The sequence below is a fragment of the Chelonia mydas genome, chromosome 3, assembly GCF_015237465.2.
Source record: "Chelonia mydas isolate rCheMyd1 chromosome 3, rCheMyd1.pri.v2, whole genome shotgun sequence".
Taxonomy (NCBI): Eukaryota; Metazoa; Chordata; order Testudines; family Cheloniidae; genus Chelonia; species Chelonia mydas.
The window spans coordinates 116,560,133-116,632,221 of NC_057851.1; the positions used below are offsets into that span (position 1 = coordinate 116,560,133).

Consider the following 72,089-nt stretch of genomic DNA (forward strand, 5'->3'; position numbering starts at 1 on the left):
TGGGATGGGGATGAGGGTTTTGGGGTACAGGAGGGGGCTCAAGGCTGGTGCAGAGGATTAGGGTGCAGGCTCTGGGGTAGGGCCAGGGATAAGGGGTTTGGGGTGCAGGCTTCCCTGGGCTCCAGTGGGGAGAGAGGATTCTCCCAAGCCCTCTCTCGTTGCAGCAGCTTGGGGCTGAGGGAGAAGTGCCTCCCCGCAGCTGCGGCGGCTCTGTTGGGGCTGGGTTGGGCTGAGGGAGGGGCTTCTCTCTCTGGCAGCTCTGGTGGGCCCGGGCTGGGGGAGGAGCTCCTCTTCCCCAGCTGCGGTAAGTCCAGGGCAGGTCCGCGCTGGGTCCCATCGGGAGGGGTGCCTCTCCTTGCTGTGGCAGGTCCGGGCATCTCTCCCCGCTGCAGCCCTGAGCCCCTGCATAGGGCTTAATAGGCAGCCTCAAGGCCGCATGGCCATGCAGCTTAGAGGGAACTTAACTGACAATGCCTTGCCTCAGAAAAGAGAAAAACACTTGATAATTATCTGTTGTGTTCATTCCCGCTGGGGCACCTGGCATTAGCCACTGTTGGTAGACAGGATACTGGGCTGGATGGACCTTTGGTCTGACCCAGTATGGCCGTTCTTATGTTCTTATGTAGATAGTGTGTGAATGTTTGAAAAAGAGAGAGGCCATGAATAAAATACCATAACAATTAGACATGCAGAAAAAAGTGCTTTATTGTAGTGAAATTACACTGGAGGAAAAACCAAAAAGTCTCCTCAGTCCTGGTTCAAGGCATTGAACCATAAACTGGAGATAAGTGCTATTAAAATGTGAGTTACTACATGTGAAAACACATTACACGTCCAGTCATTTTTATTCTTATAAGGTTAAAAGACACTGTCAAGTATTTTTTATAACTAAAATGTTCCTCATTGTAGGTTTTAAAGAGCTGTTGGAAGCTTGAGTGTGAAATGTTTACTTGCAGGATTTTTCTTGTTCATGTACTCTGTAACATGGGGATAACAATACTTCCTTTCTCCCACCTCTGTGTGCCCTGTCTATTTAGACTATAAACTCTTCAGGGCAGGGACTGTCTCTTACAATGTATATGTACATGCCTAATAACAGAGGTCCCTGATTTTGATTGGAGGTCATGACTGACTACATAATACTGCCGATTAGTTGTTGTAAGGTTGCTCTCCTAACCACCAAGGAGGGAGAGGGATTGTTTAGGAGGGCAACAATGAGTATAACTAGGAGTGATGAGATAAAAATCAAGAGAAAGGAAATTTAGCTTGAATAGTAGGAGCAACTTAATAAGAGTGAGGTTTATTAGAGTGTGAAGTAGTATCCCAAGGTAAGTGGTGGAAACATTGCTTGAGTCATTTAAAACCAGGCAGAGCTCTAGAAAAGTATTTGTGAGGAGCAATCCTGCATTATGAGCGGGTGGGACTGGACTAGATGATGGAACAGTTCTTTTCCATCTTTAATGTCTCAGATTCTGGGACTGAGGGATTGCTGACCCATTTTTTTAAATTAAAAAATAATCAGCAATGCATTGTGTTAGAGGGGAAAAACCATATAGCAAATTACACAAAGCCTTCATACATATATAGAAGAAAAGGCAGGTGGGATAAGTTTTGGCCCTCCCAGCCTTGAAAGTGACCTCTGAAGGATAGAAACACAACACTCTATCACACAGCTCTCACATTTCTACTCTTTTCTTTCAATGTAATATATTATGTGCAGTATATACACTTTTTTACATTATAATGCACCACACATACCCAATGCTGGAAAAACAAGATACATTAGGCTGACACCCAGTTTCAGAAAAGCTTTATGCAAAAGAAGTGTTCACGTCAAGCTAGCTTAATCTTGGTCCTTTTAAAGTAAAATGTTGTGGATGATCTTTTGCAAGACATCTATTTGTACCATGTTTACTTTGTACATTGTATTGAGAATGGACAGTCTATTTAAACATAGGATTCCTTAGCATATTTGATTTGGTCAACCTCAAAGACTGGCTGACTGCACCGTCGAATCAGATACTCTTGTTTGTTCTTTTGATAGGACTCAGACATAGTCCTGAGACGATAAACTCGAGGGGTTACAGGTAAACTTGCACGGGAATTCATTCCAACGTCAATGGTTTCAGTTTGTATCTGAAAATCATTTACCACAAAAAGTCTGTCAGAGGGTAGATCCTTCTGATATGTATCTATTGTAACCCCTCTATTGCTGAGACATGCATGAGGAGGCAAAGAGTCTTGATTTGACACAGTTGCTCTCATATTCTGAACTGTTAAGGTACTGTATGAAGGGACCTTAGCAGCCAGGCAGTTTTTAGTAGCCTCTTCATACGATGGTGGTTTGCCAGGATTTTTCTGGTCCACTTCTCTAAACACCTCATCAGCTGACCTGAAACGAGACCTTGGTTGATATACCACAGATAATGGTTTGCCATTGTTGTTACAGTGTTCCTGGACTATTCTGCATGAAAACTGATTTTCTTTCTTTGAATCCTTCTTGAAGCTGTTTCTTTGAAAGCCTATGGCTTTTCCAGGCTCCCAACTTTGGGTTTTTGTTAGCACTTTCTTGCGGGTTGCCAAACAAAATGACATGGAGTGCTTTTTGATCTCTCTGATGGGTGTATCACTTTCATCTGCAGTCTTGGTGGAAAAGGACTGGGGTCTGTTTAAGAAGTTTCTCTTGGGACTGGAAGGAGAAACTAATGGTGAGCTGGTAAAGACAGAGCAGTCAGAACTAGATAAGGAGCTATCCAAAGAACAGTTGGAGGATGTTTTGGGTAATGAGCCACTTGATAATTCTGATGGCAAGTTGGTTTTCACACTTAGGTTTAGTGGCTTTTTAGTCCTATAGTGACCTCCAGGAAAAAATTCCCCTGGCAGGTGCTTTTCCAGTTCTTGACCTTGCAACCTCAGCTGTTCCTGCTGGATGGTGAAATTATCCTCACTTTTGGTTAGCTTCTGGCTCCTTATCTTGCCTTCAAGGTTGTCCTTCAAGGACATGTCTGGCTCAGAGAATCTCCTATCCAGTGTGCTTATGGAGTTTTTAAAAACGGTTAGTGAAGAGGCAGACGGGAGGAGGTCCTGTGGTTTTTGGCATTGTGGCTCTCTGGTGCTCACGCTACTGGTTTTCCCTTTGGCCTTCTGGAGCTGCTTGAGTTGAGAAATGCTGGAGTTGTATTCAGCCTCGGGATCAGTGCTATCGTAAGCAGAGTCATTTTGCTGAGTGGGAGATAACAGTTCTGTGGGAGAGGAAGAAATTGTCAGTACATTACATGCCAAGCAAAAACTACTTGAAAACAACAATTATTGATGTGCTGATCTCCATTTATTCATCGTTCTGGTGCCAGATCCTCAGCTGATGTAAACTGACATCAGTGGAACGACAGCAACTTATACCAGTTGAGAATCTGAGCTATGTAGTTTAGTGTAACACCTCAAGAGTTCTTATCTGACAAATTCACTGCATTCAGGTATATACCCAACTAACTGTAGCATAATATTTTTAGGAGGGCTAAAGGGGGAGAAAGGAAGGTAAACAATTTTACGAACGGGGATAGAAGAAAACAAGTAGAAAAGAAAAAACAGCTATGAGCAACCACTATATTCTATAGCTTCCCAATCTGGCACATTTGTTTCAATTTTCATAATTCTTTTTAGGAACAATCTTCTTAATCCATTTATATCAAAAAGGATAGTGGGTCACCTTAAAATCAGTGAGGTTGAACTGCAGTTTTAACTTAGCTTAGGGTAGGGGCTGGCGCAAGTCAGGTGCTCTGACTGCCTTTGTAAAGGGACAGCATATACTGTCCCAACACGGGGCCAGCAAGAGGCTGGGACAAGGTTATGGAACCATCCCCTCCTTGAAGGTTTCTAGAGCTGCCAATAATGAGACCTAAGGTCCTTACACTCAGGGAGCACACAGATCTGGGGTTGTGCTTGGCACCTGTCAAAGGATTCATAGTGGGAAAGGGTCCTTATTCCCTCTTACATACCTGCCCAGGGGCAGGAACAATCTGGCCCATAATGTACAACATTCAGCCCTTGGATGTGACTTCATTGGCAGCTACACATATACAGACGGTGACATTTGGACCTCAGGAAGTTCCACTAAGAGGACATTTAATGATCATTGTGGATCAACACAGTGAGGTGCTGAGTGCCCTCAATTCCTACTGACTTCAATGGGAGCTGAGGGCACTCAGCAGCTTGCAGCATAGAGTCCTATGAGAGGCTATGAATACGATGATTTTATAAACTGTATGAACAGCTGATGTTTGGCATTGGGAATGAATCTAGCCTTGTGGGATATTGTCATTTTAAGTGACTTCTTTAGCATGTAGAACACGCTCCAATAAAATAACATTGGCAGTTTGTGTCTGGCACTCAGAAAACCTCTGTACTTTCAGTAAAATTTTAATACATTTTAACATAAACGTGCTTCAATAACTTGATAGACCAGATACCATGCATAAATATATACACGGATGTTATTTATCCAGATCTGGAGTGGATCCAATACACCCAATATGTAAAGTACATCCACACATCATAGTACCTGTGGAGCTGTCTGTGTGTTCCAGTGAATCATCAGCTGAGGGACTGAAGAGCAAAGATATATCCTCCCCAAATATTTCAAAGTAGTTATCAATGAGGAATTCCACTAATGTCTTAACCTGTGAAAATAAAATAATTATTTTTGTGTGAGTTAAACTAAGCATTTGAACTGGCAGTTTCATAACTGGCACTGTTTTTTTTTTTTTTTTGCAGTTTAAGATCTATGTTAACTAATTTATTTTAACTGAAGGGATATGAATAACATGTATAGTATATAATAATCTTTCATAATACTGTACAGTACTTTTGCATATAATACTACAGCAGCTGGGTAGCTGCTACAACATTAGATTAAGCCACTCCTTTATAAAGAGCTCCACATATCAGACAGCAAGTTATCTTTGAACAGAACCATGCTGAACGATGAAGGGCTTGCAGGAATGGATGGATCCTGTGAAAATGTTAGCCTCATGTTACATAATGGGCCACTTTGGAACAGGGGTCCTGTGGATCTGCTCAGATTTATCCAAGAAGACTTAACTCTCACTTGAAGATTACAACTCAAATAGTGTATGTGTGTGTATATATTTATATATATATACACACACACTGTATATTTTATTGATATATACGTGTTCAGTACATTTGTATTCAGGAGCTGGAAATATGAGTAGTGTGTACTCTAGGCTAACTTATTGTTTGTACAATGTAGATGATGAGGCAAGGAGACTTGATGACCTGTTTCTGAATGGACCAGTGAGGGATTGACCCAGAGATGGTTGGTAGTGGTGCCTCACTTAGCTTCTGAAGATAAATAGTAATGGTAAGAGTCTGTTTAGGGGAGCAGCAGAGGGAGGAAGCCAAACTAACCTTGTCATTCAGCTGTTTCTGGACTTCAAGTGGTAAGGTTTCATCATGCTTTGGAGTCAGCAGGTTTGGCCCAATGCAGATAGCAAGATTGCTGGAATCCATCCTGTTGACCTCAGAGGTTTTGCTGAGATGGTGAAGCACAAAGACCAAATGCTTGAGCAAGAGGAGATTTGGTCTTGGTAATTTGTCTGCAACCCTAAGAAACATGAAAAAATGCAAAATTAAGTAGGTGACAATGACCTCATCTTTATGGGAACAAGTTTCAGTTTAGCTCACGTATACAACACTTCCTCCAAAAAGAGGAAAACGATTATTTTAACTGTTTTACTAAACTACCATTCAAAAATCCCCAGCAGCAGCTGATTGTGTGGCTAACCATAACATCTTGACTGGCAAGCAAGCGTTAGAATACTGCATGTTTTTAAATAAATTAACAAACAATGTTAATAAATGATATGTAATCTAGAAATATCATTGGAGAGGTTCAATAATATGATCCTTAACTCTTCTAAAGTCATGTTATGTAGCTTTACAGTTATTTCATATAAGTCAGCTGTTAGTTATAATTTATATTTTTCTGTTTTTTTCCCCCCACAAGAATGAAAAATTATCTTTTGTTTTCCCAGGACCAGGGTTCAAACCAATGGAAGCTTTTCCATTGACTTTAATGGGGTTTGGATGAGGCCCCAGATGACTGTCCACTGTTGATGTATGACATTAATCACCAAAACATTGCAAGCCTGTTTGTTCATTATTCTGGAGACCTTATATTTTTTAAATCAATCTCATATACATTTAGGATAGTATTGTTACTAGAGAAATGCTGTTCTGCACCGTTTTCACTCCAAAATTAACCACTGGAGGAGTTGCACCAACTTTCTACAAATGACATGAGTGGAAATGTTTCCAGGAAGGTCACTGGATCTGGATTGCTCCATTTCAATGGGTCTGATTGCAAAACTTACTCTTTCAATCCTCCAATTCTGTCAGGATTGCTCTGCTTCTCCATTGCTGTCATCCACTCGTCATAAAGTTCAGATGACAGTAGCTTATGTGGGATATTTCGGAGGAAATCCTGCAGTGAAGAGACCTTTTGTTTAGCATTTGGATAATACCATTTATGATGGAATGAACATAAAGACATTTCTTGCCTTTTGATCATTACCAAGACTTTGACTCAGCACAGTGCTCATCAATTTTAGCAATATGGTATATGAGGTACATATATATATACACACACACAACCATTCATGTATGTTGTATGAATATATACAAAACAGCATGAAGTGCTTTACAAAGAAAGATAAAATATAGTTATCCCCACTTTACAGAAGGGAAAACTGAGGCCATGAAGTGACTTTTCCAAGGTCACATAGGAACTGGAAGTCAGTGGCAGAAAAATAAAATAAGAAATTAAAAGGGTTATCAATTTTTTCCTGAAGCTTAAAAAGTTTAGTCTAGTTTCACTTTGGTTTTAATTTTGGTTCCAGGTTAGGATCTGTTCTAGTTACTAGTTTGCCCATTCCTGTTAGAAATCTACTCTCACAGCTAGGGATCAGGTGCATTTACCTTAAAGACCACTGCTAACAGATGCACGGGTTTGCCTTCCAAGTCAACTTTTCCTCCTGAGTTCAGTTCTTCCTTCAACTCCTTGCGTGCTTTTTCATTGGCAGCTTTTCTGAATATTCCTTCAGTGAAAGGTCCTTTAAAATACAGTGTAGTAAGGATATCCTATAGGAAACACACATACAGAAATGGAAGAATGGTAAGGAAGGCCATATAGAGCATAACTGTGTTATTAAAGATATGAGCATATTTAACTGGGAGCTGCACTGTTCTTAAAGTGGGATACCATCTAGTGTTGGTTTGCAATAAGTTACACTTTAAGGGCTTGACTTTTCTCTCACTTTAACTTTACATCAACTTCAGTGGAATTACTCCTGATTGCCAGAAGGAGATGAATTGGGCACTCATGTTTTTATCCCCGCCCCCATACTGAATGCCTAGTGAAGCTCATTTTGGAAAAAAAATATCCATTGCTTGAATGTGGGCAAAGTCCAGTTCTAAGCTTACTGTACACTTATTGTCAAGTGGCCTCAATACGTGTTTCCTTTGCTTTAGTGAGGCGGCATTTGTGTCAGTCAGAAGGTGTTTGCTCAAAAGCTGAGTGCTTTTTTCAGGGAAAGGTGTAATTCATAATGTCCTTATGCTTCTGAAATATTTGAAAGGTGAAGTGACTTTCTCAAGATCACACATGCCAATGACATGATCAAGAAGGTAACTCACCTTTCCTGACTCGCAGATCAGTGCCCTCATCAGTGGACCACACTTCTAACACAAGCTACAGGGGCTGAACCCAACCCCACACATCTGAATACCCTCAAACTTTGGATTTGCATCTGAACTCTGCGACTAACCCTTTCTCTATAGTTAGCCAACCCAAGCCTCTTCATCACCCTGAACTTCACAGCTGTTCAGCTGCTGCTTTTCTACTGACTTCTGATGGTCTAATCCATGCATTTTTTTTATAGTCCCTTAGTCTGCAATCCTCACGTGTGTAATTCTCATTGAAGAAAACGGGAGTTGAGGGATTGGGTTTTTCTAGAACAGAGGAAATCCCCACCTTGCTTAGTAGCACTATTATTTGCACATGAATATTAATACCAAGCTCTTATACAGAGATTTTTATTGGTAGGTCTCAAAACACTTTACAAATGAGGTATCATTAGTCTCATTTAAAAGATGGGGAAACTGAGGCAGAGAGCTGATGTGACATGCCTAAGGTCATCAGCAGACCCAGAAGCAGAACTGAGGTCTCTTGAATACTAGTCTAGTGCCCTACCCACTAGGACATACTGCCACTCATTAGACATAAGAAATACCAAATGACTACTACTAGCTGTTTGCTTACCTGAATGGGTTTGGGGAGTGTGTCATCTTCACCACAGACAATTGACAGAGGCTGATCAAACAGAGAAGTCTTCAGATCAGCTTCTAAATGTCCTGAGGACTCTGATACGTTAGAGTTCCATCGCAGCGCGAAGGGCCATGATATCACCTTCTTTCTTTTCTTATTACCATCTATTACAAGCAAGAGCAAAACAAAAATGAAAGGAAAGTCAGTGTGAGAAAGCTACTGTGGATCTGATCTGGTATGCTCTGTGACAGAGGAAATAATATCCACCATTAACATTCAAACAAGGATGTCAAGCTAAACAGAGCAAAGCTAAACTGAAAGACAGCTAAGATGTTACTAAGGAAACAAGTCCTTAAACTGTAACACTCTGACCAGCCCTATAAAGATAGCAACTTTCTTGTTTCTATGTTGTACTCGCTGTTTCCTCTTAGCATTAGACCTACAGCAGGAATGTATGCAGCCCAAGAACTGCCTTTGTGGTTGATTCAACAGTAGCGGATCTGCAGTTTGCAGTGTTATGAATATTCTTTCACTACATTATTTGACCCTGCTCAATGTCCCTGTTAGTGGGTTCATGGAAGTGGGGGTTCTTTCTTTCTTTCTTTCTTTCTTTCTTTCTTTCTTTCTTTCTTTCTTTCTTTCTTTCTTTCTTTCTAGCACCTTGCAAAGGATTGATTACAAGCACATCCTTTCATATCTTGCACGTTGTGGATAAATCTCCCCACTGTATTTTCCACTGAATGCATCCGATGAAATGAACTGTAGCTCACGAAAGCTTATGCTCAAATAAATTTGTTAGTCTCTAAGGTGCCACAAAGTACTCCTTCTCTTTTTGCGGATACAGACTAACATGGCTGCTACTCTGAAACTTGTGGATACCAGTGCTCCATACCTCTCATAGATCACTCACTGGCTCTTTTTACTTTAGTAGATATGGACTTTTTTCAGTTTAGGGGTGGGTGGCTCTGGCCATCTGCATATGTGTGTTGTTGCTGGCCCACTGGATGCAACCTCTAAGACTTTAAAGTTTTGTTCCAGCCAGCCACAAGGGGGTGCCCTAGAACACAGCACACATGCCTGGAGGATATGAATAACTCTCCTAGCCCTCTGCTGTTTGAGGTTCCTAAATCTCCCATGGTTGGATTTGAACCTGGATCTTAAACATGGTGGCATGTTGGGAACTTGAAGATTACAGTGTGCTGAAGCTTATGTTTTCCCCATAAAGCATAACTGGGAGTGTTTTCTAAACAAGTTGCCTTCTTTGCAGAAATTGAATATCCCAACACCAAAATGAAATGGAAAATTTGCTATGTGTGCTAGAGGTTAGCAGGACCTGCACTTGTGGCTCATTAAAGTCCTGCTAATTAAGGGTTAAAAATAATAACAATGTCACGTAATGTGATATTAACACACATAATATCAATTAACAACAAACTCTGTTTTCCTGCTTCCAGTACTATGTGTGTGTGTGTGTGTGTGTGTGTGTGTGTGTATATATAATAGCTTTAGTTTTGCAGAAATACCAGCTTTCAACACTCATGTAAGAAGAAAAGTTTTTTTTCAAAACTTACCAATCAGATGGCAAAGCCCATCTTCACTGTCACACGACACCAACAAGTGGCATTTCTTGATATCACCCTAAAATAAATGTTAGTCAGTCATGAAGCAGACAAAGATAAAAAAAACCAACAGCCAACCACATCTGTATCTCAAAAGCCTGTGATATGTTTCATATACAAAATGGAAAAATATAGCATCACAGGATTAATTATTAAGTCTAGCAATTAAACGTAGGCTCTGTATTATATAGAACTATCCAGTCCTAATGTTTAAGTTGCTATTAGGAACATAGGAATTGCCAGACTGGGTCATACCCAAGGTCCATTATCCTATCCCTGACAGTGGCTAGCACCAGATGTTTCAGAGGAAGGTGTAAGATCCCTGCAGTAGGCAGATGTGGTATAATCTGCCTTCCACATAGGTCTTATTCTGATCTCTAATAGTTAGAAATCTGCTTAAATCCTGAAACATTCCAAAATATTTTCATTAACTATTATGACTGGATATTCTTGATATCCTTAAAAATATTCAATCTCTTTTTGAATCTTGCTTAAACTAACTTTAAACATCGTCACTGCTGCATATTTGCTCTTTAGATGTAATATCTAAACAAGGCACAAATTAAATACACAACAAGGTCTGGATCCTCAGCTTGTGTAAATCAGCAAACTCCACTGACTTCAGCAGAATGATGCCGATTTACACGAGGTGAGGATCTGGCCCCAAGTTTGCCAGGGTATCACACATGAACATACAATAAGAACTGGATGGAGTTAGAGATTGTTTACCTCTGACTGGCACTCAATCAAAGTCTCCATATTGCTGGCATTTAGAGATTTTGGCTAAGAAAGAAAACAAATACAAAATGTGAGAAACTATTCCAACGTTATTTGTAAAAATTAATTTTTTTTAAAGTAGATCCATTGACTCATTAAAAACACTTACAGCATTGCAGCTGCTTAACACCTTCATTAGGAATTTAGTTGATGGAACTTTAGTGATTCTGGTTCCCTTGGTTTCTTTTGTTTGCCTGTGCAGAATGAATGGACAAAGAAATAACGGTTACCCACCATAACATTTAACCATTCTTTTGTGGCTCTACTGCAAGCCAAAATATCATTTAAAATATATCTTGAAATAAGAAGTCAATCTCTCTATCCTTAGCAAACTATAAAACATTATTATGGGAGCTGAAATTATAGCTGTAATGCATTTAGTACAACTACCATAGATATGCCTTCCTTTAAAAAAGAGCTTTTCACTTTCACTACATGTAAGGAGTAGATAATAAATGCTGAAAGCTAGATCATATAACAAAACTCAAATCTTACATCAGTGCTAATTTTCAAATACGACACTAAACTCGCTCAATCTGCTGTGCACAAAAGCCACAATGGCAATGGGTGACCTCCTTCCCCAGGACATAATTTCTGCAGTCTAAATTTGTAGTATTACACTAACTTTACTATTTACTGGGTACATGCATTTCATAGGCAGAACAGGGCTTACCAGAGGATGGTATCCAGCCAGAGTTCTTTTACCTCGAGCGAACTATAGAGAAAAGGAGAAACAGCATGACTCTCTTTGCTGCCACTAATCCGCTGCAGAGACAGAAGGAGACTAAACAGTTCTACCCCCACGTGTGCTGCATTATAAACGGAGAATAGGGGAAGGTGGAAATTCACAAACTGAGACAGGAAGAAGCATCATGGGGCAGGACAAGATTCTCTGACCGACGCTTCAAAGTTCTAGCTTCCTCTTTCCTTTTAGGGCAGCGGCAGTGTTTTTATTTTTTTAAAACCTTGTAGCTGTTATGCATGGAAAAGACGAGTCATCTGGCAGGTAAAGGTTCCGTGTAATGCCACTGTCACCAGGTAGGATGTGTGAAAAGGATGATGCAGTGTAGGCAGGTTAAAATTAATTTTTAAATGGCAATTTGCACTGTTTAACACCCCCATGCTAGTCAAATACCATCGCTTTTGCAATGAAAAATACGTCATCTGGTTAAATGTGACCCTACATTTAGGTTTGTCAAGCTTTTCATGACACCTTACACCAATAGACATATTTCTATGCATTATTTTTTAAAAACTACAATGGACACTGCTTTTAAACAAGTGCAACAACAACCTTTGCAGCATTGGGCTAGTTCCCGAAAAATCTAAAAAAAATGAAATTGACTAAAGAGTGACAATGAGTTTTCCATTGTCCCAGTTGAGTGCAGTTCAAAAGATAAATATACTGCATATAAAGTGAAAGGTGAATCTGAATTTTACAGGCTTTTCCATTTCAATAATCTAAGGTGTTGTTAGTAGCAGTGGTAAGTAAATCTATTTATTAAAAGTAAAACCAGTTTGTCTAGATAATGAAAAGGGATTTGAATAAAACTGATGAAAAGTCAAGAAACTTGCAGTAAGAGCTCCCTGTGCCCTTCCTTAACAACAGCTTCTTGTAAGAAATAAATCTGAGTCTGACACTGACTTCTTCTGTGGCCTGGGAGAAGCTACTTCTCTGCCTCTGATTATCTGCAAAATGGGGATAGAGTAATAGAATCATAGGACTGGAAGGGACCTCGAGAGGTCATCTAGTCCAGTTCTCTGCACTCATGGCAGGACTAAGTATTCTCTAGAGCATCCCTGACAGGTGGTAACAATGCTCAGCTATATTGCGAGGGACGTTGTGAAGATTCAGTAGGGTTTGTAAAATAAAGATGAAAGCTGCTACATAAGTGTGAAATATTATTAAGAAAGTAAAGGTTTAAATTTATTCCAGACAGGCAGATTCCATTACTCGTCAATGGCTCATATATCCATTTCAGTGGTTTGTTTTTTACAGGTATTAGTATAGTGTCCTGAACACATGATCGGCACTTTCCTTTTCTTTAACTAGTAACTGGGCCAGGATACCTGTAGATCAGGGGTTCTCAAACTGGGGGTTATTACGTGGGGGTCGCGAGCTGTAAGCCTCCACCTCCAGACCCTGCTTCAACACCAGCATTTATAATAGTGTTAAATATATAAAAACATGTTTTTAATTTATGGAGGGTCGCACTCAGAGGCTTGCTGTGTGAAATGGGTCACCAATGCAAAAGTTTGAGAACCACTGCTGTAGATTGTAATCCAATTAATAGGTATTTTAGACTTTGCTTTACTTCGAATGCAAATTCCATACTACTTCTTGGGTGCAGCGCCTCTTAATTTCACCGGTTTATCACAACAGTCCTGCATGAGTGGACCCTTTTCATGCATGGAATCGTGCTGAAGTCAATGGGGCTCCATGTCAGGGTAGGAATCTGCTCACAGAGAATAGGTTGCAAGATCAGGGCCCATCTTTTTCCAGGAGCTGACCCCAAGGGGTCCTGATATTGACTGGGGCCTTTGGGTGCTACCTTAATAGAAACAATAATAGCAGTGAAGCCTTGCAAAACCATTGCAAGGGAGGTAACTGCTATTCATGTTATAAGCAACAAAAGTGAATCACAGAGAGATTAAGATACTAGCTCAAGGTCACTTAGGGTATGTCTACATTGCAAAAAGAAAAGACCTGTGGCAGTGAGTCTCACAGCCCAGGCCAACTGACTGAGGCTCACGCTATAGGGCTAAAAATAGTAGTTTAGGCATCTGAGTTCAGGCTGAGACTCATAGACTTTAAGGCCAGAAGGGATCATCATGATCATCTCGTCTGAACTTCTGCATCTTGCAGGCCACAGAACCTCACCCACCCACTCCTGTACTAGATCCCTAACCTCTGGCTGAGTTACTGAAGTCCTCAGACCATGGTTTAAAGACTTCAAGTTACAGAGAATTCACCATTTACAGTAGATTACACCTGCAGGTGACCCATGCCCCATGCTACAGAGAAAGGCGAAAAACCCACAGGGTCTCTGCTAATGTGACCTGGGGGAAAAATGCCTTCCCGACTCCAAATATGGCGATCAGTTAAACCCTGAACATGGGGCAAGACCCACCAGCCAGACACCTGGGAAAGAATTCTCTGTAGTAACTCAGAGTTACTTTGTAGTAACTCTAGTGTCCCATCACCAGCTATTGAAGATATTTGCTGCTAGCAGTCACAGATCAGCTACATGCCATTGTAGGCAGCCCCATCATACCATCCCCTCCATAAACTTATCAAGCTCAGTCTTGAAGCCAGTTAGGTTGTTTTCCCCCACTGCTCCTCTGCTGTTCCAGATCTTCATTCCTTTGATGGTTAAAAACCTTCATCTAATTTCAAGCCTAAACTTGTTGATGGCCAGCTTATATCTATTTGTTCCTGTGTTCACACTGAACTTATCTCATCTCCTTCCCTGGTATTTATCCCTCTGACGTATTTATAGAGCGCAATCGTATCTTGCCTCAGCCTTCTTTTGGAGAACCTCCCGCTCGCTGGGTTTCAGAGCCCAGGATCCAGCACAAACCTGAATGTCTGTACTGCTATTTTTAGTCATGTAGCGTGAGCTCCAGGAGCCTGAGGTGGTTGACCTGGGCTCTGAGACTTACTGCTGGGGTCTTTTTTTGCAGTGTAGACATACCCTTAGTGACTCATTGGCAGAGCTGAATTAGAACCCAGGACTTCTGGCTTCCAGTTCCTTGTTCTAAATCACTAAGGGTATGTCTACACAGCAAAAGCTGTACACAGGTTAGCCTACCCAAGCTAGCTTGAATCCAGCTAGTGCAGGTAACGTAACAGTGGAGACAGAGCAGTGCAGGCTTCAATACAATACAACCCTGGCACCGACTCTGGGTGTATGCTCAGCTCCCTAGCCTGCTTTGAAGCCCATGCTGTGCCATCTTCACTGCTATTATTACCCATGCTAGCTGGATTCAAGCTAGTTCAGACAGGCTTACCTGTGCACAGCTTTTGCTGTGTAGACATCTTGCAAGCTGAAAAAGGGGACTAAAATGGCTCACAGATTGGGAATAGGCCCCAGGAATCTTTCATCTTTACTTAGGTAAAGTCACATCTGGAAGTGCCCAAAAGTTATTTGAAATGAATTGGTGGTCTCAGTTCAGTTCCTAGTGGGCAGATGTCTACAATACTAATCCCACCATTTTAGCCCATATTGAAAAATCCTATAGAATCTATAAGCGATTAAACTAATAGGGAACAAAAGCAATTATTCTAAAAACCCTAAATATTGATTAGTGATTTTTTTCTGTTTATTTTTAATCCTATGGGATTTTATAGCAGATAAATGATTCCCTATTAAATTCTAGGTATGCCATACAATTTCTATGGAAACATTATTGTTCTGTATTCGGTGCTTTTCCATAAGAATGACAGGCAGTGGCAGGACCCTTGCTGGCAGTCTAATCCAGAAAATCCAAGGACTGATGCTTTGGGACAGGGAGCATGCTCTTTTTAATCCATCTGTTAAGCACATTGGCACACTATTGGGTGCGGTATAAATATATTAATATAAATTAACAATGATTGAACAGGCATGATCACTCAAAGTGGTCCCTCCAGGACAAGTTTGAGACACATAGGCCAGTGTGGGGACGTTTGACCTGCTCCATGGATAAATAAGGATGCTGGAACTGATCCTTGAATCCAGTGGTGGTTCAGTGTGCAGTGCTTTGCAGGATCAGGCAATTAATTTACACACTAGTGTAGGCAGACAGATGCCATGGTGTAAGCCTTCTAATTTCCTAGAGGCAGTATTTCTCATGGGGACTGGTAGGTTGTTAGTACTTTCTCCGATCTTTAGTTAAGATACACTGCTATATCTCTCTATCTAACCACACTCCCTGTGTTAGCGGGCATCCTGTGTGTATGGCAGATCTGCTTTCGAAAATTATGGGCATGGTTTGAGCAGTGGGTGTGTATAAAAATTAACCAATGTGGGTTCAGATTTAAAATCCCTAACTATATCCCTCAATTGCCATCTGGTGTGTTTCACAAGCATTGAATTCATGCAGAAATAATATAAAAGCAACGTGTTTCACTGTAAGCAAACTCATTCCTTCTGAAGAGCACGCATCCCGAATAGGCATGCCTCTGTGTAGCTGTTATATTGTCACACACAATTCACAGGATCACATTTACGGAAAGACAGCATTAAATTGTGAAATCTCAGCTTCTGTTCAGCCCCACAGATTTCCCTCCTTCTCTGGAGACCAGAATAGTTGCTAGTAGGGATGATATCTCAGGCAGCACCAGGTGGATGAAGGAAAGAGAGCCAGAAGGGTACGATCGTCCCTTGCAAGCAGTGGCTGTGGTACTTTCACAGCTGGCTCAGTGCGCGTGTGAAGAGTAACACAGAGCCAACAAACAAAGCTGCTCTCACATATTAGAGGTAACAGATGCAGGCTAAAAAAATGCACTGTTCATGTAGAACGTTCCCAGGCTATCATAGAAAAAGCACTTAAAGAACTAGCCCACTATTTTTTGGTAAGTGAACAACTCCCTTCCCACCACAGATATAGATCTAAATCTTGAAGGTCTTCGGCACGGTGTATGCACAGTATTTGTGCCAGGATAACTGTGTCGGTTAGGGGTGTGTGTTTTTGTTGTTTGTTTTTTACTGATATAGTTATACTATTACAACCCCTAGTGTCAGATGTCCCAACGGTCCTGGGTTTCATGGGACTGTCCTGCTTTGACCAATAAAACCTGGTCCTGTTGAAATGGCTCCTGTCCTACAGGGCTGGCTGGGCTTGGATCCCTGCTCCCAGCACTGTGACTGGCCTGTGGTGCACAGGGTCACAGCACCACTCAGGTTTGGCCCAGCCCCCCTGATGGGGGGGTGGCTGTGCCAAATTTGAGTAAGCAGTGCTGCAACCCTGTGTGCCAGGGTCAGGTTGCAATGCCTGGAGCAGGGAGCCACGCCCAGCCAGTCCCATGGGACAGGAGCTGCTGTTGCAGGGTAAGTGCAGGGTGGGCTTGCTTTGCAACCCCCCGGGCCTCCCATCACTCGGGGGAAGGACCCACTTTAGCATATGCCTAGGATGGCAGGTATAAAGGTGCCTTATATCGGCATAGTTTAGTCTCCTTTTCACATGGGAATACCAGTACTAAGCACATTTATATCAGTATAACCATGTCCAGGGAGGGGGAGGAATGGAAGGTTTATAAGGTGTATACTTTGTGTAGAGAAGGCCTGAGAGCTGGGACACAAGCCTTTAAAGTGTGCAACAAAGACTCTAAGGCTGTGGCTACACAATAGAGTGTATCTTGGTTTTGCTCTGCTGGCTCAGTTGTGTCTACACTGGGGGTTTTGCTTGCATAGCTATGTTCCCCAGGGGTGTGAATTTTTCACAGTTCTAGCTGACATAGGTTTGCCAGCAGAACTCTGTAGTGTAGCTCTGGCTTAAGTTTGGTGTGCAATGTGAAATAACAAAGAGGGAAGCTTGTGATGAGGCGAGATGAATGATTTTTAGTTTGGTGCTCACCCTAATTTTTTTCTGACTGCTTTCAGTGCTGCTTCCCCATTGTGTGTTGTGGTGATCTCATGTTCCGAAGTGTGCTTCTCAGAGAAGTAAGAATGAAAAGACTGCAAGTTCATCCCCCGGCCAGTACCTTTGTCAAGCCAGTTTTAAAGGACTTGAGTGATGGGCCTTCCAAATCATTTTAACCAAGTCAGCTGTATGCCGACTTTTTATTTAGTTGTTTATGTAAACGTTTTAAACCTTGACTTTTATCAGTGATGTCACCTTCCTGCAGTTCAAATGATTGCTAGTTGCAGCTCATTGACATGCCCCAGACTATGACAATGAAGAGGGAGCATCGACTGGGGCAGGGGAGAGAGAGAACTCAGAAACTAATAGTCAACAAAAGGTAGAATCTTCTTCTTTAGAAAGGAAGCTAATCTGCTAAGGTTCCTTTCACGGAAGTGTCTGTTTTTCTTCCCTTATCGAACCACAAATGGAAAAATCCCAACTGTGGTTTGCTTCTGTTTGTTTCAATAGGACTTTCACAAATACGTGATGGCTTTTATCAAATCGTACACGTAAACAAATCATGAAACGTGCCTTTGTTCTGATATCTTACTAATTGGAAGCCTGCAGAGGTTTAGCTGTGACAAGCATACAACAGGATGTTACTAAAGGCGGTGGCTCTTTCAACTCTGTATATAATCTAGCAGAAAGAGCCAGGTTCTGCAACAATGCCTCTGAATGTTGAAAACTGGTGGTATTCCAGCTTTCTCTCAACTGGCCCACGTACGGTCTCCCTGGGGACAATGGAAACATTTACCAGAATAAGGGGCACCATTACGCAAAAGCTAAGGACTGCTTGCTTTCTTTCCTTCGGGGGGTGAGGTGGGCGGGAAGGAAGAGACTAGACTGCTTGACCTGGCAGTAGATTCACACAACACAATGCTAGTTTAGCTAATCGGGACAGGGCACACTCACACACACTTTCTTTAGCTCTAATCTTGTTCTGCTCTCTAGCACATATCAGAGATGAGTTTGGGGGTGTTCACATATGACACCTTGAGGCACAGAGTTTAAAGGCACACAGGACCACCAGATCTGACAATCTGTATATCACAGGCCACCAACCCCACCCAGCACCTGCACACTAAATCTAACAACCAGAATTAAACCAAAGTCTTACAGCCCACAGGAGACTAAACTGTTAGCACCACAGGGAGAGAATAGAAGGGACTGAGAGGCACCAATGCCTAAAGCACCCCACAATGTCAGGGAACTGATTGAGTGAGATATACTCAGATAACCCTGGCAAGTAACCCCCACTCCATGATGTAGAGGAAGGTGATAACTACCCAAGGGCCCTGCCAATCTGACCTGGCTTTTTATTCCTGCCCCCTTTGGTTCAGGCTCTTCTCTACCTGAAATGATTCAGAACCAGCACTATTAACCCAGCCAACCCTTGCCACTGCTGATCTTCAACAGTTTGGATAAGTGGGGCTTGGATTGATACCAGCCTTGCTTTTGCACAAAATGCACCCTCAGTTTTTCAAATCTCTACTTTACAGGTTTTAACCCTAATCAGCTATCAAGATCAAACAGAACTATGGGCTTTCCCCAATTCTCCACTGTTTCTCAATTGCACAGGAAAGTGTATAAATAAAAAATAAGCTTGTAAACATGCCCTGGGTTTTCTGTCCCCTTCCAATGACCCCTTTCCTATTTGCATTAATTTTGTATCTCCCTCTGCTCCACGATGTACAAGGTCTATGCCAGCTGCCTGGCTTCGAGGATCACAGAGTGGTCGGTGAGCGGGGGAGCCATCAGCTCCACCCAGAAAGGCTTCATGTCCTGCGAGGACTGCTATGAACACAACTTCGTCCTCCAAACCACCATCGAAATGGGCAGAAGGGCGCAGAGGCAGTGCACGGTAGCGTGGCTAGACCTGGCTAACGGCTTTGGGTCCATGCCCCACCACCACATATTTGCCACGTTCCAGGAGTTTGGGATGCCAGAGAACTTCTTTCGTGTGATCTGAGAGGTGTACGAGGGATGCAGCACCACCATTCGCTCGGTTGAAGGGGAGACCGCGGAGATCCCGATCCGGAGCGGAGTTAAGCAGGGCTGTCCCCTCAGCCCCGTCATCTTTAACCTCGCCATGGAGCCGTTGCTGCAAGCGATCTCCAATGGCACAGATGGCTTCAACCTCCACGGTGAGAGGGTGAGCATCCTGGCTTACGCGGATGACCTGGTCCTGACCGTGGACGACCCAGAGAGCCTCCAACGTATGCTAGATGCCACCAGTCGAGCTGCCGACTGGATGGGGCTCTGCTTCAATACACAGAAGTATGCAACTCTCCACATCAATGGCAGCAAAAGGGACTCAGTGCAGACAACGGGGTTCCAGATCCAGGGCGAGCCCGTCATCCCCCTGGCAGAGGGGCAGGCATACCAGCATCAACCCAGCAATGGGTTTCCATGTCCGGCAGACACCCGAGGACACCATCCAGGAGATCTTGCAGGACACCACCAGGATCGACGCCTCCCTGCTAGCACCGTGGCAGAAGATAAATGCCCTGAATACCTTCCTGATCCCCCGCATCTCATTCGTCCTCAGGGGATCTGCCGTGGCGAAGGTACCCCTCAACAAGGCAGACAAGATTGTCTGGCAGCTGGTGAAGAAGTGGCTGTTCCTTCCCCAGAGAGCCAGCAACGAGCTGGTCTGGGTCGCTCACAGGCATGGTGGTGCCAATGTCCCCCGCATGGGTGACCTGTGTGACGTCGCGGTGATCACCCATGCCTTCTGCCTGCTGACGTGTCCCGACGCCATGGTATGGAACATCATGGCCAATGCCCTCCATGATGCGACAAAGAAGCAGATCGGCAGAGCCCCCTCCAACCAAGACATCGCCACCTTCCTGAGCGGTTCCCTGGATGGCGAATTTGGACGGGACGGGCGCAACATCGCTTCACTGTGATCCCGCGCTCGCAATGCCATGCGTCGCCTGGGGAAGCGCATCGGCTGCCGCTGGGAGTGGTGCGAGGAGCAGATCAGTCCAAGGACCTGCAGATCAGGTCCAACGACAACACCATCATCACCCTGAGCGCCAGGGGCATGCTGGAGAGGACCCTGAAGGCAGCCATCCACTCACCTTACATGGAAACCCTGAAGCGTAAACCAGACTGGGGTAAAGCCTTCGAAGTGACCAGCAAGTGGGACGCCAGCAACCACTTCCTTGCCGGGGGCGGCTTCCCCCGTATCGCCGACTGGCGGTTCATCCACCGTGCCCGGCTCAACTGCGTCCTGCTCAACGGAGCCGTCCACCACGGGAACCGAGACAAGCGTTGCAGGAAGTGCAGCTACTTCAACGAGACCCTGCCCCACGTCCTGTGCAGCTGCATGCCCCACTCCAGAGCCTGGCAGCTGCACCACAATGCCATCCAGAACTGCCTGGTGAAAGCCATCGCACTGCGCCTGCGGGAGGTCGCCGTGAACTGCGCAATCCCTGGTACTGACAGCAAGTTGCGACCTGACGTGGTAGTCACTGACGAGGCCCAGAAAAAGATCATCCTTGTCAACGTCACGGTCTCCTTTGAGAACAGGACCCTGACCTTCCGCGAAGCCCAAGCTCGTAAGCTGGAAAAATACGCCTCCCTGGCCAACACCCTGAGAGCGAAGGGTTATGAGGTGCAGATGGATGCCCTGATTGTCGGAGCCCTGGGCACTTGGGATCCCTGCAACGAGCGTGTGCTGCGGACCTGTGGGATCGGTCGATGCTACACATGGCTCATGCGGCGCCTCATGGTCTCGGACACCATCCGATGGTCCAGGGACATCTACATCGAACACATCACCAGCCACCGACAGTACCAGGAGGTGTGAGCTGGTACGACATTGTGCATCAACTATGAGAAAGGGACAGAGAGACTTTTTCCATTGGACCATATGAACTGGAACCATAAACTCATTGAACATTAAATCTCACCAAATGAGGGTAAATCCATCCTCATCATCGCATCCACTCATTATACTCCACACCTGAACATAGCCATTATATGAACAACACACCCCCATATATCAATGTCTGTACATTGACCCGTTAATCTTTTACCCCCAATCAGGGAGATTGCAGATTATGTATTCCTTACGCCACCCATTCCTAAACTGAACTTCACACCCCTTGATAATCTGTACCTTATTCCCTGATAACCAGAAACTTCTATGCTTAAACTCTGTACCGTTTTCTTTTTATTTTAACGTCATCTTAATAAAATTACTTGCATTCACATTATCCTTTCAAGGTCAGTATTAGATCTAGACTAAACTGGCAGCTACCTTTTATGCCCACCTCTAGATTTTTGTCCTGGGACTTCCACCACCAGTAGGCTAGTCCCAAACTGCTCCTCTCGGGCTCTGGCAGTCCTGGCCGTGCAGTTCCCCCTTCCAAAGGCTGTCATTATTCCCCTTCAGTTACGTGTAGTGGGTCCCTTGTGTCTCAGATGTTCTCTGGAATCATTTGTCCCTTTGAACCACCACTGCAGCCAGCATAAAGGATTCTGGGATACATTTGGCAATTTAAGGTGCCCGCCATTTGTGAGTGAAGAGACACAAAAGCACCCTTATTAAAGAAGAAATCACAGATGGGTGATCAGATGAGCTGATAGGAGAAAAGGAGCAAATAACAATGTCTGGGCAGCCAAATCTCTTCTTCCCATAGGATGCCAACATACCTACGATTGGCTCTGAATGCTGCACGCTGGTATCTGTTACAGCACTCAGCAGCAGAGGAATTGCAACTGGAGTAGAATTTAACTGTTTGCTGGATTTTGGCAAACAACTAAAACTAAGACGCGTGAACAATAATAGTTTAATGCCATTATGTATTGAACTTTCTGCTTGGAGGTTCCAAAGGGATGTGCTGCTCATTCTTATTCCAAATGTAATGGTAAAAATATGTCTCAATGAGAAGTTACTCTATCACTTTTTTGTTATACCCACAGGTGTGGCCTCTTATTCTATCAGGTAAATAAATTCTGCTTCTGCATATTAACCATTTAGGTACCAGAAACCTAGATTTAGTTTTTTTGCCAAGCTTAGTTGCTTTGAGGGATAGACAGTGTTCTCTATGCTACTGAAACCAGAATGGTGTGAATCTTGGTTTTGATTTGCAGAGATTCAGGTGAATATTTCCTTTAGATTTTGCTATGTGTGGGTTTGTCTTTCCCCTGCCTCTACACCCTGAGGTTTGCTTTCAAATTAGGCATGAAACTAATCCAAAATCTCAAAGTGAGAATCAGAGAGAACCTGGTTTTCATGTCAAATTGCTACTCGCACTTGATTTCTGGCCATAAATTGGCCTACATTTACTCAAATGGTTTGCAAACTTTCACAGGCCTTTGAACAAATCTGGTATGAGTTTGTCACAAAACTAAATCTCAGTGTAATTTGGGGTTTTGTTGTGAATATTTCACATAGATCTAATAAAAAGAACAGATGGCAAGGACTCCATGGCTCAGGAAATTGGTGATGGAACAACATCTCAATTCACCCATTCTTAAACTGGAACATGAATCAAGCTACCCCATGCCTAGCAACCACCGACCACCACCAGACTATTGCTTAAAAAATATACTCAGGTAAGGAATCTTCAAGGGTAGTTAGAGTCTCATGGAATGTGGCCTATAATATGAATAGTCTTGCTCTAGTTTCCAGGGGACAGGTGATCACATCTAAAAAAACATCACCACAATTGACACAGGCTGTCTCAGGAGAGCCACATGGAACGCCATAGAAACCAGACAAGCCCTGAAGAAAAATGTTTTAGACACAAAATCCCAGAAGCTAAAGGACAAATACCACAAGCAGTTAGCAAGGCACACTGGGAGGTCAAACACCTTGTGAGAGTGGACAAACGGCATTATATTGATAATTTGGCAACACAAGCAGAGGATGCAGCTGCTCGTGGTGAACAAGGAACCATCTACAAAATGACGTGGCTTATCAGTGGTAAACAGCAGACACCAACAAGCATTCTCCTCAGGAACAAACAAGGCCACTTACTAACATTTGAAAAAGAACAAGAAATGCGCTGGACAGAGCATTTCAAAGAGTTGCTGACCAGGGAGCCACCTAAAGAGGAAGCAAACATCCAGGAGGCAGAAGAAGATCTTGATATCAACACAGACACCCCAACTAAGGAAGAGATCATTCAAGCCATCAAATCCTTAAAAAATGGGAAAGCTCCTGGCAAGGATCACTTGAATGCAGAATTGTTCAAGGTAAATCCTAAATTAGCAGCATCTATCCTGGCCCCTCTATTTACATCCATCTGGGAAAGGGAAAAAGTGCCAGATGAGTGGACCAATGGGGTTATAGTGAAGATACCAAAGAAAGGAACTCTCAATGATTGTAATAACTGGCGTGGTATCACACTTTTATCTGTGCCAAGCAAAGTATTGTGTAAGATCATAGTTCAGCATATATCAGAGGCAGTTGATAGCATTCTCAGAAAAGTGAGAGCTGTGGATGCACATACCAGATCTTCATTCTATGAAACATAATAGAACAGTGCTTAGAATGGCAATGGCAACTCTACATAAATTTCATAGACATCGAGAAGGCTTTTGATAGCATTCACAGGACCGGTTTATGGCGCATCCTGCAGGCATATGGAATTCTTTTCCGTATAATCAACATCATCAAAAGCTTCTATTTCAACTTTACATGCAGTGATGATCACAGTGAGCTCAGTTTCGAAGTCACAACAGGAGTACGTCAGGGTGTGTCATGTCTGCAATCCTCTTCAGCATTGCCATCGACTGGGTAATGCAGCGTACAACAGAAGACATGCCAAGAGGCATTAAATGGACACTCTTCTCATCCCTTGAAGACCTGGACTTCGCAGATGATGTTGCTCTCCTATCACATACCCAACACCATATACAAGAAAAAACAACTTGACTCAATGCATTCAGCCAGCAAATGGGACTGAAAATCAACAGCAATAAGACAGATATCATGACCTTTAATATTGCCTCACCATCATCAGTACGGATAGAGGATTATGTTCTCACCAATATAGAAACATTCACATACTTGGGCAGCACCATCAGGCAGGATGGTGGAAGAAGCCAGGACATTCAGAACAAAATCAATAAAGCCAGGAACACCTTCAGGAGCTTAAATACATCTGGAAATCATCAAAATACAGCACCAAAACCAAACTCCAGATTTATCAGAGCTGCTGTGATAACTGAAGGGGTGGGGGGAGCTCCCTTTTGGACACCCAACCAGCCAGTTAGCTGTAAAATTCCTCTTGGTGTCTGTTCTCTGCTTGCTTTACCTGTAAAGGTAACAAGTCCACAGGTAAAAGAAAAGGAGTGGGCACCTGACCAAAAGAGCCAATGGGAAGGCTAGAACTTTTACATTTGGGAAAGAAACTTTCAATTTGTCTTTTGTTCTCTGGGCTGCAGGGATGGGGCAGCAATGCTATAAGCAGGAATGCTATGTAAGGTTTGAACCAGGTATGAAAAAGTATTTTCCATACCTAGAAGAAATAATTTGGATAGGGAATGTTTAGATAGATGCTATCAGGTTTATTTCTTATTTTGGCTTGTGGATCTCCTCTGTGCTAACCCCAGATGCTTTTGTTTTCTTGTAACCTTTAAGCTGAACCCCCAAGAAAGCTATTTTGGGTGCTTGATTTTTGGAATTGCTCTTTTAAAATCGAGCAGAAAGCCTAAGTTCCAGATGTAATTTTTTCCTTTTTGTTTTTAATAAAATTTATCTTTTTTAAGAACAGGATTGGATTTTTGGTGTCCTAAGAGGTTTGTGCGTGGTGTTTGATTAGCTGGTAGCCACAGCTAATTTCCTTTGTTTTCTTTCTCAGCTCTTCCCCGCAGGGGCGGTGGAAGGGCTTGAGGCTACCCCACAGGGAGGAATTCCCAAGTGCTCCTTCCTGGGTTCAAAGGGTTGGGTTTTTTTGCATTTGGGTGGTGGCAGCGTTTACCAAGCCAAGGTCAGAGAAAAGCTGCAACCTTGGGAGTGTAATACAAGCCCGGAGTGGCAAGTATTAATTTTTAGGATCCTTGTGGGCCCCCACTTCCTGCACTCGGAGTGACAGAGTGGAGATTCAGCCTTGACAGCTGCATGCTTTCAACACTACTTTATAGTGCAGAATGCTGGGGAATGAGAAAGTATGACATGTCCAGACTGTCTTCATTCCATCCAACCTGCCTCAGAAAAATCCTCCATATCTTTGCTCAGAACAATCTGAAACCAAGATCTATTGACACAGTGCAGGCAAGAGGATATGAGCACCATCATTGCCAGGAGGCATTGGAGATGGATTGGCCAGGTGCTTCAGATGGAAACTGGTACCATCACCAGAGTAGCAATAAGATGGACACCTGAAGGTAAGCGAAAACAACATGGCAAAGAGCTGTGGAAGCCAAGCTGAAAAACCTGGAGCACAGCTGGGGAACCATTGAAAGCCTTGCCAGAAACGGACAGGAATGGAGGAGCTTCGTCACTGCCCTAAATGCCAGAGGCGTAATAGGAACATGATTATGATAATGTCTCAGGAGAGAGTCCAGCAATTGACTCTACTGAGGGAGATTAAGTTAGCTTCTTCCCATAAGAGTTCAGCATTGAGGCCCACTGTTGGGTACGGTGGGGAAACCTGCCCTACCACGGTCTGTGTGGTTCCAGTTTCCTGGATAACAAACAGTGCCATCCGTGACAGAGCTCTTATAAACACTAAATTTTAAATGGAAAGAGCTATAATCCCATATACTCTCTCCTCCTGACCTATCCTCCAAACAAATCCCATGCTGAGGCCAGTTTATTTCTGGCATAACTCCACTGTCTTCAGACAAGCTCCCCCTAGGTGAATTTGGCCCAGTACTTTTAGATATTTCGATGTAGTGACCAGTTACGCTTTTTGTGCCTGCACACACACGTACACAGAGCAGAACAAAACGTTCTGAGAGGCTCTTACCATTCATCAAAATCAAGATGACAATTAGAAATAAATATCCCCAGATTAGATTGTGGTCTCATATTGTTGCCACTAGCAACTGCTGCTGCTTTACTGCTTTACATAAACACTCCAGGTTTGTATTGCTGTCAGCATTTTAAAATAAGACTGCCCTATATGATTTTTAAAAAGCAGATTCTCATTATAGGACAGATGCTGGCCTCTGCTCCAGGGCATGTGAGAATACCTTTACCCCTGCTTGGGGGCATGCTGGGAGCAGGAAAGGGGGATGCTGTAGTGCACTGCACTGATCCTCAGCTAATGTAACAGCCCCATTGGGAACATTACAAACTGACAGAATCTGGGGCATCCCTGATTTTGCTCTATGTTACACTAGGGGAATCAGTCTCTGATAGCTCCAGAGATTGGGGGAGCACAAAGGTGGCTTTAATGCACCATCCGGAACTCTGACACAGATGAAGTTATGGTTGCATACGTTTAGTCAAATAAAAATCACAATGTGTGTGTTGTGTATGTTTTATTTGGTCTCAGATTTGGTACAACTGACCAGAGATGATGATTATATAGGGTATAAAAATGGACTTTAGCTGCAACTCTCTGAAACATTCCCTGGTTCAGTAATATCCTGCCTGAGATTTGCAAACAGAGCCAAAGGTTTGCTTTTTTTCAGAACTTTCCCCCCTTCAACTGCCTTTTAAAGTTTCATTTTGGTTTTACCTTTTCTCTCATTTACCAGATGAATGAATTACTTTGGGACTTTTCACTCTGCAGACAATTGCAGTGTGTGGTCTTTCAGTCAACAACTGTGCCTTATTTGGTATTGACATAAAAACTCCCCAAAACTGTCTCAGTCAGGGTCTTCTCAATGAGATATCTACAAGTCCTACTGTGCAAGCAAAAGCTCCATTATAAAAGGTAAACTGAATGTTGGTTCAGAACTCCAACAGTCAGCCTATATGGTCTAGCGACTGTTATGACATTTATGCAGTATGACTCAACTGCAATATGCGGTTTTAATGTCGGTTGTGCAACCAAGAGGTCCAGTTCTGACCTTGTGTAATTCAACTGAAGTCAGTGTTCAGAGGATAGAAATGAATATGCATTATATTATTTGTGACAAATCCTGACAGACATAAGAGAGTGGTCCTGTCGGGTTCCGGGAAGTGGGCGGATATATCAGCCCTAGAATGGTGAAGGCCCTGTTGCCTATGAGCGATAAAAGGTTACCTCATGTTAACTAGAGACACCTGAGGCCAGTCAAAGGCTGGCAGGGACTTTTAAAAATCCCTCTTTTGGTGTGAGAGGGGAGTGGTGAGGTGAGACATAAGCTCCAACAAGAACTTGCCAGATTGCCAGGCTGTCCTGCCTCCCTATAGGGAAAGAAGCTTAGGCCTGGACTACACTAAAAAGTTAGGTTGAAGGAAGACGCCTTAAGTCGACCTGTTAATGTAGGTGTCTGCACTACCAGGTCTTTTACGCCAACCTAAGTTGCCTCTAATGTCGACTTCTGTAATCCACCTCTGCGAGAGGTGTAGCGCTTAGCTCGATTTTCATGGGTCGACTGTGAGGTAGTGCAGACGCAGCATTGTATAATTCGACTTAATTGGCCTCCAGGTGGTGTCTGCTTTGTGCATCAGTGCAGGCGCTGCTAGTGAGGATGCACTCCACTGAGACAATGAGCATGGTGTGGCCACGCACAATCAACTTCATTAATTTGGAGGCTCGAGGTCGAATTAGATAAAGTTGACTTAATTTTGTAGTGTAGACAAACCCTTAGTAAACAGCTGCCTGGGGAAGGACTGGCAACTAGGAGCCAGCGTAGTAAAACAATGCCCCAGAGAAGGGGTAGGGAAAAGTATTTCTGTTTGTGATAAACTTGTCATAATTGTAAGAAGACTGAAATGAATAAGTAAGACATAATATTTCTGTGATAGCCTTGAGGAAAAATCCTACAGAATTTTCTAGGGTTGAAACAAGTAGGTTTTCTATAAAAGTTAAATAGGATTATTCTAAAAACCCATAAAGTTTAATAGAGAATGATCTCCTTTCTATAGAATTTTAAACTTGCCTATAGAATGTAATAAGGAATCATATCCCTGTGACAAAATTCTACAGGTGGGTTTAAAATTTTGTAGTAGAGTTGTTATTCTATAGACTGCCCTATAAGGGACAACATAAAAAAATGTGTTTGAGCCAGTAGTTCCCTTTCATCAGGTAGAGCTGTAGTCCAATGGATGAAGCTCCTGGCTGGATGTCATCTCTGCCCCAGATTTTCTGTGTGACCCTGGGCATATATAACAGGGAGCTAATACTGCTTATCCCTTTTTGCAAAGTGTTCTGATATCTTTGGGTGAAAAATAGTACCTGTAGTAAAATCCATTAAAAGTCAACATTTGCCATTTATCATTGATAGCTTTTCCTGAAGTGGCCAGTGGGAGCTGTGTTAAATCTAGTTTCACTGTGGAACTGTTGACAAATGTAGGCATTCTAACTGCAACCACTGTAAAGGCAAAGTATTGTTAAGTTGGGCATATACTGTGTTTGTGTGCAATCATTAACCCTGAGTATCGTATCTTGAGGTCTTTGCAGCTGTATTATACCACATCTCCACTACAGCATTCTTCACACTTTTCAAATGGTCTGTTCAGAAAGTGATGGTCACCCTCTAGCCAGTTCAAATACTTTATTATATTGAGCACAGAATTTAAAATAATATTTGAACAAGCCTTTTTTTTCTTGTTGCATTTTTGTGCTGGAAAAGTCTCCAAGCATGGACTCCCCTTTGCAAGGTGCATGCCATGGGGACTCTTGCCTACCCATGGTGGTGACTTGAATTTGGACCACTCTGAAAGTAGGGGTTAAAATACGGTTGAGTGTCGTAAGGTTTCACCTTCTCCTTCACATCTGGTCCTCTTTTTCCCTGGGTGTTGCACAGGTTCCTGCACACTAAGGTGTTAGAATGGATCAACTTTGCACATACACCAGTGCTTGAAAAGTGCATGTGACAATCAAGTCCCTTAAACCTCTAAGAGAAAAAGTTTGTAGGCTCAAATTTTCAAACTTGAGTTTCAGAGCCCAGCTTTAAACACCCAGTTTGAGGCACCTACATAAAAGACAGCCTGGCTTTCAGAGGTGCTGAGCAGCTGCAAGGATGTAAATGGATGCAGCTGCTCACCACCTTTTAGAACAAGGCCCCTTTTATTTATGTCTACATAAAGATGTAAGTGCCTAACTTTTGGCAGCCATGTTTGAAAATGTTGGCCTGTAATTATTAGCATCCTTGGGCCAAATTCTGAAATCACGGGTATATCTGCACTGCAATCAAACACCTGTGGTTGGCCCAGGATAGTTGATTTGGGCTCAGGCCGCAGGCCCATAAAATAGCAATGTAGATGTTTGTGCTAAGGCTGGTGCTCAGGCTCTGAGATCCCCAGGAGGTGGGGAGGGTCTCAGAACCTGGGCTCCAGCCTGAGCCTAAATATCTACATTGCAATTTTATAACCTTGTGAACCCCACCAGCTGAGCTGGGCTAGCCACAGGTGTTCTATTGCAGTGGAGACATACCCATTGGTTCTTCATCAAACAAAACCTCTCCCAGATTTAACTGGATAAAGGCTTCTGGATTGAACTCCTTTATATCACATTTAATATATTATGTATTGGTTGGGTTTATGAGATCAGACATGTACCAGTAGGCATATTGAAACATTCTTGAAACCTAGATGCTGGCACTTGTGAGCTTGAATTAATTGCAGTAGTGATGAGGGGAGGAAATAATTGCTTCATCTTTAAAAATATCTATCCTTAATCTCTCCCACCACACTGTTGCACATACAGAGTTAAATTCTGCAGTTCCTGTTTAGAGCTTAACTCAGACAACATCCCACTGAGATCACAGCCATGTTGTCTGCATTAGCACTGAGGCCTGACTTCAGCCAAGTATTTAAGCAGGAACTTCAGTCCATCCCTCTTCAGTAAAGCACAGAAATGCTTTGCTGTAGCGGGATGAACTATAGAATTGATGCAAGAATGGCAGGACTTGGTCCATAGATCAGAGTGACTATTTTGTCATTGTAGCCAGTATGTCATAGTACTTCTGTCACGTCTCATATTTTCATCATAATACAGAAAAAAGTCAAAGGGCCTTATGCGGCTAACTCACTTAGGTTGTTTTTATAAGTTTTACCTGTTTTCTATACACTGAGCCACGTGGGCAAGGAGCTATGGCCCATTTTGTGTCTTGAGGGTGGTTTTATTTATGTTTAACAGTTAAAAGAAAGCAAAGGGAGAAGAAGACAATAGGTGATTTAGTGGAAGCTGGTACTTTATCTTTGATCACATCGGACTATTCTTTATTGGAGGGGAGAGTGTGCAGGAGTTTGGCTAGATTTTTAGGTGGATAGTTTTAAGATTTTAATGAAAGCAAATTGAACTTGAGATGCTGGTAGTTTTCAGCTCAGCTCCAAGGTGCTAAATCATGTAAAGGTGGCTGGGGAAAAAAACACCCCACCAACTTTTGAATGTGATTGCTTAAGTTCCTATTCAGAAATAAACCCCAAAAGGAAATTACAGCCACTCCCTGATCTCGCCTCTTCCTTCTCATTTTCTACCTTCTTTAATAGTGTTGAGCAGACCTTAGTTTTACTTCCTTAAAATGAACCTTCTCTTTTCCTTTAACTGTGTCACTTCAGTGTAAGTTACCAATAATTAGCTGCAGTTTGAAGGTCTGAAATTCAAAGTCCCCTGCCAAAAAGCCCTATTCCAAGTTGCTCTGATGTTTCTGTGACCCTGCAGAGCTCTTACAAGAGGGAGAGGTGACAATTAGGGCCTGATTCTCCCCTCCTTTGCCCCCTGTGCAGTCGTTTATATCTGTGCTATAAAATACAACCATTCTGATTTGGGTCACGTTTCACATGTGTAAGTGGCTTGAAAAGGTGCAGGAAGAATCAGGGCCTCAGCGTCCAGACTGTGCTCTTCTCAGAGCACACGCGGGCAAGTCTTTACTGCTTTGAAAGGTTCTACCATTTTCAGTGCTATAATGGGGAATTCCACTAGACACACAGCGGAGTCTTTCAGAATGGTACATATGCCCCCTCTGTGCAATCAAGGCCCTACCTGAGTCTAAAGGGACACTTGGAGCTGGAGGTGTGAGTCCCAGCTCGAGGAGACATTTTCACACTCACTCTTATTAAGGTAGTGCACTAAAAATATTAGTGTCGCCATGTAGCGTGGGCAGCAGCAAGTGAAAGGATGGTAAAGCCAAAGCTAGTAACAGGGTCCTTCATAGGAACCTCCCCCCACCCATGGGGGGGGGGTGGGAGGGGAATTAAGGAGATTTTAAATGATTTTAATTGTTTTAATTATGTTAATCTTACCATAATGTGTCTGGGCTTGGAGTGAGGCTTGCGGGAACTTGTGAATAAAGAATGAATAAAATAAAACCAAGTGATAAAAAGTATCAAGCTATGAACTTGTCATGACGCAGCCCCTAAGGAAGGGTAGAAATATCTTTCTATCATGGTCAGACAATAATGTGCTCTTTCATTTTCCTTGCAGGCCCTTCCACCTTTGCTGGGCAAGAAGCAAGGAATCAGGAGTCTGGCGGAGCAGAAACTCAGCTTACGTGGGAAAAGGGAAAGAATCAGAGATGAAAGGCTGCAGGACACTTAGGCCAGCGTGGATGAACAACTGTAGAGGGAGGAGAGGTGGTTGCAGAGGGAGAAGGAGGCAATCCAGCATGAGGAGAGAATGGTGACACAGTTCTTGGAACATGACCAGAGGTTGAGGGGAGGATGACAGAGTGCAGCAGAAGGACCTTTTTGAGAGGTTGCTCACTCTCATGGCCACCAGGCTATAGGCCCCAGCTCCAGCTACTGTCCGAAATTCATGCATTGAGTCCCCACCATGCTCCCACATCCTGCAGCCTAGGCAGCTAATGGATGATTCTGGGACCATGACCCAAGCAATGAACAGTTTGTGGAACAATCAAATGTACCCTGTGCAACAGTCCACCTTGTGCAATTGGGGCTCACATGTGCAACATGCTTCAGAAGGGCAAGGAGAAAACGCACATAGGGGGCATACGGTTCCGTAACCAGTGAGACGTAGCGGTGGCTCTGTATATAGTTTGGCATTGTGGCACTTTTGTTGCTTCGGGTGTTTATTTAGCCCTTTTTTTGTTGTATTGTCTTTTGCCTCTTGCTGGCAGCTGGGCTGCCTATAAGATTTGTAACTGTGATTTAAAAACTTGTTTCAAATAAAGTGTTTTGTCTGAAAACAAGAACAAGTTTTAAGGTTACAAGAACAGGCTTTATTAAATTCATAAAAATCACAATCCACGTCAGCAGTACATCAGCTGAATACAGAGCTACATCAGGGATCGGCAACCTTTGGCCCACGGCCCGCCAGGGTAAGCCCCCTGGCAGGCCAAGCTGGTTTGTTTACCTGCCACATCTGCAGGTTTGGCCGATTGCAGCTCCCACTGGCCGCAGTTCGCTGCTCCAGGCCAATGGGGGCTGCTGGAAGTGGCGACCAGCACATCCCTTGGCCCACACCACTTCCTGCAGCCCCCATTGGCCTGGAGTGGTGAACCGTGGCCAATGGGAGCTGCGATTGGCTGAACCTGCAGACGTGGCAGGTAAACAGCCAGGCCTGCCAGGGGGCTTACCCTGGCAGGCCATGTGCCAAAGGTTGCCGATCCCTGAGCTACATTAACAAGTTTTATTAAATTCATAAGCTTCTGTCAAGGTTCCTTCCCCACTCTGAACTCTAGGGTACAGATGTGGGGACCTGCATGAAAAACCCCCTAAACTTATTTTTACCAGCTTAGGTTAAAACTTCCCCAAGGTACAAACTATTTTACCTTTTGTCCCTGGACTTTATTGCTGGGTTGGGAAGGAATTTTCCTCCAGGGCAGATTGGCAGAGGTCCTGGGGGGTTTTCGCCTTCCTCTGCAGCGTGGGGCACGGAACACTTGCTGGAGGATCCTCTGCACCTTGAAGTCTTTAAACCAAGAGTTGAGGACTTCAATAGCTCAGACATAGGTTAGGGGTTTGTTACAGGAGTGGGTGGGTGAGATTCTGTGGCCTGCGTTGTGCAGAAGGTCAGACTAGATGATCATAATGGTCCCTGCTGACCTTAAAGTCTATGATTCTATCCCGCCCTGTAAAGATAAGTGCACTTTCTGGTTGTAATGTTCCTGCAATCTAGCAGTGTCCTGAGTCCATGCCTGGCAAAATGGTTCTCCTTTAATTTTGCAGATGTTATGTTGTGAAGTGCACCGCAGGCCACAGTAATGCAAAAGGAACTGCTAAAATTAGCATCCAAATGGTTCTGAAGGCAGGGCTATCTTGACTTCAATCTGGCAAATGTGCATTTCACCACCATCCTTTAGCTACTGAGCATGTATCTGACCCTTCTTTTATCAGGTCCTCTGAAATCAGGGTATGGTTTCATAAGCCATGGCAGAAAGGGATATGTGAGCTCCCCTAGGATAAGAGTGGGGACAGAGACTCCATGTATAATAATGTCATCTGAAGGGAATAAGTTCCCTGCTTGCCCATGAAGACAAAGTCCTGATGTCCGAAAAACTCTGGCATCATGCACCCTGCCAGTATGTTCCATATTGGAGTCCATGAAACTGTCTCTGTGGTCCACAGGTGCCTGCATAGAAGTGGAGTACTACCCTTTTCGGTTTATGTACTCATTTGCTCCATATGGACGACAAACAATGGGCCGGCGAGTCCCATCAATAGCCCCAAAGCAGTTTGGGAAGCCCTTTCTCTCAAAGCTGGTGATTATGTCAGGAACACTGTTTATGCCAGTCATCTTTGGGTAAACAACAGGCCTGATTGCCTTACAAACCTCCACAACCACAGCCCCCAGAAATGACTTGCCAACACCAGCCTGGTTAGTCCCGAACCAATAGCAGTCTGGGGCAGCCAACTTCCAGATAGATGAGCATTCATGTGTCCTGGTGCTGGAGAGTATGTGCAAGTTGCCTATACACGGTCAGGAACATCGATTTCTTCATAGAAAAGTTCTTGAGCCGCTACTGGTCATCCCAGGTCTGCATGATAACGTGATCCACCAGCTTGTGCTTGTGGCCCTGCTCCAGAAGCACCAGGCTCCACGTGGGGAATATGCAATGATGGCAGCAGGCATCAGCTGCATCCATCATGGTGTGGATGCCATGGCTGTGTCCCTCTCTGAGAGCTGCTTTCTATAGCACAGATACTGCAGCCGAAACATCCACCAGCTTCTCGCAGATGTTCTGCCTGAATCCTGAAATAGTGAAACTGTAAGCAGGGAAAGGTCTTCCACTTGTGCTGGACTGACCCATATGGCTGGATCTGGTTGCAGGGAGTGAGTAGACCCAAAATGGCTCATCTGGCTGTTTTGGTGGGCTAAGAACACTTCTGGTCAAGTGTCACAAGATGGACAGACAAGTTCTCCCACAATACACTATGAACCAAGCCCTAAAGTGGTCACAGCTACCTATGGCACTAAGAACCCTGGGATATATGTCTGAAATGTGTCAGTGTACCACAGTATGGATGTGCCAGCATAGGTATAAGACGTGCATAACAATGCAGTGTGGACACTCAAAGGAGGGCTTGGAATGAACGGGTTAGCAAGCACGAGTGCACGGGTCTGGGTATACTATACAAGACAGACATACCCTCAGTGTCATAGCATATCAGAAGTAATGGAAACTGAATTTGCCTGTCTTCTGGATTTTCACTTCTTTTGCCATTTTTCCATGATGTGTACAATTTTGGGAGGTGGCTTTGGCAGCTGCAATTAGAGGACTGGTATTGGAATGTATTTCAAAGGGAGGGATGTCTGTAGCTGGGTTGGGTAGCTGTGGATAACGGGGTCAGATCACTCTGGCAGAGTTCAGGATGATAGTTCACCGGTGTGAAAGTGGGATCAAGTCACTTGCAGAAGGAAGTTAGGCACATGCTGGCAGTGACTGCTATCAGTCCTGTTTTGATTCTGCCCTTTTTCATGTCCCCTATGTGCAGTGTAAGATCTCTGAATCATCACTCAGACAGGGCCACACACACAGTGGGACAAAGAGTTCCAGACCCATTTGTTGTTGGTTCCTTTCATTGTTAGGATGACTGAAAGGAGGAACAGGGAATCAGCATGATGGATTGCTGGAGCTTTCTCTGTAGGAAACAGAAATTACTGAAACTTGACCCAAACCTCCTTTGATAATGATAGAAAACAGCCTTATAACTATTTGGAGATAGGCCTGAGCTGCAAAGTTTGAGGGCGGCTAGCTTCAGGATTTGAGTCTGGCCCATTGAGTTTTGGATCCAGATTTTAAGTCGTGACCCATCTCTAAAAATATCATTGAGCAGTATGACTTAAAAACTGTATATAACTCAGAAATGTCAGTCAGCAGGGACTTCATTGTGCCTCTGAAAACAACAAACATAATTACACATACCACACTAGCTGCTGCAGTGAGATGTGTGCATCGGTGTATCTGGCTGCTGGGTTACTGAGATGCCTTACCATGGCTCTTCCATTGTGCCACCATAACGCCAATCTTTTGCTGGACTTTGGCATGTTAGGAATGTTACACATTGATACAAGCTATTCCATCAGCCAGAATTTGGTGCATTAAGAATAACATGCAAGATTCCAGCAAAATGAGCAGTGTATCAACATGTAGCAATGTTTACTATGCAATGTTGCAATAAAATACAAAGTCCTGTTGAAGTCAGCGGGACTTCATGAGGCATTCAGCTTTGCCCAAGAAATAATCAAGGTTAAAGGCAGTACACAGACAAACACAGAATATCAAAAGTATTAACTGATCATGAACAACAACATATGTATTTTTTAGAATTAAACAGCTTGGCCTATTTTCAAATATGGTTTCTGAATTGTAGTAATATCATCCTGTTGGTTGGGGCTAACCTCTTGCTAAATGATGGTTGCATAACTCAGCTAGTTTTGAACTAGCGATGCTGGCTTAAAAAGCAGACAAATCCTACTTTCGTTTTTTGTTTTTCCCCCTGTGAATTTGCATTTGAGAGCTGGTTAATAATGAGGCAAAACAAACAAACAAACACCATATCTGTTCTAAGAAGGTAGGTCCTTTCAGCCACACGTGAATTTAAAATAGCTGAGTTGTAATAAAAACCCTGGATTTTTAAAGGAAAATCTAACACACAACTAGAGCAGTGCTATAAGTATCACTCTGACAAATGGCTATGATTCATTCTGGTGCTGAAGTACAATGCAGAAAAGCCTTCTGACATTAATTTTTGGGGACTCTATCCGGCTTTCCCGTATTGCATAAGCAGGATATGGAAAAATGCAGTGGGAACTGGGTAAACTGCATTGCAAATGGATTTCTGGGTTTTCACTTTCATAAACTGCATAAACCAATCGCAATGTGCTGCTGTGGTGAGGGCAGGGAAGTTGGGGTTGATTGCATGGTATCAGCAAGACAATGGGGACCACCATATCACCTCCCGGTCCATCCCTGAAGCAGCTGGTGATACTGGTGCTCCTCTGTGCCCCCAGAGAATATTAGTCAGCAGACTTCACCACTCCTCACTGGGCCTTGCCACATTAATGTGGGTATAGTGTAAATAGAAATGGAAATTGAGAAAACTAGTATTCAGCCAGTTGTTACACCTACAATACCACATACAAGAAGCTATTAACAAAGTAATCTCCAATATTCTCCTTGCCCCTTTGTGCATGTGTACTATGATATAGTATTTAATTACATGATCACACACTAGTTTTTCCACAAGACCCCGGCCTCATTCAGGGCACAGGATGAATGCACAAGGGGGCAGAATTAAGGTTGCTTAAGCAACCATAACTCTGGCATTCTTAACTTTTCTAGTTCTTGACTCGGCAACCTAAATAACATTCTTTTAACACAGTTTTTAAATGCTTTTTATGTTTATATTTAAAAATATAGGGAGGAATTTGTTGCAGATCTGAAGGTTGAAGGCAATTTGTGTGAAAGTGATCTTGAAATGATAGATTTCATGATTAGGAAAGGGAGGAGTGAGAGCTTCAGAATAAGGACAATGGACTTCAAAAATGCAGACTTTAACAAACTTGGAGAACTGGTAGGTAAGGTCCCATGGGAAGAAAATCTAAGGGATATAGGAGTTCAGGAGATCTGGCAATTTCTCAAAGAGACAATGCTAAAGGAGCAACAGCAAACTATCCTGATGTTTTTTGTTTTTTGTTTTAAATAGGACGAATAGTAAGAGGTTAGTATGGCTCCATCAGGAGCTCTTTAATGAACTGAAAATCAAAAAAGAATCCTATAAAAAGTGGAAACATGGACAAATTGCTAAGGAGGAGTACAAAAATAGTACAAACATGTAGGGACACAATCAGAAAGGCTAAGGTACAAAATGAGTTACATCTAGCAAGGGACATAAAAGGCAAGAAGAAGAGGTTCTTTAAATACATTAGGAGCAAGAGAAAGATGAAGGAAAGTGTAGGATCTCTACTTAGAGGAGAAGAAGAGCTAATAACTGATGACATCAAGAAAGCAGTGGCGCTTAATGCTTATTTTGCTTCAGTACTCACTCAAAAGGTAAATTGTGACCAGATACTTAACACAAGTAATATTAACAACAAGGGGGAAGCAATGCAAGCCAAAGTAGGTTAAAGAATACTTAGATAAGTTAGATGTATTCAAGTCAGCAGGACCTAGTGACATTCATCCTGTGGTACTTAAAGAATTAGCTGAAGAAATCTCAGAACCATTAGTGATTGTCTTTGAGAATTCATGGAGGATGGGTAAGGTCCTAGCGGACTGGAGAAGGACAAACATAGTACCTATCTTTAAAAAGAAATTGAATTATAGACCAGTTGTCCTAACTTCAAAATGTGGAAAGATACTGGAACAAATTATTAAACAATCAAATGGTTAGCACCAAGTGGGTAATAGGGTTATAAGGTATAGCCAACCTGAATTTGTCCAGAACAACTCATGCCAAACCAACCTAATTTCCTTCTTTGACAGGCTTACTGGCTTAGTGGCTAGGGGTAAAGCTGTAGATGTGATATATCTTGATTTTAGTGAGGTTTTTGACACAGTCCCACATGACATTCTCATAAGCAAACAAGGGAAATGTGATCTAGGTGAAATTACCATAAGGTAGGTGGACAGCTGCTTGAAATTCTTTGCTCAAAGAGCAGAAGAGTAGTTATCAATGGTTTGCGGTCAAACTGGGTGATGTATGTTGTAAGGTCCTACAGGGATCTGCCCTAGGTCCAGCACAAGTCAGTATTTTCTTTAGTGACTTAGATAATGGAGTGAAGAGTACGCTTATAAAATTTGCAGAAGACACCAAGCTTGGAGGGGTTGCTAGTGCTTTGGAGGACAGGGTTAGAATTCAAAATGACCTTGACAAATTGGAGAATTGGTCTGAAACCAACAAGATGATATTCAATGAAGACAAGTGAAAAGTACTTCACTTAGGAAGAAAAAAAAATCAAATCCACAATTGTAAAATGGGGAATAACTGGCTAGGTGATAGTACTGCTGAAAAGAATCTGGAGGGTTAGATTGTATCACAAATTAAATCGTATGAGTTAACAACATGACACAGTTGTGAAAAAAGATGAATATTCTGGTGTGTATTAACAGAAGTGTTGATAAGACATGGGAGATAATTGTCCCTCTCTACTTGGCCTCAGCAGGAGTACTGTGTCCAGTTCTGGGCACCACGCTTTAGAAAAGATGTGGACAAATAGGTTGTGAGTCCAGAGAAGAGCAACAACAATGATAAAAGGCTTAGAAAACCTGACCTATGAGGAAAGGTGGAAAAAACTGGGCTTGTGTATCCCTGAGCAAAGAAGACTGAGAGGGGACCTCCTAACAGTCCTCAAATATGTTCAGGGCTGTTACAAAGAGGCCAGCGATCACTTGTTCTCCATGTCCACTGAAGGTAGGACAAGGTAGGTTTAATCTGCAGCAAGGAATATTTAGGTTAGATATTAGGAAAAACTTTAACTATTGGGATAGATATGTTCTGGAGCAGTCTTCCAAGGGAGGTTTTGTAATCCCTGTCATTGGAGGTTTTTAAGAACAGGCTAGACAAACACCTTTTAGGGATGGTCTATGTTTGGTCCTGCCTCATTGCAGGGGGCAGTACTAGATGATCTCTCAAGGTCCCTTCCAGCCCTACATGTCTATGATTCTTTATGCAGATACTACATAACTTGCTGCCATTGCAATTCTACAAAATACCTAGTATTCCATTCTGGGTGAGTAGTTTGGACTTCTTAGTTTCAATAATCCTAAATTCCAGATGAGACAGGATCATACTGTCTAATTCCTTTGGTGCACTCCCTTGTGAGCTTTGGCCATGTCAATCTTGAGCTGCTTTCACAGAATCTGGATCCTCAAAAGATAGGTTCTTTCCCTTATGTTTTCCCAGAATCTGTTATGTACCCAGCTTCCTGAAAATATATTTCTCACTGGCTGGATATACAAAATAATTATTGATTGAGATCATGGAGACTGATGTTTTGACTGAGTCAAAAAAATTGCCCCATTGAAACTAAGTTTCGTTTTACTTGAATGTTACCCAAAGAAAGGAAGGTGACACAATGCTGGCAGCTTTGTGCCTCTGGGGAGGGGATGAGAGAACAAACAATACAAGAGAGATATGTAGTCATGTTGTTTAATGCACTCCCAGAAGGCACTCAGCTACTATGGTGATGAGCGCAGTATAAGAACCTTTATAGAATAGAATTGCATGTATCTGCATTGCAACACTGGGCCAAATCCAGCCCTGGTATAAAAGGGTAAAGTTCCTAACAGGGGAAATCTAGACTAGCCTCTTTTCCTGAAAACGCTTACTGTTGCTGTCACTGATGGTGAAAACACTGCTGGCTGCCAGCATCCTACCAACACTACTGCTGCCCCAATTGGGGCTGCAGTAATGATTGTAGAGGTGGGAACTGTAAGTCAAGTATATCTAATGTAGATAATGATTTTCAGAAAGTAACCTGTGCTTTTCCATGACAGACTAGTGTCATGTTGGTCCCTGCACATGCAATGCAAGTTTCTTTACAGTTTTTTTACTTAATGCAGCACTTGATCCCATCCTGCAGTGCAATACCTCTTTTATCTGCTAATGAAAACAGATTTGCAATCTGGCCTCAACTGCAAGGGTGAAAGGCTTAATCACAATTCATCAGCTGGTCTGTCCCTCTCTAGAAAATCCACAGCTGTACGTCAAGGCAGCATATTCTTTGATAATACCTTGCACTCATATAGCACCTTTTCATCTATAGATCTCAAAGTATTTTACAAAGGTGTATAGGTATCAATATCCCTGTTTTATTGCTGGGGTAACAGAGGTACAAAGAAATCAAGTGACTTCTTGATGATCAAACAGTGAATCACTGTTGGAGTCAGATGCCAGAAACAGTGACAGTTGCACCTTAAGTTCCCAATTGAGATTGAGGCCCCACTGTGCTTGGTGCTGTACAAACATATTGCAAGAGACAGCCCTGCTCCAAAGAGTTTACAGTTTAAATAGACAAGAGGGACACAAAGTGGGAGAAAGGAAGTAGTATTATCCCCATTTTACAGATGGGAAACTGAGAGGCACAGAAAGATTCAGGGTCTGAGCCAGAGCCCATTAAAGCCAGTAGGAATCCTTTCATTGGCTTATTTGGGTTTTGGCTCTATTCATCCTTTATGGTGCATGTGTACTGACAGTTATTGTCATGAACTAATGATAGATCAGGTTTTAGAGTGGCAGCCGTGTTAGTCTCTATCCGCAAAAAGAAAAGGAGTACTTGTGGCACCTTAGAGACTAACAAATTTATTTGAGCATAAGCTTTCATGTAGCTGATAGTAAGGGTGATGCTTATTGATGCTAAGATGGTTTTATCTGACAAAGAAAGGCAGGGCCTCTGTGCCTGTAGTGCAAAAAAGTGATTGCTTTTAACTGCTGAACACTACACACAAGATATATAACTGTGTACCCTGCTAGTCTGGTCCCCGCTGTTCATACACACATCTTGTGAACCCCACCTTCCCTTCCCAGGTTGAAACCTGACCTCTGCACTCTGATTCTGCATTGTCATGTTCTTATTTTAAAATGATGGTTACTTTGCAAAAACCTAGTGGTGTCTGCACATTCACTTCCAATATACTGAAACAAGCCTGAGTGATAACAGAGGGGAATGAAGATTGTACCATGAACATCCAATGTTGCATCTGGGAATGTCCCCAGGACTCACCGGAAAGATACAATGCAGACTCTGGTGGGCCAGATGAGGATGATGGAACTCTTAGAGTTGACACGGAATGCACAAGCTTCCTCCTCCTCACAGTATACTACCCACAACTCGCAGAGATCCAACCTGTGCTTTAATCTGAAGGTTGTGCCGGCTCTGAAGAGAAGAACAAGGATTCAGTTCTAGATTTCACTCCTCTGGAAAACAACTGGGGTCATTTGTGCTAAAAACATTTCACCATGATTTAGCTCCACTTTCAAAGCTTTGATAACTCTGAGCCAGATTCTCAGCTGGTGTAATTTGGCATAACTTCATTAATTTCAGTAGAGCTACAGATCACACTAGCTAGGTATCTGACCCACTACCTTCTCCCATGCTGCCATCTATGCTGCTCTCTGTGGGATCCAACAGTTAACATTTAAGCATTGGTTGAGCACTTGAGAACTTTTTGAGTTCTACAAGCATGATATAGATTCATTTTACATTATTTACTATTATTATTAATTATTATTTATTATTATTTGTATTGCCCTAGCATCTAGGAACCCCACTCATGGACAAGCACCTCATTTCATTAGGCGCTGTAGAAACACACAACAAAAACACTGTACCTGCCCCAAAGAGCTTATACTGTAAGTAGAAGACAAGAGACAACTGATAGAGACAGACAGATTGGGGAACAAGGAAACAAAGAGACATTATTGGTCAGCATGTTAGGCTGTTAGCACACCAGCAGCCTAGCCATAGTCAAGTTTTTTGCAGGCATCACATGATACTGCTTAAAGATAACATTGCAGAGCCTAAATTTACAATATACCCAGTGATATGTGCCCATATATTTGAGATGAGAACTGGGACCAACATGTTTTCCAAATGAAGAAGTGCCTTGAGGACATGAATATGTCCTGTACTTTCTTCCTGAAGAAACTTGCTTCTTTCCTTGACAATATTGAAGAAACAGTGTTATCCTTATTCAGTGCTGGGTGAATCATTTTGTCATTTTCATATTATATATTAATTATATTATATTATATTTATATTTAAAGAGACAGGCACATCTCTCTGCTCTAGTGTGTGTTCAGATGTGCTTCACTTGCCATGCCCCAGATACCACTTGGCAAAATGTTTATGTATTAGCTTCATCCCTCTCTTAGAACAAGCTTAATGACAAAAATTTGGGATTCTTTTGTCTTACTTTCAGGGGTGCCTGTGACCCATAACCCATTGGTATCAACTGGGAGAGGGCACGGGGTGTGTGTGTGCATAGGGTTTTACAGGGACACTCTGTAATAATAGTTCACCTAAGGGTGGACTCTACATAATATATAAGAGACTCTACAAACTACATAATAGCTCACCTAAGCTAGTACTCTACCTAGAGCCACTAACCTCCTGGTCGTCACAATCATTGCAACATGTATGTATGGATAATATTTAAGGAGTTACGTATCTACACTGAAAATTATGTTCTTAAATTCCTGGAGTTAAGGGCAGGTCACCAGAAAGTGACATATCTCAGAAATGTTCTTTTCAGGCAGCGGTTGACTGAATGGATTCACCAAGGGCAAGTCATGCCTGACTAATCTAACTGCCTTCTATGACGAGATAACTGGCTCTGTGGATGAGGGGAAAGCAGTGGACGTGTTGTTCCTTGACTTTAGCAAAGCTTTTGACACGGTCTCCCACAGGATTCTTGCCAGCAAGTTAAAGAAGTATGGGCTGGATGAATGGACTATAAGGTGGATGGAAAGTTGGCTAGATTATCTGGCTCAATGGGTAGTGACCAATGGCTCCATGTCTAGATGGCAGCCGGTATCAAGTGGAGTGCCCCAAGGGGCCGATTTTGTTCAATATCTTCATTAATGATCTGGAGGATGGTGTGGATTGCACCCTCAGCAAGTTTGCAGAATTGCAAACCTCAACTCAAATAGGGCATGCAGCAATGCCCACAGTAAATCTCCTTTGCTAACATCTGGGCTTGTAGAATTGCAAATGCAGAGACTTTGTTTGCTGGGTCATGGTGTCTGTTCCAGCTCTACACCGCCTGGGAATCCCTCTTTTATCAGGGCTATTCTCCAGGGGCTGGTTCCCCCAGCTCAACGGAATCTTGATGCTGTCTTTCAGGCTTGCAGAAGCACTCACCACTGTGCAGGACTGGATCCACCGAGCCTGATTCTCTGCTCTTTTGCCCTTTGTGTTTACACCTGTGGAAAGTGGGTGTAAAATGCTACCAGATCAGAATGATGGCCTAAATGATAACACAAGGCAAAGGAGAATCAAGACCTTTGGAACAGGATTCTGATCGCACTTACAACATTAACAACGAGGAGTCCTTGTGGCATCTTAGAGACTAACAAATTTATTTGGGTATTTCTCCTGACTTACAACATTGTAAGTCAGGAGAAAGTATGTTGAAGTCAATGGAGTTACCCCTGTTTAAAAGGGTTTGAGTCAGAGGAGAATCAGGCCCATTTTTTCACACCCTCCTCCTCAAGGAGAAAGGACGTGGGCTCTGAAATGTTATGCTTTTTTATTTATATGTGGGAGGCTGTTAAATTGTGTTACTTGGCCCAGAACACGCATCTATTTTCTCATGCCAGACTAACTAGGCAGGTGGCAGGGAGGGACCAATAGCTGCAACCTGACAAGATGCTGCAATTTTATATTTATGTCAGTGCTAAATCTGCAAATGAAAAAATAAAAGTCCAGCCACGGTCATAATCTCATAGGGTTTAGATGTCTTTATCAACCTTCCTTTTTTTCTTACTTCTCTACTGAGGATTGTTATTAATGCTGTTGGAAAAAAATCCAGAATGCTACAAAATGTGGGCGGAAACAGAGCCTGGTAGGAATTAACCTGCTGATTATCCTGAGTGAAAGGAACAGCAGTAGGGTTTACTCTGTAAAGTGGGCTCATGTGATTGATGGAATCACATGATCAGTCTGAGCAGGCTGGCATCTTGCTTCATTACTTGGTGGCTTGTTGTGAAATTGTGCACATTTTCTAAAACTAAACCCTTCTACAGCTTTTCTGCTGTGTCTTCTTCATCTCATGGACCAGGAAAGTGGCTTTGCCTGTTTCTTTGGTGCCATTTTTTAAAAGTGAGTTTTGTTGTTCCTGAAATGTGCTGGATTATAAATTCCAGTGACTGAAACTCTCTATTTACGGGTACAGCATGGGCAGCAGCCGTGCAAGCTTCCCCACGCTGCCCCATCAATGTGCCTAACCCTGCCCTGGAGAGCTCATCTCTAGTTTGATCCTCAGGCCAAATCAATCTGGTCTAGCTGCTGAACCTACCATGTGAGTTCTAATGTGTCAATTGCGGATTGGTTTTCTGTGATGTTCATAGCTGTCTACTAGGCACTGGATTGTGACAACTGCTGGCAAAAGAAAGAAAAAGCAATCTCATAAAATACATTCCTAGATAAACAACTTCACTTTGAATCATTGGTATTGATGGGCTCAGATTATTCATTGTTTGTGAATATTTGGGCGACTGCCAGTAGTCATGAAAATATTTGTGAATCCTGAAAGTTTTGCAACTTCACAGCTGACATGGATGATTTACTAATTGTCATTCTCCTACTAAAGGGCTAGTCGTTCAAACATGAAACAGAGACAGTATCACATGGCCAATCATACACCATAGATTGGGAACCATGAAGAGTAAATAGTTGCAGTGAACCTCATCACACTGTCTGAAAATTGTTCATCCAAACTATTTGGCCAATACTTATAAATAGCGAATACATTTGCAGGAGCTGGGAATGGGTTGCAAATGATTTGTGAACTAAAACCTAAAAAAGACTATATTTGTCAGATTCTTGCTTTGACAAATACTATCGAACTATCTTTGAGACAAAGTCATTTCATGCAAGTCATTGGAAACCATCAGCTACTAACACCAATCTAGCTGAATGTAAGCAATTCATTTCCATTTCTCACAAGGGTGGGTGATTACAGCATAAACGTTTCAGAAATGAATTCAAGACTTGTGCAGGCCTTAGGAAACCTGCACAGAAAGGGAGACTTCAGACCGGCTGCGTTAAATAGGTGGACATGCATAGCTGAAAGGATCCTCCTGTCTTTCTTACACTTACATTAAAACACTGTGGGCTCCACTTTCAAAACACAGCACATTGTTTGCACTTGTAATATCCAGACACTGGGGCAGATTCTTTGCCCTGCTTTACTCCCCCTAGGCTGCTCACGCCCAGATTCTCCTGACCCTCAAAGCTGAGGATTCCCTTTGCATGGGAGAACCCCCAGGGTGATGCACAGTAAGCATAGCCAGCTTCAATGCCACTCTTCCCATGTTAGGGAACAGGGATGGACATAGTGAGGATGAAGAGGAGGCATGGCTGGAGTGACTGCACTCCAGCTATCCTCAGATGATGGATGGCTCCTTGTTGAGCATTGCCAGCTGGTGCATGTTACAGCAGCCCCTATCCTAGAGATTGCTCTAACCTAATTCCAGGGCCAGGGTTGGGCAGAAAACCAGGGAAGTGCAAGTGGTTCCTGAACAGCCCCTCTCTCTGCCACACCCAGCAGAAGCTGGATACGGCAGAGAGTCTGGCCCATTGGTACCTAACAGTTCATGCCTAGCTGTCACATGACAATGGATGTGTGCAGACACTTTAACAGGCTAAAATCAGGTGCATTTGTGTGACTTTTTCTAGATCTTTTCAAATTGGTGGCGACCGAGTAGAGTTCTGCATATTGTTGGGCCAGCATAATTTTCAAAGAAAACTGTTATGGGCAGCTTTCATTCCAGCCAGGCAACTGGAGTCAAATGAAAACCCTGAACACGAGAAGTTAAAAAGTGTATTCCTTTCAGCTGTAGACAGGAATACATTTGCATTTGTGTGCTCTGGTTCTCAGTGAAAGTCTATTGTCTAAAGTCAACAGGATCTAGCCCATTAAAATGCATAAACATGCTATATATAAACAGCATCCATATTTCTAAGCAATTTTATGTTTATCATTTCTTACAGGAAGAAAAATATAGACGGTGCACAGATTTGTATCTTGTCAGGCTCTATTTGCAGCTTGTCTACATTCGGGGTGCTGCACCGAGCTCAGGTCAAAGGGACAGTCTGACCATTGCATTGCCCTGATTTTGCCACAGTTCTCTGCAGGGCTAGTCCCCATGCATATTAAAACAGCCTGAGGGCTTCCGTAACTTATGCGGGCCCCAAGGGAAACATGGATATAGCCAGGGCCGGCTCCAGGCACCAGCTTCCCAAGCAGGTGCTTGGGTCGGCATTCAGAATGGGGTGGCCGTCCGTGTCCCGCGGCGGCAATTTGGAGGCAGCTCTGCCCCTCTTCTGGGCGCGGGGACAATTCTGCAGCCACTGCTTGGGGCGGCAAAATTGGTAGAGCCGCCTCTGGATATAGCTCCCTGCAGAGGTCACACAATCGCTTTGTACTTTGTTTAGAAGTGAATAATACCTCCTGATGGGCAAAGCTCAAAAAGTTCAGTTTGCGGAAACACTCAGCACTGCATGTGATCTGGAAATCAGGCTGACAATCTTATAAGCTCAGGTTCTCTCATGAGCCCTACTTCCTGATTCTGTCCAGTTCAGCAATACCACAAAAACCATCTTTCTTGCAATATTATGGAACTTCTCCTTCCAGTTTTGATTGAAACCAAAGAGCGTAGAGGCGTGGGTAGAGGGAAGAGCCTTAGCAGTGAGCCTGGACCTAACCTCAGTATCTGAACACTCCCAAACTTGTGGAAGGTTTGGATACAGATCTGAACTTTCCAGCCTAGGTCAGCTCCTAGAAGAAAAATAAACACACAAGAGAGGAACACAGGAATTGCCATTCCAGATCAGATCTGTGATCTATCTAGTACAGCATTTTGTCTCCAATGGTGGCCAGCATTAGATGCTTCAGAGGAAGTTGAAGTATAGAATATTGTGGCCATATAGGAAGTTTCTACCCAAGCTAACTAATTTTATTTAAGCTGAATAAAGCTTTCATTTCAGTTTGGGTGCAGGTCTGTTTTAGTTCTTATTACATCAAAAGCGGTTTGCCTCACGCTAGTAAGAAGCCATTCCTCAGACAGTTTCTCTTTTACCAAAACATCATTTGCCTTTGTGGAAAGAGGATACTGGGTGCAGCTCTTTACATAAGAACGGCCATACTGGGCCAGACCAAAGGTCCATCCAGCTCAGTATCCTGTCTTCCGACAGTGACCAATGCCAGGTGCCCCAGAGGGAATGAACAGAACATTCATCAAGTGATCCATCCCCTGTCACCCATTCCGAGCTTCTGGCAAACAGAGGCTAGGGACACCATCCCTGCCCATCCTGGCTAATAGCTATTGATGGACCTATCCTCCATGAACTTATCTAGTTCTTTTTGAACGCTGTTACGGTCTTGGCCTTCACAGCATCCTCTGGCAAAGAGTTCCACAGACTGACTCACGTTGTGTGAAAAAATACTTCCTTTTGTTTGTTTTAAACCTGCTGCCTATTAATTTCATTTGGTGACCCCTAGTTCTTGTGCTATGAAAAGGAGTAAATAACACTTCCTTATGTACTTTCTCCACATCAGCTCTCCCAGAGAGCCAGTGATGATGCTACCTTTGAGCAGGTGACCAGTGCAGAGAGGAAGAGACCCCCTTTACACCTTCACTGCAATAGCTGGTGCTTATCAGATCACTCAATTCTATACGTTTTAGTTCAGTTTAGCAGAAAAATGTTACTCCTAACACCAGTGTTGTCTGAAATTGTCCCTAATTCTTGGAGCAGGTAAAACATAGTTGATCAAATTCTGCTCTCAGTTGTAACTGTACTCCCCTGCCATACCCCCTGGCATAGCAGTATGTAGCAAAGAACCTTTGTGGTCTTAAGGTGGCTAAGAAAGGAAAACAAATGTGTTTTGTTGTTTTGCTTCTCTCTAGTGTATAAGAAGTCCTGACAAATTTTTCAAAATGTTTATGTTAGAAATCCAGGCCTTGTTGACTCTTTTCTCCCAGAAGACTCTATGGACAACTGGAGAACTAGTAGGATGATGACATCACTGCTATCAAGGAAGTGAAAGCTGAGCAACCGATAGGAAAAAAAGGCTTTTTATTCAGATTCTTTAAAATTCTGCTTTTGTTAACAACTATTTAACTCAAATGCCTAGCAAGCAGGCAGAAGAAAAACTTTCTGTTAAACACTCAGCATTTCTGCTTCTTCAGATAAGGGCTAACAGTTCCTGTGCCACTTTTCTCAATCCTTCTGGTAGAACTCTAGAAGAATGAAGAAGACAAAATTTCTGATATTTCTTAGGTCAGAAGCAAGCAGTGAAAAAAACCGGCATCATAAAGAAGCAGAAACAAACAGCAACAAATGCACAAACACAGGTTTTTTTCTATGGCAGATCACTTTTAAAAATTTCACTTCAAGGCATTGTTTGTAGCATTTCTGATGGGAAATGTATCTAATACTATAACTGAAACTTGTTTAACTGCCCCAAAACAACAGAACTGAAAAAAACTGTTTCTGCACAGGCTCTGCTGAGAGGAAATCAGAGAGAAATACTTGAGAGGGTTTTTTTCTCTTCTTTTTCAATCCATGCCCCGACAAGTAAGTTGCTAACAGCAGAAATGAATGGTATTGATGGGAAACACAAGCTGCACTTTGCCTATTACTAATGTTAATATTGCAACCAGAGCTGAATCAGAAGGTGTTGGATCTGTTATTTCCCTAGCCCTTGAGATCGATAAATGAAGCTTCACATGAGTAATCTGAGGAGCGTTGGGTTGATGGAGAACAACATACTTTTCTGAGTGTAGGAGAGGCATGAAAAGTCAAACCGCACTGGGGGGCTTCTTGTCCACTGAAGGAGCTTGAGATCTTCTGGCCTGGTGCAAGTGGGAGGTAAATTAGGATCTGCTGCAGTTCAGGGTGAGGCAGAGATTCGTGTGTGAAACTTGGTTTTTCCAAGTTTAGAACTTAGCCATCAAAATGTTCTCTTCTGGGCTCAAACTTGGTATGACAACCTCAACTCAGGAGATGATATTTGTTACAGCAAAAGAGTGAAGAATAATCGGTTTTGTGTTTTATTTTAGGTTGAAGGCGAGACAATAAAATAAAGTCACTGATTTCAGTCACTCCCTGGCATTCCCGTAAGTCTGTCTTGAAACAGTTCGGGCTCTGATTCTAATCGCACTGAAGAATATCAGGAGTAGCTCCACTGTAGTTAGTAGAATCACAGTTAGTAGAATTCTGTAAGATCAGAATCAGGTTCTGAGGCTCAAATTCTCTTCTTGGTTGCACTGGTGAAACCCTTCTGACTTCACAGGAGCTGCGCTGAAAAGAAAATTTACTCCCTAGACTTCCGGAAGCACAAGTTCAAAACTTGAGTTGACTCAGGCCTTCATTTTCTGAGCTAGATAACTGGACTTCCCATACAGTCTGCTGTGAGGGGACCATTCAGATGAGGCCCTGTCTGCCCTTTGTAGACATTACAGTCCCTATTACCCTTTTTGTAGAGCTATTGGTTTGCCCAGCAGTTTATGTGATCCAGCTGAAAGAAATGGATAACCAAAAACCCAGTTTATCCCCACTGAGTATTAATGAACCTCACCCTATGTTTGATTGCTTATTTTAAACTGATGAAATTTGCGGGCAAATAGCACCCGATGTGGGCTGTAGCCCTTGTATATCTTGAAAGGAACAAGTCAGTTAAGTAAAAGATATGGTCTTATGTGTGGTCCCTGTGTTTTTACATCAGAAATTTACAAAGGTATTTTAGCCTCCTTGCATGCAAGGCCTGGTCCCACTGAAGTCAATGTGAGTGTTGCCCCAATGCCATTGACTTCACTGGGAATCTGCCTCCACCTTCATGTGTTTGGAACCAATTCCTCTGTACAGGGGTAGAATTTGGGGAAGAAGTGCAAGAAATGCAAATCTCTTTCAGGGGCACAGGGTCAAATCCATAGGGACTCTACGTACTGTTGCTGTGTCTGTCTGAGGCAGGATAGTGGGGCCAGACTAGAAGATCTGTCACCAGCTGATCCCTTTCATTATCCCCCAGTCTTAGAGGTGGGGGTATGTAAGGCCATGGAACATATTCCAGCACCTAGACTGGGACAGTGGCTGCAGAGCTGCTCCATTCTTGCTATGCTGATGGGACAGGGAAGATTCCTCTCACCTCCAATGAGTTCCCCAGTGTCTGGTACAATTATCTGGCCTGGGGGCAGGATGGATTTGGTTCCTACTATGTATGTGTGCTACACCAAATTTAGACTCACACATTTAAAAACACTCAAAGAGATCAGGGACTGCCATGCTCCAAAACACATGCTAATGCCTACTAGCTTTCAGAAAAAATGTTTCCTTCTAGTGTTATAAATGAGCTTTTTCAGTGTATTGGGCACATATTTAGTTAAAAGTCCCTAAATAACCCTATTTATTTATAGTCTACAACATCACAATGAGTCCCTCAGACACCTGTTTTAGTAAAATGACATTCTCCTGTTAATACACGTTCTATAAAGCACTGTAGACTGTATGTGATAGGCACAAAATAAGCAGTTTAAAAAGGCTCTAAGGACATTTTCCCTCAAAGTGCAGAGTTCCTCTTAATGTTAGTGTTCCACACACTTGTGAAGGGAAGAAGGGAACCCAAAATATACAATTGCATAGCAGTGTTTCCCAAGAGCTATTATAATCTCTCATGCAGATAAAATGGCCTTTAAAAGTGGTTCTAACTTTTCCTACAAGTCTATAATCCATTAGAGCTAGGTCACAGCCATCCAGGGGTCACTCCCTCCCCCTGAAGTATCAACTTGAGTTGATTGAATTTCCAACTCCTTTTTAAAATAAGTCAGCATTGGTAGATTTCTCACATCTCCTTCTGTGAATACATAGGCTGGCTCAGTAGAAAGAACCCTAACTAAAGAGTGTATCATGCTGGTCAAACTTGGACTTCTAAATGGAGATCTGTATCTGGATGATGATAAAAGATTGTGAATAGAGCAGTGATATTCAAGAGCTGATCCATATGTGAATTTAAATAATTTTTCTTCAAGGTAAGTGCACATATTTTTGAGTCATGCTTGTGAAATAAAAAAAACACATTTGTCATCTGTATAATACTTTGAAAACATAGCACGCTGCTAATCTGAAAGTCAGTGATTGATATTAAAATATCGGGTTAATAGCATTCCAGTTTAATGCAAAGATTTCCTGAGTTCTTTGCGTTGCTTTGCTTATATCCACCTGAAAACTTGCCATGTCAATACTTCATCTATAGAAAACTTGGTTTTGAAATTATTATCATTATTATAATTAATCATGTTTATTACAGTGGTGTCTAAGGGACAACAAAGAATGGGGTCCCAGCGTGCTTGGCACTGAACAGACAGAGTAGTAGATGGTCCCTACCCCAAATTGCTTACCAACTAAATAGACAAGACAGACACAGGGTGGGAGAAGGGATATAAATTTCAAGTTGATCTGATGACCACCTTTCCTATTCTGATATTTTTCTATCATTTTCAGGGGAAATATTTTTGTAGCCTAAACATAACAGTCCTCCCTTCAGGATTATAGTACTTTCTTCAATTTAAAAAAAATGCTACAGTAGTCCTATGTAGTTTGAGGAAGACCAATGATAATTAAATGTTTTTTTTTTTATAATAGGATCAAAATGATGAGGATGCTTTGGAAAAATCAGTTTAATGAAGCACCTTGCACAACAAACTCAAGACCAAAGTTGGTTGGGAAATTATTCCCCCCCTCCCCGTGAAAAATTTCAATGAAAACAAGTTGTTTTTTTAATTTTCATTGAAAATTTTCAGTTTTCAGCAACTGAAAACTGCCTTTTTTAGGCAAACCAATTTTTTTTCACAAAAACTTCTGTTCAGTTGAAAATCCAGTTTTCGTTCAAAAAACGTTTCAGTAAAGAAATTGTGAATTTTTGAATTTTTTCTAGAGCCTCCTTCAGGTGAGTAAAACAGTCAATGTTTGTTTCAGCAGAAAAAGAGGCAGTGAATTTAGCATTCACAGCTGCAGTTCTCGCCATAGAGCTTCAAATAGCCTGGAGTTTCACTTTCAGTTTGGCCTCACTCTATCATGCCTTGAACTTTGAGAAATCCCCGCTGAAACAACCACCAGAAATACTATGATTGCTTCAGTGTAGGGTTTTCCCAGCATCTGTTTACAACTAACTGGGAGATTCATGCTTTAAGAAAAAAATAAAGAAAGGGGAATTTTTAGTTCATTTTTAGAAATATTATTGGAATCACAGAAATAGAAGAACTGAAGAAATTAATTTTATCTTATATTCACCAAACATAATTAATGTAAACTTAACATTGCAAAAGAAGAATGTTTATTTTGTTAGCTGACAAGAGAGACAATTACTTGTCACTCGGGTTATGGTAGGGTTTAGTGAAGGGTCCTTTCAAGGCCAAATCTAGCTTGCTTTGCTCAGGAACAATTTCATTTACTGTCATTAAATGGTATTACTGGCATGAGGTAGAGGAGCGGGATTTGGTTCTTAACCTAGCTCTGGAGGTGTTTGGTCACTCTTAGAATGCAGTTCACTTTGCTACCTTGCAATCTATGTGCCCAATTCTCAGGGCTGGCATTAGGAAAAATGGTGCCCTGGGAGAACTTGTATTTTGACACCCCTGACCCCGGCTGCCTCTGCATCCATCCCCCTATCACCTCTGCCTCCCACTGCATCCTTGGGTTCCCCTCCCACCCAACCCGCTGCCTCCCCAAGCTCACCACACCCCTGCCTTCACCCCCAGACCCTGCTGGCCCCTACCCCAATTGCCCTGAGCTCCCTTTTGTGGCCTCGCACCCCAGGCCTGCCCTGCTCCTTGCCTCTTTACCACGACACCCCCTGACCATAGTACCCTGAGTGGTTGCCCACCCTTAAGGCTGATCCTGCCAACACTATTTTCACTGTGGAGAAGTGAGACTGAGGTTTCAGTGGGAGCAGGAGCAGGTCCTAGGTTAGAAAAATAACAAAGGTGTACATCTTGAGTCTGATCTTGAAGCAACACTTCAGTGAAGTCTGCACTGAGACAAAACTCCCATGGACTGTGGGATCACTGGATGCCAAACATTAAAAATAAAAAGTATAGATTTTCCTTATGTTTTTTGATTTAATAAATGTAGCACACCTAGATTAATAGATTTTAAAGCCAGAAGGGACCATTAAATCATCTAGTCTGACCTCCTGTATAACACAGGCCATAGAATTTCACGCAGTTACCCCTATATTGAGCCCAATAACTTGTGTATGACAAAAGCATAACTTGTGTTTGAGTAAAGCATGTCTTCCAGAGAGGCATTTGGTCAGTCTTGATTCGAAGACTTCAAGAGATGGAGCATTTATCACTTCCCTTGGTAATTTGTTCTCATGGTCAATCACTCTTACTGTTGAAAAATTGTGTCACATTTTTAATTCAAATTTGTCTACTTTAACTTCTAGCCATTGGCTCATGTTACACCATTCTCCGCTAGATAACAGAGCCCTTTAGTACCTGGTATTTTCTCCCCATTAAGGTACACATACAGTGTAATCAAGTCGTCTTGTGATCTTCTTTTCATAAACTAAACAGATTGAACTTCTTTAGTCTCTCTCTGTAAGGCATTTTCTACTGCCCTCGATTTTGTGGTTCTTTTCTTCAACCTCTCCAATTTTACAAGACCTTTTTAAAAATGTGGACACCTGAATGGTATGCAGTATTTCAGTCTCAGTCCCATCAATGCTGTATACAGAGGTAAAATCACCTCTCTTCACCTACTCACTACTCCGCTGTTTCTACGTCCAAGGATTGCATTAGCCCTTTGCGTCACAGCATTGCCCTGGGAGTGTACGGGGAGACTTTGGCAAACCAGTAAAGTGCCTGAAACCACTATGGATTTTTGCTAAAAGCAGCCAAGTCAGCAGGCTGCAAATTGGCCATTCAGCACTCTCAGTTTGACCAAGAAAGGAGGGGAGGCGGTTTTGGGTGCCACAGAAAGGACAGCCTGACCCTGTGTCCTTCCTGATAAGAATTGTGTTGAAGTTGCTGATACATGTGTAACCCTTCTGCCTATCAGAGTTGGCAGCAACAAGGGCCGGGTTCAGTATCTAGGGGTTCCATTCCAATAACACAATGCAAAACCGGCTCGAGCCCCCCACCCAGTGACCTGGGACAAATATATAGCACCCCTGCTGGGCGCCTCCAAGAGGCAATACTTCCCCTCTCGCAAGCACATAGTCTGAGTGTAACAAAAAGCCTTTTAATAACAGAGAGAAATAATGTGGCATTATGTTGGGGAAACACCACGAACAGGATTCATAACACAACCCATGAGCAAAAAACCCACCCCAAGCAAATTGGGGCATGTCCTTTCCCTTTGGTTCTTGAGTCCAGCAACCCAAAATCATCCAAAGTCCCAAAAGTCCAATGACCCAAAAGTCTCTGTCCCTGGTCAGGGCAGCCCCAGAGTCCAAAAGTTTATCTGCAGAGTTTTACTCCCCAGTCTGGGTAAAAATGTGCCTGGGGGGTCGGGAAGAGAGGTAAGGGGCACCTTATGTGACCTGAAGCTGACTACCCCACAGCTTCACAGGGCTCCGCTCCGCTCGCCATCTCACGAATGCCTCCGCTCTGCTCTGCTCTCTCACGAACGGCTCCGCTCCACCAGCTGCTCTGCTCGCCATCCCGCAAACTGCTCCACAATATATTTTCAGGCTCCCCCAATACTTAACACAACACTCAGTGATTTCAGCTCTTAGTAAGTTTAGCTCTTTTGTGATTTCAGCTTGTAGCAGGGGATCCTCAGTGCTGGTGCACCATTAGCCCAAAGTGAATTCAGCTCAGCAGCCTGTAACTAGACTCCTAATGGAATCAAAATTAGCTCTGATATTCCACAGTGGAGAGAGAGAAGGAAGTGCAACTAGCATGTAAAGCCCTCACCAGGGGGGCCCATGCCACCAAGTATTAATACCTGCTCCCAGCCTCTCTCCATTCACAGAGTTTTGGAACTCATGTCCCTTGCCTAGCGAGTGCTGCTTAGTTGATGGCGAGTCCCTCCATCATAACAAAAGGCCAAGTACATTTCCACTGTCCTTGATTCCCATAATCAGGGTAATAACAATTTATTCTTCCTGCCCCAATAACAGAGACACTGGGGATCCCACAGCAGCCAAAGTGACCATCTGGGCAGCTATGGACTCATTCTAGGCGGGGTGGGTGTGCCTATGCAAATGAGATCAGCCCCTGAAGTTCTTTTCCACAACTTGCCACACCTCACCACCAGATGTCAGGGTGGAGCTCATCCTGACTCTGCTTACACATGCATTTTAGAAGAGCAGGATGAGACCCAGGCATGTCTATTGGAGTCTCAAGGCTGCAAACTCTGGAAAAACCCACATCTGGTTAATCAATAATCAGAAGGAACCTCTTGCTTAACCATTGAAACTGCATGCTTAACAAGTTTTCTTTAAGGAACATGTCATTCTATTACTAATGTATAAATAAGGGGGAAAAGTTTGAGGTAGTGCAACTCTTCGGGACTGAACTCTCCCTCTGGATGCATCTTGTGTTCCCCACTGGCAGACGGGTTGCCGCTGTGCCAGTCAAGAACCACACTCAGCTTCGGTAATTATCGAGGGTCGGCGGTGTTTTACTAACCTGTAGCGGACGTGTGTAAGTGATTGAGACTAAGTAAAATTTAGCTTTAAGTGAAAGCACTCTTGTGTTGTCCTGTTTGTGCCAGCCATCTTTCGGTCGGATGGCTGTGTCTCCCCTGATTTATTTCCTGACACCACCTCGCACAGAATAAAAGTTATCAAGAGCTTTGGGTTGAAAGAATCCCAGGTAACAGGAGCTCATGTTCAGTTGCTTGTCTGCTGTGACCTCTAAATCCTCTTCATTCACTGCTTTCCAGCCCTTTTCATGTGTACAGACACATTATAAGTAGATAGGATACATTTAAAATAACACTGAAGTGGCCAGTGTTCACTGTATCTAATTGAATTCATAGAATCATAGAATCATAGAATATCAGGGTTGGAAGGGACCTCAGGAGGTCATCTAGTCCAACCCCCTGCTCAAAGCAAGACCGATCCCCAATTAAGTCATCCCAGCCAGGGCTTTGTCAACCCTGACCTTAAAAACTTCTAAGGAAGGAGATTCCACCACCTCCCTAGGTAATGCATTCCAGTGTTTCACCACCCTCCTAGCGAAAAAGTTTTTCCTAATATCCAACCTAAACCTCCCCCACTGCAATTTGAGACCATTACTCCTCGTTCTGTCATCTGCTACCACTGAGAACAGTCTAGATTCATCCTCTTTGGAACCCCCTTTCAGGTAGTTGAAAGCAGCTATCAAATCCCCCCTCATTCTTCTCTTCCGCAGACTAAACAATCCCAGTTCCCTCAGTCTCTCCTCATAACTCATGTGTTCCAGTCCCCTGATCATTTTTGTTGCCCTCTGCTGGACTCTTTCTCATTTTTCCACATCCTTCTTGTAGTGTGGGGCCCAAAACTGGACACAGTACTCCAGATGAGGCCTCACCAATGTCGAATAGAGGGGAATGAACACGTCCCTCGATCTGCTGGCAATGCTCCTACTTATACATCCCAAAATGCCATTGGCCTTCTTGGCAACAAGGGCACACTGTTGACTCATATCCAGCTTCTCATCCACTGTAACCCCTAGGTCCTTTTCTGCAGAACTGCTGCCTAGCCATTCGGTCCCTAGTCTGTAGTGGTGCATGAGATTCTTCTGTCCTAAGTGCAGGACTCTGCACTTGTCCTTGCTGAACCTCATCAGATTTCTTTTGGCCCAATCCTCTAATTTGTCTAGGTCCCTCTGTATCCTATCCCTACCCTCCAGCGTATCTACCCCTCCTCCCAGTTTAGTGTCATCTGCAAACTTGCTGAGGGTGCAATCCACACCATCCTCCAGATCATTAATGAAGATATTGAACAAAACCGGCCCCAGGACCGACCCTTGGGGCACTCCACTTGATACCGGCTGCCTACTAGACATGGAGCCATTGATTACTACCTGTTGAGCCCGACAATCTAGCCAGCATTCTATCCACCTTACAGTCCATTCATCCAGCCCATACTTCTTTAACTTGCTGGCAAGAATACTGTGGGATACCACGTCAAAATCTTTGCTAAAGTCAAGGAACAACATGTCCACTGCTTTCCTCTCATCCACAGAGCCAGTTATCTCGTCATAGAAGGCAATTAGATTAGTCAGGCATGACTTGCCCTTGATGAATCCATGCTGATTGTTCCTGATCACTTTCCTCTCCTCTAAGTGCTTCAGAATTGATTCCTTGAGGACCTGCTCCATGATTTTTCCAGGGACTGAGGTGAGGCTGACTGGGCTGTAGTTCCCTGGATCCTCCTTCTTCTCTTTTTTAAAGATGGGCACTACATTGGCCTTTTCCCAGTTGTCCAGGACCTCCCCCGATCTCCATGAGTGTTCAAAGATAATGGCCAATGGCTCTGCAATCACATCCGCCAACTCCTTTAGCACTCTCGGATGCAGTGCATCTGACCCCATGAACTTGTGCTCGTCCAGTTTTTCTAAATAGTCCCGAACCACTTCTTTCTCCATAGAGGGCTGGTCACCTCCTCCCCATGCTGTGCTGCCCAGTACAGTAGTCTGGGAATTGACCTTGTTCGTGAAGACAGAGGCAAAAAAAGCATTGAGTACGTTAGCTTTTCCCACATCCTCTGTCACTAGGTTGCCTCCCTCATTCAGTAAGGGGCCCACACTTTCCTTGACTTTCTTCTTGTTGCTAACATACCTGAAGAAACCCTTCTTGTTACTCTTAACATCTCTTGCTAGCTGCAACTCCAGGTGTGATTTGGTCTTCCCGATTTCACTCCTGGATGCCCGAGCAATATTTTTATACTCTTCCCTGGTCATATGTCCAACCTTCCACTTCTTGTAAGCTTCTTTTTTGTGTTTAAGATCAGCAAGGATTTCACTGTGAAGGCAAGCTGGTCGCCTGCCATATTTACTATTCTTTCTACACATCGAGATGGTTTGTCCCTGTAACCTCAATAAGGATTCTTTAAAATACAGCCAGCTCTCCTGGACTCCTTTCCCCCTCATAGAATCATAGAATCATAGAATATCAGGGTTGGAAGGGACCTCAGAAGGTCATCTAGTCCAACCCCCTGCTCGAAGCAGGACCAAGTCCCAGTTAAATCATCCCAGCCAGGGCTTTGTCAAGCCTGACCTTAAAAACCTCTAAGGAAGGAGATTCTACCACCTCCCTAGGTAACGCATTCCAGTGTTTCACCACCCTCTTAGTGAAAAAGTTTTTCCTAATATCCAGTCTAAACCTCCCCCAGTGCAACTTCAGACCATTACTCCTCGTTCTGTCATCTGCTACCATTGAGAACAGTCTAGAGCCATCCTCTTTGGAACCCCCTTTCAGGTCGTTGAAAGCAGCTATCAAATCCCCCCTCATTCTTCTCTTCTGTAGACTAAACAATCCCAGCTCCCTCAGCCTCTCCTCATAAGTCATGTGTTCTAGACCCCTAATCATTTTTGTTGCCCTTCACTGGACTCTCTCCAATTTATCCACATCCTTCTTGTAGTGTGGGGCCCAAAACTGGACACAGTACTCCAGATGAGGCCTCACCAATGTCGAATAGAGGGGAACGATCACGTCCCTCGATCTGCTCGCTATGCCCCTACTTATACATCCCAAAATGCCATTGGCCTTTTTGGCAACAAGGGCACACTGCTGACTCATATCCAGCTTGTCGTCCACTGTCACCCCTAGGTCCTTTTCCGCAGAACTGCTGCCTAGCCATTCGGTCCCTAGTCTGTAGCGGTGCATTGGATTCTTCCGTCCTAAGTGCAGGACCCTGCACTTATCCTTATTGAACCTCATCAGATTTCTTTTGGCCCAATCCTCCAATTTGTCTAGGTCCTTCTGTATCCTATCCCTCCCCTCCAGCGTATCTACCACTCCTCCCAGTTTAGTATCATCCGCAAATTTGCTGAGAGTGCAATCCACACCATCCTCCAGATCATTTATGAAGATATTGAACAAAACCGGCCCCAGGACCGACCCCTGGGGCACTCCACTTGACACCGGCTGCCAACTAGACATGGAGCCATTGATCACTACCCGTTGAGCCCGACAATCTAGCCAACTTTCTACCCACCTTATAGTGCATTCATCCAGCCCATACTTCCTTAACTTGCTGACAAGAATACTGTGGGAGACCGTGTCAAAAGCTTTGCTAAAGTCAAGAAACAATACATCCACTGCTTTCCCTTCATCCACAGAACCACTAATCTCATCATAAAAGGCGATTAGATTAGTCAGGCATGACCTTCCCTTGGTGAATCCATGCTGGCTGTTCCTGATCACTTTCCTCTCATGCAAGTGCTTCAGGACTGATTCTTTGAGGACCTGCTCCATGATTTTTCCAGGGACTGAGGTGAGGCTGACTGGCCTGTAGTTCCCAGGATCCTCCTTCTTCCCTTTTTTAAAGATTGGCACTACATTAGCCTTTTTCCAGTCATCTGGGACTTCCCCCATTAGCCACGAGTTTTCAAAGATAATGGCCAATGGCTCTGCAATCACAGCCGCCAATTCCTTCAGCACTCTCGGATGCAACTCATCCGGCCCCATGGACTTGTGCACGTCCAGCTTTTCTAAATAGTCCCTAACCACCTCTATCTCCACAGAGGGCTGGCCATCTCTTCCCCATTTTGTGATGCCCAGCGCAGCAGTCTGGGAGCTGACCTTGTTAGTGAAGACAGAGGCAAAAAAAGCATTGAGTACATTAGCTTTTTCCACATCCTCTGTCACTAGGTTGCCTCTCTCATTCAGTAAGGGGCCCACACTTTCCTTGGCTTTCTTCTTGTTGCCAACATACCTGAAGAAACCCTTCTTGTTACTCTTGACATCTCTTGCTAGCTGCAGCTCCAGGTGCGATTTGGCCCTCCTGATATCATTCCTACATGCCCGAGCAATATTTTTATACTCTTCCCTGGTCATATGTCCAACCTTCCACTTCTTGTAAGCTTCTTTTTTATGTTTAAGATCCGCTAGGATTTCATCGTTAAGCCAAGCTGGTCGCCTGCCATATTTACTATTCTTTCGACTCATCGGGATGGTTTGTCCCTGTAACCTCAACAGGGATTCCTTGAAATACAGCCAGCTCTCCTGGACTCCTTTCCCCTTCATGTTAGTCCCCCAGGGGATCCTACCCATCCGCTCCCTGAGGGAGTCGAAGTCTGCTTTCCTGAAGTCCAGGGTCCGTATCCTGCTGCTTACCTTTCTTCCCTGCGTCAGGATCCTGAACTCAACCAACTCATGGTCACTGCCTCCCAGATTCCCATCCACTTTTGCTTCCCCCACTAATTCTACCTGGTTTGTGAGCAGCAGGTCAAGAAAAGCGCCCCCCCTAGTTGGCTCCTCTAGCACTTGCGCCAGGAAATTGTCCCCTACACTTTCCAAAAACTTCCTGGATTGTCTATGCACCGCTGTATTGCTCTCCCAGCAGATATCAGGAAAATTAAAGTCACCCATGAGAATCAGGGCGTGCGATCTAGTAGCTTCCGTGAGCTGCCGGAAGAAAGCCTCATCTACCTCATCCCCCTGGTCCGGTGGTCTATAGCAGACTCCCACCACTACATCACTCTTGTTGCACACACTTCTAAACTTAATCCAGAGACACTCAGGTTTTTCTGCAGTTTCGTACCGGAGCTCTGAGCAGTCATACTGCTCCCTTACATACAGTGCTACTCCCCCACCTTTTCTGCCCTGCCTGTCCTTCCTGAACAGTTTATAACCATCCATGACAGTACTCCAGTCATGTGAGTTATCCCACCAAGTCTCTGTTATTCCGATCACGTCATAGTTCCTTGACATCACCAGGACCTCCAGTTCTCCCTGCTTGTTTCCAAGGCTTTGTGCATTCGTATATAAGCACTTGAGATAACCTGTTGATCGCCCCTCATTCCCAGTATTAGGCAGGAGCCCTCCCCTCACAGACATTCCTGCCTGCGCTTCCTCCCGGTATCCCGCTTTCCCACTTACCTCAGGGCTTTGGTCTCCTTCCCCCGGTGAACCTAGTTTAAAGCCCTCCTCACTAGGTTAGCCAGCCTGCTGGCAAAGATGCTCTTCCCTCTCTTCGTAAGGTGGAGCCCGTCTCTGCCCAGCACTCCTCCTTCGTGGAACACCATCCCATGGTCAAAGAATCCAAAGCCTTCTCTCCGACACCACCTGCGTAGCCATTCATTGACTTCCACGATTCGACGGTCCCTACCCAGGCCTTTTCCTTCCATGGGGAGGATGGATGAGAACACCACTTGCGCCTCAAACTCCTTTATCCTTCTTCCCAGAGCCACGTAGTCCGCAGTGATCCGCTCAAGGTCATTCTTGGCAGTATCATTGGTGCCCACGTGGAGAAGCAGGAAGGGGTAGCGATCCGAGGGCTTGATGAGTCTCGGCAGTCTCTCCGTCACATCGCGAATCTTAGCCCCTGGCAAGCAGCAGACTTCTCGGTTTTCCCGGTCAGGGCGGCAGATAGATGACTCAGTCCCCCGGAGGAGAGAGTCCCCGACCACCACCACCCGCCTCCTCCTCTTGGGAGCGGTGGTCGTGGAACCCCCAACCTCAGGACATCGCATCTCATGCCTTCCAACCAGCGGAGTCTCCTTCTGCTTTCTCCCTCCAGACATATCATCTGGTCCACTCTCCGCAATGGTACCTGTGGAGAGAACATGAAAGCGGTTAGTTACCTGTGTCTGTGTTACTGGAACCCGGACATTCTGCTTTCTTCCTCTGGAGGTCACATGTTGCCAAGCTTCTTCACTGGCCTCTTGGCTCCTCATGTTATTTTCCCAGGGGATCCTGCCCATCAGTTCCCTGAGGCTGTCAAAATCTGCTTTTCTGAAGTCCAGGGTCCATATTCTGCTGCTCTCCTTTCTTCCCTGTTTCAGGATCCTGAACTCGACCATCTCATGGTCACTGCCTCCCAGGTTCCCATCCACTTTTGTTTCCCCTACTAATTCTTCCCAGTTTGTGAGCAGCAGGTCAAGAAGAGCTCTGCCCCTAGTTGGTTCCTCCAGCACTTGCACCAGGAAATTGTCCCCTACACTTTCCAATTAATATAATTGATTTGAATTGATATAATCCATTATTTTAAAGGCTCAATTGTTCCTTTATGGAGCAGACCATAGTTGGTGTGTTGTGATGCTGCCTCATTGCAACAGGAACTTAACATGCTCCTGCGTTGTGCCAAGTCTTTTGGCTGGTGGGAGTGGCTGCACCATTGCACTTTGTCTCGCCTCTGTTGGAGAAACTATGGTTCACAGCAGTGTTGTTCTCTCATAGTCCTTGTCTCTTGTGCACTCATGCAAGTCCAGGCACACCTGAGCCCTTAATTTATTTCATTTATACATACAGGCCATATAGATTAAGTTGGAGGACATGGAACTAAAAGGTAATCTGGATAAAGAGATTCCGAGAAGTAGGGAAGGTTCAACGTACTCAATACACACTGGGGACAAGGCCACATTTGGATGAGTTTTTTTTTTTTGGATAATAGAAGTGTAGCTGAACAAGGTTTGACAGTATTTATACTATTTGTATGGATCATATTGTTCAATAAGCGATGGATACCAGGATTTTGGCTGCAAGTCCTTCCCTGTGCCTTATTGCGGAGAACCTAATCATGTTTCATTTTTCATTACACAATTTTCATGTTGGTTTTCAGGCTGTTCCTGATTTTTTACATGTAAAATTAACGCAACTAAAATGGAATAGCCTCTCCATCGAGGGGCATGTGCTATGCAGTAAGTATAGTGTAAGTATTGTGTACTCTTGCAGTATTTCCAAATGATTATTCTCAAATTCTCAACTCTGCACAAACACAGCACCCAAAATCTCTGCCACAATAAGTGCTCTTATCCCCATGATCAGCCACATTGCATTGGGTTGCGGCTATTGGGCTTAATTCTGCTCTCAGTTGCCCTGGAGTCAATACCGTAACTCCACTAAAGTAATTCAATGGAGATACTCTGGACTGATACCAACGTAATATAGGAACATATAATGAGGTCCTTTATCAGGGCCTGATTCTATCAACATTACTCTCATTGAGTGGTACCTTACTCCATGAGCAGTGTCATTGATGACACCAGGGTCGGCCCTAGACCAAATGGCATCCCAGACGAGGAGCGTCTATTTGTTAAACTTTTGAATATCTTATTTTTTATTGCATTTGTAGCCCATTTCACGATGTTGAGGCACAATTTGCATGCGTGATTTATCCCTGTCATATAAGACCATTAATGTGCACACTAGGATCTGTACAACAAAAACAGCACCCCGAGTCCAGTGCCCCCCCAAGCCCGGCATCCCAGGTGATCACCTAGGTCACCTGGTCTGGATGTCAGTGGATCGAAGTACTCCTCTTTGTAAGTGTGGTAGAATCAAGCCCTCAGTTCTTATTCAGGAAAAACTGCCAGTGACTTCAGTGGGTGCTTAACTGAATATTAGCTGAAGTAAGGGTGTTAGGATTTGTCCAGTGGTTTCTAATCTCAGCTAGACATTGTAGAAGAGAGGAGAGAAGTCTGATTTTATATTCTTACTTTAACTTGGCGATGATAAGTGAATCACTGAAGAGGAAAAGATGAATCGCTTTAGTCTTCATGCCTTGTGTTAGCTGCACACACTCATTCAGCATCAGCTTTGAATTCTCACTGGTCAGGCCCAACACAAATGGACACTGCTCAATGGATATCGGGTAACCCAGACTATCTCTGGAAGACAAACAAACAAACAAACAAACAAACAGTTGCTCTAATCTTCTCATATCTAAGCATTACAGGGTCAGATTCTAAACCCGCACTGGAGAGCAGTTACTCACATGAATGATCCTACTGAAATCAGTAACTGCTCGCAAAAGGTGACTAAGGGGGTCACAATCTGGACTGGTGTTTTTCTTTTTTTGTAAACCAGTTTATTACCTATTGTCTTCTGTAAGCAAAGCAACAGGATCATACATTGTCTGTATGCTTGTAATAAAAAAAATCAATACTCAAATCATCATCCGCTATGTTTTGAACATTTAGAGACTTCAGTGCTTCCTCCTAAGCTTATCTTGCAGGCTGAACAATGCCAGTGATCTAAGGGTTAAAATTAATTTAAGGAGATTTTGTTGACATTTACATATTCACAACTTTTGCTTAGAGTGAAGCAAAAGGTTATAGTTTGTAGGAGGTGATTTGTGGGTCAGAGACACAGTAGGGGGAGTAGGTGTGATACAATAAGACCTTTTTTAAAATTGTAAGATCAGTTTGAAGCTTATTGTTTTTCACTCACTAAACCCTTTATGGAGTCCAGCTGTATGGATGCTATAGAGCCACCTTCACTGGCTGGTTGTGATTCTCTGGCTTAGGGCATCCCCAAGTAGTGTAGAGCCAGCATAAACGGAGGGTTGGGGCAAGATCAGAGTGCCACAGTCCCTCCTTGCCCTGGTGTAGGGGCAGTGTTGGGGGAAGGAGGCAGGGCTGGAGTTGTGATCTCCAGCTGGCAGAATGGACCTATAGAGGCTGTTACCGCCCAATACAATGGAGGCTGCTCTAAATTGTGCTGGGGGCTGAACTGGCTTCTCTCTGGTCCTAGGACTGGGGAGTGGGTGGGGACATAAAGGTAGTATACACGGCCCACTTGGGTCCTGGTGCCGTCTTTCTCCTATGCTTACCACTCTCATCTAGTGGCTTAATTGTTCTTGTGCGAAGTGGGCTTTATTCTGCTTTTGCGTACGCTGGTTTTACATCAGTGGAATTCCATTCACTTGAGAGCTACTCCTGATTCTCCACTGTGAGTAAGAGCAGAATTGGGTCCACTTTTCATAAGCATAAATAACCAGTTAAGATGCAAAGCAATGTAGCATCAAGCTTACTGAAACTGATTGTGCGAAAAGACAGAGAGAAGGCTGGTACTAGAGTAGGGAAGGAAGTAAAAAAAAAAAAAGACAAGACAAGGGATTAAAAAAAAATGCTTGTGTGACTTAGGCTCTTAGGTCCCATTTTCAAAAGTCTTGGATCACTTTTGAAAATGGGACGTAGGTTCCTATAGCACTTAAGTGTTTTCAAAAATTTACCTTTGGTTTGTGAGGCCATCTGGAGAAAGTCAAAGGGGCAAAAAGAGGAAGGAAGGCAATTGTGAACTGGATTCTGAACTCTGGGGAGCCAGTAGAAGTGTCTGGGGACGATGTGATTTTGTACTTCAATGTTTGTGTGAGCGGGCAAGCACCAGCATTCCACACACGCTGGACTCCGGAGGGCTCTGCTCTGTGGAAACCAGACTCTGTCCCCAGCCTTGGTACTGACTAGCTATGTCATCTTGGACAAGTTGCTTCAATTGTCCGTGCCTCGGTTTCTCCATCTGTAAAACTTATATAATAATACTTGCCTGCCTCACAAGGGTGTCCTGAGGTCTAATTATAAAGCAGTGTGAGAGCATCAGATGTGTGAAGTATTTTGATTAGTATTTATTATCAATGCTTTCCTGGTATGAGCTGAGCTGTAAGGTGCTCCTCACTATGCCAAACAACTAAGATATGTTCCCTGGTTGGGTATAAAACCCCTGATAAAAACCCAGTTAAATCAAGAGAAGGAAGGAGAGGATTTCCAGAGGCCTAGGAAGGGAGGCTGGACTGGGCGGAACAGCAAAGCATATCCTCCTCAACAAACACCACAGGGCAGCCACAAAACATTTATGTAGCCTCATACTGTATTTTTTTGGTGACCACCATTCCTCTCCATACTGTGGAATGTCTCTTTCTGGAGTATTCCAGGAACAGCCAGAGGACTTCACTGCAGCAATGGACACAACTTCCCCTTCTCTGGTGAATCCTCTGAGATCTGCATGGCTCTTGGGGAATCTGAGTTCAGGGGGCAAAGCTCCTGTTGGATCTGTGGGTGGGGAAAACTCCTATCACTTCCTGCCATGCCAGCTAATGGATTTCTTTTCCATGAGCTTTTCCCTCCTTCTTCTCCTCCCCCACGACCACTTCCAATGGGGTTTCCCACAGGACAGTGGCATTCTCAGACCAACCATAATTAGAGTTAGTGAGACTGATCATTATTTTTGAACAATTTGGGGTTCTTTACACTCGGATTTTATTTTTTCCTTATATGTAGGAAATAACGAGTGGTGTCACAGAGCAGGATGTTGAGCCACGGCTACAAAGAAACTGAGTGCTATATTTTGAGCACATAGGAAGCCTTCAGTACTCTAAAGGCTTGTACGAAAGGAAACCGTGTTTTACCTCTGTGTGGTAACAATCTTCCACTTGTAGAGGGGAAACTCACTGTGGGTTATAAAGGTGAGAGTGATGGTAGCCCTTAGATTCTCTCGTGTGACCTAATCTGTACTTGCACTAAACGTGGTTGGAGCCTGTCTGAGAAATATTCATGCAAAATGAGGTGAAGGATAAAGCTGTTCCTGGGGGCTGGCCCAATATGATGATGATATTGTAGCACTATTTATATAATGCCATAAATGTGCTGGGTACAGCACAAAACCAAGTAAAAGTGGTATCCCCTGTCCAGGAGGACTTGCAACAATCTAAGTTAAGATAAGAACAGGAGGAGGTTACAAACACAGGGAGCCAGATTTCTGAGTACATTCAGGTTCTCTTATGTCCCTCTCCTGGCAAACCTGCCTTAAACTTTGACTGAGCACCCTGACAACGGTGTAGTGTACCTGTCGCCCGATTCTGTCTGTATGCGGCATACCTAGTGTGGTATATGCAACTGAGTGTAAATTGATCCTTGATTGGACCTACCATAACATAAATAAATATAACGGGCGGGTTTTTCAAAAGTGTCTAAGTGACTTAGGAGCACAAATTCAATTGAAAGTCAGTGGGGCTTGTGCTCCGAAGTCACTTAGGTGCTTTGGAAAATCCCACTTAATAATAATAATAGCTGAGCAGTGCAGCTGTAGAGGAGCAAAGCTATGAGGCCAGAGGGGGCGAGGAATAGGCTGGCGTTTGTCAGTCATGGGGATTCTTAGTGATCTACTGGAGACATGGACGTAAAACCACAGCTACTTAAACTTGCACTCAAAGGACACTCAAAAATGGTTGCAGAGCTGAGGTCAACCATGTAGCTGGGCAAGGAGAGGGTGGGGAGTCCCCCACACTTGGCCCGCTTACCAGCTCTGCTCCCCCTGCGCAGAGAAGCACTGTTTTTCTGCCTGTCCTCCCACCTGTACCGCTCCTATCCCCTCCAAGACTCTTTACCACATTCTTGATTTCATCTCAGACACGATCAGATTTACAATTGCCACCCCCAGTCTGTAGGTGTAAACAGTATGTCTGCATACACACGTGGCTAATTTGGTGTAATCATGTTCAGTAGTCATGGTTCAGGGGAAATACCAGTCATGAAGGTCAGTCCTGTAACGCCTACTGTATGTTTCCTTTCCATTAGCAGACAGGATGTAAGAAGTCATGTATATCAATTAGCCCTCATTAAGACCAGCAGTGTCTGTAGTTCTCTTGGTTTTAATCAGCATTCTCTCGATTTGAGGCTGTTTCTTCTAAGACCAGTCCTTCTATAGGGCTAGCTCCCTGCTCTGACTGCGAGGACTTTTTATAAGTTCTCCTGGTCTAAATATGCCCCTCTTCATAACACAGGGACCCCTCACTTTCAGAGAGCAGCCTTACAGGGCGAGTGCAGTGGAAAACGTCACATGTTTGGATACAGCGGGATAAATTCAGGATAAATTCATCCTGGTGTAACTCCACAGATGTCACAACAGATATGTCGGGGATGCAAGTGGTCCAATGTTTATTGTGCCAAAGTGTGTGTGTGTGTGTGTGTGTGTGCATGAATGTCCGTAAACTGTTTTGTGCCTATCACTGTATGTACGTTTGTTTCTCATAACACTCATGTTTGTTGTTTGAGTTTTTTATATAAAAAAGAAAGTTATAGAGAAGCTGGCTACATGTAAGAGCTTGTCCACACACAGAAGTTGTACTGCTTTAACTATATTGGGTGCTACAACCCCCTCCTGGTGGAGGCAGTTATGCTGGTATAAAGATGGTCATACCTGTGGAACTAGTTTTGTATGGGAAGGGGAATAAGCTATACTGAGATAAGCACCTTTATAATGGTATAAACTGTGTTCACCCTAGGGATTGTACCAATACAAGGATTTTAGTTTTAAAAAAAATCACACCCCTAACTGAAAGTTATACCAGTACAAAAACAGTGTAGGGCAGGCCTAAGACACATAAAATATGTTGTCACATGTCATCAGGTCAGATTCTGATACCCTGACTCATACTGAGTAGCACCTTACTCCCCAAGTAGTTCCACTGACTGAAGTCAATTAAGGCTAGAGCCACAGAAGAACGTAGGCAATTAACTGTTACTTTAGGCCCCTAAAGTCAACATTTAGGCACTGCCAAGAGCCTCAAAACCCCGCACAATAGCCACCTAACTCTGTATGTTTCCCCCATTAAAGTCTCGTAGGCACCCACATTTCTGACAGTGAGCATGCACACAGCTGCCTCAGTCTAGGCATCTATCTCAGCACTTAAGCCCAAGCAGGATCCCCAAACTAAGCATTCCCCAGCATATCTCATGTGTGGAGAGCCTGGTAGACATTCTCAGCACATTCCTAACCCCACACAAATTGGGTGGAGGGCTGTTGGGGAATCCAGACTTCCAGGAACAGCACTGTCCCCAGTGCAGATCCTTTGGGTCCCCAGCTTTTACCTCTCCTTGCCAAGCAGCCAGGAGCCGGGCAGCCCCAGTTGGAGGTGGGGCTCTCAGGGCTTTTAGCATCCCAAAGCTACTTCTGAAGCTGGGATTCTCCCCAGGGGCAGTGCGAGGAGTACCCAGGGAGCTGGGGCCAGCTGTCTGCTCCATTTCATGTAGAAAAAGTTAAATGGAAACACGCTGATTTTTTCCAAAGTGATATGTTTTTTCGAATTTCCTTTCTGCAGGACATTGCAAGACGTCTAGCTTTTGTTCTGACTGAGAACGAAAACCTTTTTGGAATGTCTGAGTTTTGACCAGCTCTAGTTACCAGTACCCTTGTCGGTTTATCCTCCAGTGACTGTGTTGTGAGATACCTTCATTTGACTCATCTGTGCCTGCCCACTCTACTTCCAATGCCATCAAGAAGCCCTCCCACCTTGTTGAACCACAACCTTCCATCAGAGGGGCTCTGACCACAGTTAAGCACTTTGCGCAAATGTAGTTATTTCCTTGAACTTTCTCAAGTTGGCGATACAGGTCTGGGACACCTTGATGAACGAGATTTAAAGTAACCAAGCCTAGCTAAATGAAGACATGAATCAGGAGTGTCTCAACCTCCAGTCAGAGTCCAGCATCTCCTAAAAAAATCCAAGAAATACTAAACCCTCTAACTTAAAACTAAAGGTATGTCTACATTGAAAAGAAAACCCTGTGATGCCGAGCCTCAGAGCCCAGGCCAACTGACTTGAGCTCACAGAGATTGGGCTGTGTGATGCTACAAACAGCAGCGCAGCTATTTGGGCTCAGGCTGGAGCCCAGGCTCTGAAATCCAGCAAGGAGGGAGGGTCTCAGAACCTGGCCGCCAGCCCGAGCGGATATGTTTACACTGCTATCTTTAGCCCCACAGCCCAAGCCCACATCAGCTGATGCAGGCTCTGAGACTCAGCACCGTGGGTTTTTCCTTTGCAGTGTAGATATCACTTTTTCCCAGCCACAGAGGGTCACATCTAGTTCTCATAGCCCTAACTATAGGAAAGAACAGAATTATAGACAGACAGACTCTAGTCAAGAACAGACTTATCAGACACATAGATGAACATGGTATGATGGGGAAGAGACAACACGGCTTTTGTAAAGGGAAATCATGCCTCACCAATCTACTAGAATTCTTTGGGGATGTCAACAGGCATGTGGACAAGGGTGATGCCGTGGATATAGTGTAGCTGGACTTTCAGAAAGCCTTTGACAAAGTCCCTCACCAAAGATTCTTGAGCAAAGTAAGCTGTCATGGGAAAAGAGGGAAGGTCTTCTCATGGATCAGTAATTGGTTAAAAGATAGGAAACAAAAGGGTAGGAATGAATGGTCAGTTTTCACAATGGTTGTCACTCCACCTCAAAAAAGAATACATCAGAATTGGAAAATGTACAGAGAAGAAGGGCAACGAAAATGATGAGGGGTATGGAACATCTTCCATATGAAGAGAAATTAAAGACTGTTCCTCAGACTGTTCCTCAGACGTTCTTGTCAACTGCTGGAAATGGCCCACCTTGATTATCACTACAAAAGGTTTTTTCCCCCCCGCTCTCCTGCTGGTAATAGCTCACCTTACCTGATCACTCTGGTTACAGTGTGTATGGTAACACCCATTGTTTCATGTTCTCTGTGTATATAAATCTCCCCACTGTATTTTCCACTGAATGCATCTGATGAAGTGAGCTGTAGCTCATGAAAGCTTATGCTCAAATAAATTTGTTAGTCTCTAAGGTGCCACAAGTACTCCTGTTCTTTTTACAAAAATCTGTGACTGTTCATCTTAGAAAAGAAATGATTAAGTGGGGGGGAAGATATGATAAAAGTCTATAAATTCATGACTGGTGTGGAGAAAGTCAATAGGGAAGTGTTATTTACCTCTTCACATAACACAAGAAACAGGGGTCACCCAATGAAATCAATAGGCAGCAGGTTTAAAACAAACAAGGAAGCCTTCATGCAATGCACAGTCAACCTGAGGAACTCATTACCAGGGGATGTTGTGAAGGCTAGAACTATAACTGGGCTCAAAAAAGAATTAGATAAATTCATGGAGGATAGGTCAATCAACAGCTATTAGTCAAGATGGTCAGGGACACAACCCCATTCTCTGGGTGTCCCTAGCTTCTGACTGCCAGAAGTTGGGTCTGGACAATAGGGGATGATCACTCGATAATTGCCCTGTTCTGTTAATTCCCTCCAAAGCACTTGGCATTGGTCACTGTCAGAAGACAGGATACTGGGCTAGATGGACCATTGGTCTGACCCAGTATGACCATTCTTATGTTCATGAATGAATTAGCTTAGAGCACACAGATTCTAGATTTTTCTGAACCCTCCACTCAATAATTATATAGCCTTCATCACCATAGTATCTGAGCACCTCTGAATTATTAATAAAGATTATTCTCATACCATCCCAGGGAGGTAAATTATACCTATAATTTATGGATAAGGAACTGAGGCACAGGGTCATTAAAGTGACTTGCATAAGGTCACACACGCTGCAGGTGAGCAGGAGTTCGACCCATGCCTCTTGAATCCTAGTTTGGTGCCCTCATGTTTACCAGACCACCCTTCTTATGCACCAGCATGTTTTATTTTAATCATTATACCAGAGCTTCAGCTGATGTAAATTAACACAGCTCTAATCAAGTCAATGGGGCTTCTATTTATTCTTACAGTGTAGGACCTTTGGGGCTACCATCTTATGGATTATGCCTAGCACAAGAGGACTCTGGCCCTAGGTAATATAATCATTAAATATCAGTGTTGTAGCCTAGTATGCAACATGTA

At 43.6% G+C, this 72,089-nt stretch overlaps 1 protein-coding gene and 1 long non-coding RNA gene across 2 annotated transcripts; one reads left to right on the forward strand and one right to left on the reverse strand.

Annotated features, from left to right (window-relative positions):
* Positions 1 to 687: 687 nt before the first annotated feature.
* LOC102930339 (T cell activation RhoGTPase activating protein) lies at positions 688 to 11,587 on the reverse strand. The gene is made up of 10 exons (XM_027821563.3): positions 11,414 to 11,587; positions 10,850 to 10,934; positions 10,693 to 10,746; positions 9,916 to 9,982; positions 8,339 to 8,508; positions 6,997 to 7,158; positions 6,393 to 6,502; positions 5,428 to 5,623; positions 4,559 to 4,676; positions 688 to 3,242 (listed from the first exon to the last, which is right to left on the reverse strand). Exons 2-10 carry the CDS (start codon positions 10,874 to 10,876, stop codon positions 1,948 to 1,950), a joined length of 2,199 nt encoding a protein of 732 aa, XP_027677364.2. The 5' UTR covers positions 10,877 to 10,934; positions 11,414 to 11,587; the 3' UTR covers positions 688 to 1,947.
* An 11,169-nt stretch (positions 11,588 to 22,756) lies between these two features.
* On the forward strand, positions 22,757 to 32,556 carry LOC122465302. Its single transcript, XR_006290042.1, has 2 exons — positions 22,757 to 22,914; positions 31,833 to 32,556. It is a non-coding gene; the product is annotated as an uncharacterized LOC122465302 (long non-coding RNA).
* Positions 32,557 to 72,089: the final 39,533 nt, after the last annotated feature.

Coding starts and splice junctions, on each gene's coding strand:
- LOC102930339 (XM_027821563.3), bottom strand. CDS start 10,876: ATGAAGGTGTTAAGCAGCTGCAATGCT. Junction 10,747..10,849: donor TGTTAAGCAGCTGCAATGCT/GTAAGTGTTTTT, acceptor TTTCTTTCTTAG/CCAAAATCTCTAAATGCCAG. Junction 5,624..6,392: donor AGAATTGGAGGATTGAAAGA/GTAAGTTTTGCA, acceptor CATGTTTCTTAG/GGTTGCAGACAAATTACCAA.